This window comes from Eucalyptus grandis, chromosome 11, assembly GCF_016545825.1.
Source record: "Eucalyptus grandis isolate ANBG69807.140 chromosome 11, ASM1654582v1, whole genome shotgun sequence".
Classification (NCBI taxonomy): domain Eukaryota; kingdom Viridiplantae; phylum Streptophyta; class Magnoliopsida; order Myrtales; family Myrtaceae; genus Eucalyptus; species Eucalyptus grandis.
In genome coordinates, this window is record NC_052622.1 from 2467705 (window position 1) to 2534446 (window position 66742).

Consider the following 66742-nt stretch of genomic DNA (forward strand, 5'->3'; position numbering starts at 1 on the left):
CTCATCAATGGCCAGGAGAGATCATAGCCTCCTTACACCCTCGCTTGAGTCTAGCAACCTTCGCCATGGCCGGCGAGAGAAGAGAAAAAGGAAAAGGAAAAGGAAAAAATGAAAAATAACAAAAGGAAAAATTTCAAATAAATAAAAGATGGCAGCCCTTTGATCGGTGAGAGTAGGCCATTCTTTAAGACTGATATGGCAATTTCAAATCATTATTTGAGAAAATGATGATACTTTAGACTCTTATTTAAAATAATGTTCATTGTATACCTTTTTTTTTTGGGTTAATACCTTAAAAAAACCCAAAACTGGTACACTTGGGACAAATTTACCCTAAACTATTTTTTTGACCATGAAAAACCTAAAACCGGTACACCTGTGACAAATTTTGACTAACTATAAAAAACCCTAAACTGGTACATTATGACAAATTTACCCCAAACTAATTTATTCAACCACAAAAAACTCCAAAGCTGTTAAATTTGTGACTAATATACCCTCAGAAAAATTAGATTAATACCACAAAAAATCACAAAAAGTATAAGCATGACAAGCAGTGTAAAATCCCAAATTGATATCTTGGTCAATTGTCACGTGTTATTTAACTTTATAATTTAACAAGAAAATTTAACTAAAACTAACAGAGGGTAAATTTGTTGTCACAAGTTTAGGGTAAATTTGTCAAGGTATATTAATTTGAGGTTTTGGTGGTCAAAAAAATAGTTTTGGGTAAATTTGTCACAAATCTTACCAGTTTGGGTTTTCAAGGTATTAACCCTTTTTTTTTTTTAACAAAATAAGAGCATTTTAGGCATTTGCTTGGAATTTTCTAGACTAAAATGAATCCACAAATCAAAGACATCCTTGGTCAATCTACACAGTGAAGCCTTTCTTTACGGATTTGACTTGATGAAATTTTATGGCTTCCATTCTTCGTGTAACTTTGTAATTAATTGAGGATTGCAAGTATATTGTGTCTACACAATAAAATATTTCAAAACAAAGACCTATTTGTTCGGGCTTGTTTAGAACATCTTGTAACTATTGGGTTATCTCCTGTGATCCCAATGTAAAGCACTAAGATCATCAATAGTCAATAGCTTAAGAAATTTCCTTTCTCGTTTGGCATTGTATTATTCAGGGCGTAAAGACCCACTTAAGCAACATATGTAATGCTTGAGTATGACAAATCATTTTCCCACTTATGATTTTTCTAAAGAGACTTAAAGATTTAATCTTGAATAATAACATTAAGAATCATACACTGTTGACACCTAAATTTTTTTGCATAATTTTTACCAAAAAAAAAAAAAAAAAAAGCACACATGGCATATATTTTAAACATTTTATTTTGTTTTATTTTAGGCCGCGGTGAAGGAAGATTTTTCACATATTCCATTCAAATTTTTCACACATTAGGCAATATACACCAAGGATGTATTTTCAAGCCAAAAGGAAAATTTTGGATGGGATATTTGATACAAAAGGTAAAATTGCACAGGGTGAAATGATATATTCAATAGAATTTTACACGAGCAAAATTGGCAATGAAATATACATACATTTTTTGGTGTATAAAAAAGAGTCGCGTACGGTGGGGAAAAGGGGCCACACAATTGAGAATACAGGGCCACAAATCCGGAGAGAGCCCCGTTCATTCACGAAAGCGGAGAGAGGCTTGAGATTGGAGAGCTCGGCCACGGTTTGCCCCGGCCCCTGCGCCATCTCGCTCCTCGATTGGCGATGTGCCTGTGTTGCTGCCGCACGCTTGTTCCAAGGTCACTTCTTCCCACGAAGTGAACACTGCCACTCGACGCTCCTTGTGCCCATCAGTTTCCAGTCCTCAACGAGCTCCACGACATCAACAACGCGACGAGCAGGACGTTCCTCTTGGAGTCCCCCTCGGCGAAGTCAATCTGATCAAGCCCTGACGACGAAGCCTGTTGTCCCTTGAGACGAAGCCCAGTCCATTGACGCCAGCAGCCTTCTTCCGAGACGCCTGTTGCTTCCTGACGACAAGGAGTTGCTGCAGTTCCTCAACGTCACCTGCCCGAAGCTGCTGTCATCCTCCTCCTATCGGTGGGCTGAGTAGTTATCCAAGGAACATCACACCAAAGAGCAAGTGAAGAAGGAAAAACTAAAAAAGTGGGGTTGTCTTCTTCCAGTGGGGGTCTTCAAGCGTGAAGTTCGGCACCTACAACTTTGACGCCCGCGGCTGCCGATCCATCGTTGACCGCCAACTGCCGCTACCCCGACTGTCGCCAAGCACCGCCTGATCGAGAGACGGCCACGATATGCACAGAAAGAGACCAAAAGTTTTTATCTTTTCCTGCAGGTTACGAGGAGAGACGTCTCCACTAGTGTAACGCATCCAGGAGGAGATACGGAAGAAAAGGAAGCATGCAATAAAAGACTCACAAAAAAAAAAGAAAGCCAAGACAGTCCCAACGCGATCCTTGCTTGTCATCCATAGGCTCGCATCCACACAAATTGCCACCTCGCTGTTCTGAAACTCATTTGCGATAGCCCATGGTCGATCTAAGTCATCGCTGAATCCGTGCTATCTATGAACGATTGCTGACCTCCATCAGATTGTGTGCTCCTTTCAACTGGTAAGTTTGAGATTGGTTTTGACCTGTTTACAGGTTGAAGATGATCTAACCATCATTGATTTACTGAGTCCAATCGGAGTAAAAAAAAATGGTGAACTTAACTTATGAGCTTGGGAAGTGTAATATCATAATTTGTTCATGTCGATAGGATTGGGATAACGAGGGTCAATTTCGAGTCAAACTGTTGGTGTTTCATCTCGGATCCAATATGAATCGTGCAAATCGGTGTTTTCGTGATTAGAGCATGTTGACTTGACTTTCTCTGCTGTTTAAGTGCATATGAGTGTTGATCAATATTACTGCGTCAGTAATTCTTGATGGTCCTTAGGGAGAGCTTTCCACCATGATAACTCTTTACCCTTCACTGTGAGCATCCCGCCGAGCATCCGTGAGACAACACCACCTCTTCATCGTGTCGAGTTTGTCCAATTTTGACAAGCAAGTGTTTGAACAAAGGTAATAATTTTATCTTAGTCAAGATTCATATATTTCATTGCCTTGCTCGAATTGTGCATTCTTGATTGAACTCTCAAATGATGTTATCATAATCTCGAATAGCCGTCTGCGTGCATATGATTAACAGTCAGATTTCACGCTCGAATACGGCTTTGATCGCACGGAAAAATCGCCAATCCGATCTCACGCTCGGGTCGATTCGCGGTTTTATTTAAAATTGACCAACCGATCTCATGCGCGAGATATGGTTCATCAATTTTAGATATCAATCTTATCTTTGCCTTTCGATCTACTGCCATGTCGCTTGAATCAATTTTGTTTTCGTAAAAAATCATAAAAAAAAAAGAATCTGAGATAGATTAGGTTTGTTTTTTTAATATTCCTCGTTTTAGGGTTATCTTGCACGTTTAGAATAGGAAATTTATTTATTTCGAGTTTCTTAAAAACAAAAAAAAAAAAAAAAACAACGCATTCATTTAGGATGTTAGGTTTTCTTTAAATCTAAATTGCATGTTTAATTATACAGCAATTTTAAATTTCAATTTTATAAATAAAAAAAAAACAAACACAAAAATCATCATGCATATGTCATGTAGAATTAGGGCATTCTTTGTACGGCATTGCATATTAGGATAAAATTGCATATTTCATTTTAAATTTAGATCATCTTTTTAGATAAATTGCATTTTAGATTTAGATAATGTCTTAGTTTAAATTAGGATTTAATATGACTTAATCCTAGTTTAAATTAGATAGAATCTTAATCTAGCTAGATCATTTTGTATTTTTTTCTTAAATTTCGAATTTCATAAAATTTGTCTTAGGATAAATTAGTTGCAATTTCTAGGATAGATTGCATTTTTAGAATAGAAAAATCATGTGCACGTCATATAGAATTAGGTCCATGAAATGCACGTCATTTTAGTGATTGTTATTAGGTTCGTTTCTAATTAAATTGCTCGTCATTAGAATTATGTCATTTTGTAATTTAGATTGCATATCTAATTGTTGCATGTTCATTAAGCAATCATTAGTTTTTTTTTTACTCATTCATATAGTTTAAGACATATTGTCATGCCATATTATTTCATATTAGATTAGAAGCATTGCATTGCATATGGATTATATTCTCGTTAAAAAGTGAAAACAAAAAAATTTGAGTGATGTCATGTTAATTAGAAATCATATCTAGGATTCTTTGATGTAAATTCTTATCTAGCATTGCGGATGCTTTGCTGCTATGACGTAAGTCTTACATTTTATTTATTTGCTTTCTTGGGTGTTAAATTGGTGGTTTCTTACCGCATGATCCCTCATGTTAGGGAAATAGATTTAAAATCAATTCAAGCTGCCTGCCAAACATTTTCAAAATAAAGAAAAGGTGCAGAAAGGCGTTAGAGAAATTTAGCATAACCAAGTCCCGAACTCATAAATCTCTGGTTCGTAGGAGTAAAGTAAATCTCCCGTTACTTTGCTTGGGTTTCTAATCGGCCCAAAAAATAGATTAGTGGCGACTCCTAACTGAATATCATTTGCATGTTAAGAACTTCAACCTAAGTCGCGGGTGGTATGGGCTTGGGAGGCTGAGGTTAAATCTAGGCTTAACAATCCATTAGCCAAACCCTAAGTGGTTCACACACGAAAATTTGGTCGCGACATACACGAAAAGAAAATTAAAGAATCCCTAAAATATGTTCTAAAATTTTTATTGATGAAAAAAACTGGCTCCAAAAAAGCTAATGGATGTGTTGTCGCCCATGCCCAATTCCCATTGGAATGGGGGAATTGGGTAGCGCATGATTGAGGCAAAAAATTGGAAAAAGTGTTAGAAAAATCCTAAAATCATTGCATTTGTGTTAATTTAGTTGAAAACTTTAACGGTGTCAAATTAATCCTAAACTTTTTCAAGTAGTGTCAATTTAGTCCTAAAACTTTTGATTTGGTGCTAATTTAGTCTTTTCAATAAATTTTAACTAGATTTTGTTGACATGGATGTCGGCCAGCATACATGACACCACTTTGACATGCAATTTTAGTACATGGACAATTTTAGTATTATTTTAATGTTTTTATTTTTATTTTTCTTCTTTTTTTCTTTTTCCCTCCCTCCTTCCTTTCTTCCTCAAGGTGATGGCTGGCTAGTCGGAGATAGTTGATCGCCAACCACGGCTGGGTGAGTTGGCCTTGCCTAGCCAGGGCAAGTTGGACCCTAGCATGGGTTGGCCTTGCCCAGGCCAAATCTGGTGAGGCTGCCCTTGCCAAGGCCACCCTCCCTAAAGCTTGGCCTCACCCAACCATCACCTGCCGACCAGCCACCATCTAGAGGAAGAAGAAAGGAAGGAGAGAAAAAATTCATAAAAAATAGTAAAATAGAAAACTAAAAATCGAAAAATTATTAAAATTTATCTATGTCAATGCTAGTAGTACCATGTAAAGTCGAACAATGTCCACATAAGCAAAATCTAGCGAAAATTTGTCGAAATGACTGAATTGGCACTAAATCAAAAAATTTAGGACTAAATTGGTAGTATATAAAAGTTTTAGACTAAATTGGCATCATTAAAGGTTTACGATTGAATTGTCATCAAGTCAAAAGATTTAGAACTAAAATGACACTATTAAAAGATTTAGAACTAAATTAATATCAATACAATAGATCTAAAACTTTTTTGACACTTTTCTCACAAAATATTAGCGAATTTGTTTTTTTTTTTTTGTAAAGGGTAATAATATATTGAGTTTTAACCACCACATATACAAGATCCGGCACCACAAAACTTGCACTCAACAAGACACAAATGTCTTCTCGAGTGAAAGGGCACCAAACACAAAACACCGCAAAGTGGTCAAAACAAGCAAGGGCCGAAACAGGAGGCCTAAGAAAACAGCCACGCAGGGCCAAGACAACAAACTAAAAAGACAGACTAACCAAAAGGCCACACAGGACCAAGAATAAACAGCCCGCAAAGATAGAGTACGGCAACCTAGGCGGTCGGCATAGGAGAGCTGAAGATAGACGGATATTAGCGAATTTGTTGGAGCAACTAAAGTATTTAAAAAAAAAGGGAGGGGGAGGGCAAGAGAGTAGAACGCAAGAGCATGGGGAAGAGTGTGGGCTACGGCAAAGATTTATGACAGGGAAAAGCTTGGGCAGTTGAGCACATTTCATGACGGGGTATTGACGAATGTAGGTTCATCAGTTTCGGTTCAATCCGATTCCCAACTTTAAAAATGGAGAGCCGGTCACTTTTATTTTCATATTTTCATCTGATTATCTAATTTTCCAAAGCATGACGAAAAAAATTCAAAGTTAGAGATAAATTCTATACTTCTATCCAAATATTTTATTGTACAATTATAAGTTTTTATTTTCTCACCAACAAAAAACTATACCCACTAATTTTATTTTCTAAAGAAATCAAAATAAAACAAAAGTATATGTAGTCGATATGGTCTAGTCCGATTCCCTTTGGAATCGGAAATCGAACCACCCAAACATCATTTTTAAGAACAGGGAACCCGGGCGACAGTCTTAGAAACGGAACCCAATCGGCCGATTCGGTTCGATCCAAGCGATTTCTGATTTAGGCAGTCCATTTTGCACATTACCACAGTGAATGCATCCTAGTTTCTGATAATGGCGTGGCAGTCATAAGATGTGGCCAAGTAAAAGATGGGCTCAAATGGGATGGTGAATGGGATGGGTTTTGAGGGGGGGGGGGGGGTGTGGTTCTTAAAAGGCATTTAGAGAGAGAAGGGAGGCAAGGAATGATAGTGAGAATGGAGGGTCGAAAGTCTCCCAAAAAATCGGAAAGTTGATATCATCTCTGTAAATGTTCCTGACATTGATGAGGCAGCGAGACATCCAAATCAGTGAATGGGCCGCGTACATTTGGAGATGAGACTTACGTTAGAGGCTTACAAAGCTAAGCTTCCTCAGAACTCAATGCACCATTGTTGCGGCTGCTATACTTAGTATATGCATTCCCGATCGCGAACGCCATATCTCTCTCTCTCTCTCTCTATAATACTTTCACGCATAACCACTTCTGGATCTTCCTCATTACCGGCCGAGCTCCGATTTCTCACCGGAATCTAACTTCAATTTTTGTACTTTTTGTTCCTAACGTATATGTCATTTTCTCTGCCTTTTTTTCCTCTTAACTTTGAAAATGGCCAATCACTTCTAAGTTCTCTTTATAGTATTCAGTCTTCAAGAAATTGCCAATTCAGCAGGCAATGCTTGCATGTACTCTCATCCAGGAAACAGATGAAAATTCTATCAAACACGAGATTGTTACGGAATGCACCTTCCTTAGTTCAAATCCTTACACCTCATGATTGCTTATTAAGTACATGGAAGGGTAGTGACTGCTCATACAACAATTAAAATGGGAAGAAATGCATAAAAAAAAAGTCCTCAATCTATTGCACATATGTCAAATCCTTTTAATTGTGACGATTTAGTTTTAAACATTTTGACAATTTGCTGATGTAGTCCATCTAGTTATTTTTTACTAGAAATTGCTGACATAGATATTGATTGTCCTACATAACACTTTTTGATCTTTTGAAGTGAATAATTTTTTAATTTTAATTTTTATTACTTTATTTTTCCCCAACTGTGAGCTAGCAATGTTGCTAGTTGACCCTCACAAACCATAGGCAAGTCTGGATGAGGAGGCATTCTTTCCTTTCTTAACAATGGGCAAACGAGGTTGCTGTCTGACCATCGCTTGCCACAGGTGAGGTTTGGGCAAGGGCCTCCATGCCCTAGGCTAGACCAAGTGTGGCTGACAACCTTACCGGCCCAAAGTTGAAAAAAATAAAAAGAAAAAAATGGAAAAAAATAATAAAAATACAAAAACGTAAAAAAAAATATTTAAAATTTGTCCGCGTCAATGTTAGTCGTGTCACATAGCACAGTTAACATCTATTATCAACGATCTTCTATCAAAATTGGTTCGGATAGATTATATAGGCAAATTGTCAAAAAACTTGAGAGTCAATAAGTATAATTGAAAGATTTAATACTGAATTGACGTAAATGGAGTAACCATAGAATAATTTTTTATACTTTTCCAGAGATGGGCCATCCAAAGAACCATTGGATTGGTATAACCGGACTGTATGTGAAGAATCAAATGGAAGGAAAAGAGACAAGGGAACGAATGGAACAGCACATTAAAGAAAACACACTTCCTTTATGCCATTCCGGCTTTTAATTGTCCCTCTAGATTTCCAAGCTCTTTTCTTTAGGAAAACAAAGTAGATTAATAAATAAATAAATAAAATGAATCGGGTCCTGGTTTCTTGTGCTGAATGTGTTTGTTTATGCTTTCTTTCTTTTTTTCTGCTGCGTGTCCCCCCTGATATACAGATTCTACGTTGATTTTCAGATAAGAAAGCGGCCAATTCCGACTCTCTTTATCACCTGTAATTGCTTCTTGTGCTGGTTTCCTTTTTCATGCCGTTATGTTAAGTGCACATCACATGCGTAGGAACATTCTGTAGAATATATTCCTCAAGCTTTGTATGGCAGATGGTGGCTTGAGACTGAGGTGAAAGGTAACTCGAGTCATGGTCTGAACAAGCCTGACTCAGCTTGAACATGATACCGATGTGCTGATTCTCGTACTATATTTCGTCGACCTAGTAAAAGGGTATGCAATCCTCCTAATACTTTCCTCTTTTGCATACACACACAAGTTCAAAATCATTTCAAGAGAATGCTTGCGAAGGTGTGCAATCCGCCAAGGTATATTAAGTGTTGGTGTTTTTTTAATAGAATGGATGTTCAAAAAGTGAAATGAAGTTGTGTTGAATGTCGTGTAGATCTCAAGCAAAAGACTTGAGACTAATTTAAAGAGAATTTTAAAAAGAGTGAGAAAAGCCATCGATATAATATAATTGACTTCAATATATATAAATTAGTTCACAGGCACCGTGCGTAACACACTGTTAAAGGCTAGTTAAATAGAATGAGAAATCAAGAAGATGGTTCTACAGTTAAAGAAGGTGATAATTTCTTTAGTCAGGACATGAGGATTGAGAACACTGAAGATGGATATTCAGAGAGATTCTTCAGTGTCTTCAGGTCCTCACCCTTTTTTTTCTGAGAGATTCCACAATTTAGTTTCTAGTCAGAATGACAATTGACTAGCAGATAGCATGCATAAACAATGCAGAAACTTAGATCTGCATCAACCCTTGTAAATATGACCAGCCGAATCTACATTTGTGTCATGAAGCTTTTGTCTACATTTGCAGTAAACCACATCATCGCAAACCAAAAATCCATATATAATGGAGAATCATGGTTTCCTTGAGAAAATTTTCTAAAACCATATCTGGATTTCAAAAGTAAGCCCTTCAATTCACAGTGCAGCTACTTGACTGTCAGAATTAGCGACTGAATAACAATACAAGAACTATACATCAGTGATGACTTTAATTTCTCTAGATAGTTCTATTCAAAATGCTAGAGGAATTTGCTCGACTAATAAAAGAGAACATTTGTTAATGTTTGATCTGTGCAGCTGAAGTTGCCAGCCTAGTCTGACATTTTTTGGCCATAAGCCTAGTCTGACTTAATAGAGGAAATAAATCCTAATGGAAACTCACCTATAAGTGCATAATTTCTTGATGCGAAATCCCATAAATTTTTCTTGGATCTTCAGTTCTGTGAAAAATTATGTAAAAATTAGATATGATCCGAGGAATCCAGTTAACTCGCCATCTTCACAAAAAGTGAGGCTATCTTGTAAAGAGAGAGATTACTCACCCTAACTCTCTATCCTTTGATCAGCTCAAGAAGCACATTGTTCAGTGGTCGTGAATTTCTCTGGCTTTATCACCCCAAACCAGCTTAGTCTGGCTCTCAGCATCATTTGTCACAAAGGAAAGTTTCTGCACTAAAATGAGCTATTTATTTGAAATTTTGGTAGAAAGCACTGGAAAGATCGAATAAGGAATTCAGACAAACCCGTCTTGCTCTTTTATCCACAGGAGTCCATGAAGGGACCAGAGATGCTGCCACTTTTCCATTCTTGAACGAACCAAATGATTGTGTGGATCTCTTCTGCCTCTTCTCTTCAGGTGTTTTTCTGACAGTGCTACCTCCTTGATACTTAAAAATTGAGAATCGATGGACTTCTTCTCTTTGTTGTATTTGATTTGGTCCGTGTATTGCCATAACAAGGAGATGCACTGGATGGAAGGGATTGCTGCCACAACTTGCTCTTTTCCCAGATTCTGTTCAGAAACTCAATTGTCCAGGGTGAACCTTTTTGCAAGTGGGGCATGTGAATGGCATTTCTAAGTGGTGTTCCATTATACCTTGCCCTGTTCTCCTGTACTGGTATACCATGTAAGTTCTCCATGGATCTCCCATCCAAAAACCCCTTAAAGAGTTTGTCCTGATTGTCGGTAGGCATTTTGTCTTTTACTAGCTCCGTAGATAAAAAGCAATCAGTTTCTTCCTGTAAGCTTTGCCTTTGATGATTCCCAGGGCTATGAATGAATGAAGTAGAATCGCTCTCAGCAACTGTTGGGAAAGTCGGATAATTGTGTCGATCGAAGGAAAATCTACTTGCATGATTGGATCCACCTCTGGCATTGTTTTCCAGATCTGGCAATGAAAATGAAAACTCCAAAGGATTAGCAATTGATGGATGGGTAAGGTTGATAGCTTCACCTTTAGTGTCCTCATGAACAATATCAGAGTTCTTGATATCCGTCCAATCGAAGGTGTCCGTTGTAGCTAGGTGTGCTCCTGTGTACCAATAAAGGAAATCATCATCAGGAGCTAGGCTTTGGTGCTCAGTCACATTAGAGGAGAAAACACATTTTTTGATCCCAGAATCAAATCGGTTGCCGACTCTAGAAGGATATGTGGTAGTTGACTCATCCATCCCTCTTTTTTGACCTAGGAAATGATCAACACATGAATTGGGCTCTCTAAACTTGTTGTGTATCTCCTGATCTTTGAGTATTGTCGAATCATATAGATTTGTAAACCCAGGAAGTTTTGAGGAGCTGCTGTTACATAGTTTTGAAGGCTGAAAATGCAGCAGGTCGTCCACAGGTACATCACCTTTGTCAGGGTGCTTCTCATACTTACATCTTTTCCCTCCAGAGTCCAGCTTACTATGGCAGTGTTTAGAGTCAGGGCCTGATGACACTGAAGAAGAGCAGTCTGTCATTATAGACCGAGAATCCTCACGTTCCCCAAATGGCATAAAGCACTAAAAAGAGAAACACTTTCTTCAGGAACTTGATATTTTTGGACCGTGGTGACTCTGCATTCATGAGATAATTCAAAAAAGTCACTGAGCATCCCTTCAGAAGACAGTATTGCGTGAGCTGATAGTGGATTGACAGAAGGAAATTTGGTCAGGAAAGATTCTGCCAGTGTCTCTGATTCAGGAAGTTTAGTATAAAGACCCTAATAATCCTAGTTTCCTTAGCAATAGATTTCAATATGATCTCATCAGTCAACTCAGGTGAAAAGGAGCAAAGGAGTTGTAAATCAATTCCCAGACTAGCTGCCGCAGCATAAATTCCATCTGAAGATTCCATTACTGAAGCAAGAAAGCCAGATTCCCCCTCAAATATCTGGTAGAAATAATCAAGCATAAGATAATGAGAAAATCATAAAATCACAGACCTGCACTAACTTCTTGTAAGGAATGACATAAGTTGCATGCTTTTGCCAACTTGGCTAAACGAACATTACAAAAGAAGAAAAGTAATAGTATGAAAAGGGAGGAGATGCAAAAACCCATTAAGAGTAACAACTTCATAACAATATGCACAGGGCACAGTATATTATAGCAAATCATCATCACACTGTGCTTGCATGCAGAAACAATTTAAGTTCACCTTCAGCATGACACAGAAAATCTCAAGTAAAAGCATGAGATGGAGCTGAAACAGCAGTTGTTACTGAAATATAAATGTAATCACTGCACATGTTTCTTCACAACTGCTAGACTTTTTCCTAAAAAAACAAAAAATGAAAATTTTTGTCTCTAGAGGAAATAATTTTCCTTTTCAACTGGTTGAGAAAGGTCTAACAACAAGGAATAATGAATGATATTTACCAGAATGCATGCCCTAAAAGCAAAGCTCAAGTTCGTAAGAATATTTGCTGCTATATTCTCAATATGACAAGCTAACACTGAAGATCCTTCACTGAAACCAGAGGCTTTTCTGCCAATGTTCTTGCGAGTATACCACACCAGGCAAACTGCAGTACTGATTATAATATCAACTGGCAGGGTTGTATCACACTCAATTACTTGAATTCCTTCTTTCTCCATAGCCAAAATCTTTTGATATGTGCTTCTTCTGGACACCAACATTACTTCACTTGAATTTTGTGTGTTCACAATAACAACCGCATCAGGAAAAGAAACAAGCCCTAGCTCAGTATGGCCCGATCCTACAACAGGTGGCTCATAAGATGGATTTCCTGTCCCAGGGCTACCAATTGAAACCTTGCAAGTAATATCACCAGGAACCTTGACCACATGGATATTGTTCATTTCACCAGGAATCTTGCCTGCAGGTACACTATTTTCTTCAGCTCTATCTTTGAAGGATTCAAGAAGAAGTCCAGGTCATGAAATGGTGACATGGATTTAAATAGTGATGAAGCCCTCTCATAATCATACTCAGAAACCAGTGTTTGACTTGCTGGCTTTTGGTATTCAGTATCAGTAGACGTCCGGGAAGCAGCCTCAGTCAGATCCTCCCTCAGCAAAGAGACCCTGTCAGAAAGCATGTCCAATGGCCCACTGCCTTCTTCAAATTTAGGCCTGCTAGGATTGTGATCAAGAAGGATGAAGTCAAGAATGACTTTCCCATAATTGGCAATGCTTAATTCGAAGTCAAAACTCCTGTTCAGCTCCCCTACCATATTGTGATAAAAGGAATTGATCGCAGAGCTGCAGTTGTCTTCCTCAATAGATGCCAATTTAAATAGATCCCATCGGATGCCAATGGAGGCTGTGGCTTCAAATCAATCAGGGCTTCTGCAACAATTGCAGACAATGTTCCTAGTACAGAGTCGGGAGAACTGGCACGGGCAGTGATTTGAACATCTCATCTACAAGAGCCAGTTCCCGACTGATTACCAATTCTCATAATTCTTGAACTTCACCTTTTCCTGCAGCATTTCATTGCAGAACTCAGGTTCATGGACTTCTTGTAAGCTGAAGACCTAACTAAATAGAGCTGTCCCAATGTTAAGTATCTGAAAGTCCTCGAAGACAATTGGGCTAATTGACAAAAAATAATCTGTGTCTGATGGTCCCTTACAATGTGAGTTGCCTCGTGGACAACGTCTGTCCAAAATGCTCACAAAATCCATTTCCAGAAAAGTGGTTCCTATTACAGAGTCAGATTCAAGGTAATCCTTAAACAGACAATGGTGTGAAGGAAATTCATAAAGGCCCTTCTCAAGCAAGTTCAAAATTTCTTTGGTGTCAAATGGAGAATCATCATTTTGACTTAGATATAATGGTTTGACTTTGTGAAGAAGCTTTACAAGCTCATATTGCACAGATGTGCTTGTCATAACTTCCAAACTAATCTCCTCCCCTTCTAAAAGAGGAAATTGGATACATGGGAAGTCCGACTGGCCCACAGCATAAGCATCATCTTCCCAAAAGACAGCCTTCGACTCTATGAGATACTGTATACTTGTGTCTCCAAATTTAGTGACCACTTCTTGAGCCTCCAAAATATAGTTCACCGAAAAGCTCAGCCTGGGTGCATCCTGTCAGTAAAAATATAGCGATAAGTATCTATCTTGAGTGAAAGCTTGTCATCAAGATCCATCTGCTAGCAAACCACCAAATGCCTTACAGTCTTGGACCAGAATCTTGTTAAATTCTGACAACCATTTGGCGAAACAATTGAAAGCAACCAGCTGTTGTGGTGTTGTGGCTGCCGATGGTTATCCTAGCAAATATCTAAATACAGACTTGGATGATAGTAGTGACTTTGCCTTCTTAAGGACAAGCAAATGCTCAATCATCAATTAAGCGATGGACTATGATCATTTGGGAGGGTCTAACATTCATAAACTGGCTCAATATTTTTCATGTAGAAAGAGAAACATGTCGCAATATGTAACCACAGGGTCACTCATCGAAGATTGATAAAAATGGATGTCCTTGATGAATTAGAGTTGCCACTTATCTCTAGTATTCTTAAATTATCTACTGGTCAAAACTAATGCTTGCTGTTTGAAGAACAAAGTTCAGCTTAAATGCAACAAGTTCCAGGGGAAAAATAAAATGGAAGGATCTTACGAACTAAGTTAAGCCTGGAATTTACCTCATTGTTTTCAATTTCAAGAACTTCAGAGAAGATGCCTACTGCTTCTTCCTCAAGCAAGTAAGAATTCTCCTGAAGATTACAATGAACAAAAATAGGACTGTGGCATCACACTTCTGGTATATTCACTGTAACTTGCTAACGATATTCAGCATACCAAGCAACTACCCAGCTCTGGTGTCTCAAGCTGGAATGCTGCCATGCCTTGTGCGCCCTTTTCATTGACAAAGTTTTCACTGCTAAACTGATGGTTGCAGTAACATAACATCAGGAAGACAAAGACAAACTTTTCTGGAGTTCTGAAAAGATAAGAGTAAAAAAAAAATTTCTCTGGCATCAGTTCATACTTTGGAAAGTTCAGCTTCCCTAGCTGCAGGCTTACTAGTTGAACAGCAGCCCAACCTTTCCTTTGCTCCGGAGCTTAGCTCTGTTTCTTTCTGCAAGTAAGCAGGAACAATCCGCTTGACAGAACTCAACCAGGCAATACCAACTGCCAATAACTCTGCTAATTCACCGGCCAAAAGTGGATATAATGAAAGATGCCAGAGCCAATAAGCTTTTCCTCCCTTATCATAATTTCCAAATTCTTTATTTTTCCAACCAAAAAGGAAAGGAACGTTGAACAAGGGAATACCAAAACCAACTGAAGTCAAACTACTATGCCTCGTGGACGATGAACTGTCTTCATATTCACACAAGTTCAGAGCTAATCCTGACGCAAAATCTAAACAGGCAACGCCTTAGAGGGCGAGGATCGCACCAAATTCAAACTGAAATCCACAGATTAAAACGAGAGCTCGATCTCCAGGCGTTTTCCCAATCAATCACACGTCAAACTCAAACTCCTAATAGATGCTCAACATTTCCAGTTTCACCCTCACGCAGCTAACCAACAGTGGCGAAGCATCACGAGTGATCACCGACTACTTTAAGCATCAAACACGGCCAAAGAGCGACATACCTCGACGCTTCCATTTACGCAACCTTCTCTGCCTCCGGCGTCATCGATGAACTGAGGAACGATGTCGGGCAGGAACCTCGAGAGGGCGGGCTCGATCTCCAGCCTGTGGAGCTCGAGGGAGACGCCGATCGCGTAGAGGGAGCCGGAGCAGAGGAGGTCCTGCTCCGAGGCGAGAGGGAGAGCCGAGGGGAGGCGAGGGACCGGGAGGTCCAGGAAGGTTAGGGTTTGGGCCGGAGACGACGACGGAGGCGGCGGCGGCGGCGGAGGAGGAGGTTCGGCGCTGAAGTAGTCGATGTTGAGGAAGCGAGTTCGCATCTTGTTTCTCAGGTTTGGGAGAGACGGAGGAGGAGAAGAGGGAGGGAGGTTTTAACGGACGGCTTGGAAGGAAGATTTTGAATTTGGCGCTTCTGAGGTGGGGGGGCTTTATATACTGGAAGGCGAGCCGCGAGTTCGCCGAGTTGCAGCCCCTGACTCAGCTGAGTGGCTCACCGGGTTACGGGGCGATTGCTTTGTACTTCTTACTTTTATATATAACGAATAATTGCATGAATAATCTCTAAACTTCAATCCAATATTCAATATGGTCTCTAACTTTTTGATTTATTCCATGTGACCATTAAATTTTAACTCAATATGTAATATAATTGCGGGACTTTTAGTTTATTCAAACCATCCTTAAATTTTTTATGTAAATATTCAATTTAGTTTATGAATTTATCATATTCATGGATTCAATACACGAAACAAGTTTAAAATGGATAAACCATAATACAAACTGAACCAAAATTTAGGAATCATTTATGTAATTTGTTTTGCGTATAATTTTCCTTTTGAGAAAAGTAATAAACATTATTTGATTATTTGAACACTATACGACTTTATAAGTCAGTTTTGAAATATTTTAAAAGGTTCCGAGCACTTCAAATCAACTAAAAGATAAACAATGCGTTTGGCAAGATTAAAAAAAATGAAAAGTTAAAAAGTACTAGTCATTTTTATCAATTTCATCACTTTGTGACTCCTACTTCTAGAAACTTTAAGTTCATCTAGAGTCTTGATATGAACATTCAAATTTGATTATGTGACCAAATTACTACTTTTTTTTTTTCTGAAAATGTTATTACCACTTCCCTTTTCTCATTTGGCATCTTGACTTTTGAGTTTCGTTTATTGAAGGGGGATTTGCTCGATTAGGCAAATCCAACATGCAAAGTCAAAAGTTTTAAGATTTGGATATACACAATAATAAATCGATGAAATTCGACAAAGATATTCGGAATTTCTCGTAAGAAAAGATGTTGAACTCAATTCAAGATCGAAAATAGTAGAAGTAAGTTATTCAATACCTTAATTTAATACATGCCTTTCATCTAAATTTCAATAAGCTGTGACATGGAATTCTTATCTTGCATGAGCATACTATTAACAAAAACAAAACAAAACAAAAGAGAGAAAGGAAAATTCTAGGGATATGCAATTGACCAATGAGGATCACTCATTTTTTTTTCTTCATTTATTCTCCACAACTTTTGCTTCTTCTTTTTTCTCCACTTGGGGCTCCTCCTTCTTTTCCTCTTTCTTGTCCTCTTTCTTCTCTTCCTTCTTCTCCTCTTTCTTCTCCTCCACCGCTGGTCCTACCGATATGATGTCCACCTTCCCCACTTTCTTCAGCTTCTTCACCACCGCCACCGTGTCCATCAGCCCTATCACCGTCAGCTTCTGATCCGTCAAATCCGCCGCTATCGAGTCCACCCCTTTCCTCGCAGCGCATAATGGAAAGCACCCGTCAGCCACATAAATTCATTAAATGACCAAGATGACAAAGTAAACCAGCCCCAGGATTTGCAGCAGCAGCAACTGATTCTCACGTAATTATAAATCCTCGCGTGAGAGAATAGCTTGAAAATGAACAGATTAAGGGTTATGAATTCCGATACCGAAAATATCAGCAGCAGCTTCGATGGCCTTCTGCTTCGTTTTGTCGTCTGCCATCGTCAACACCTTCAGTATCACCTTCTGCAGCAAAGAATTCAGAACAGGAAGGAAAAGATGGAGTTTAGAACAGTTGAATTTCGACGTTTGAAGATGCAGTCCTGTGAAGAAAACGAGATCATGCAGCTGAGGGTAAGAGAAATTTAACGTGGATGGAGAGAAATATATGAAGCTGGAATGGACCTGAGCCATGAGGATTTGAAGCTTGGAGAGAGGGAACTCCGAAGGTGGGGAGGTGAGAGGTGGAGGTGGGAAGAGATTCTATGGGGCGTATTATTATTCGAGCTTTATGTAGAGACGTGCGCAACGTCCAACTCGAGGTCGGTCGATCTTTCTGAAAAACGTTCATGTCAAGCAAGGAACATAAGGCAAAAAGTGAGCAGGTCACATCAGTCCTGTTTCCTTGGACGTGAAATTCTCAGGAAGCGCCAACACATGAAATCGAAGGACTTACTTGCAAAAACTGAATGGAGACATCATCCCAGTTCAGGCGATTTTCCAATTCAAAAGAGGTAGCAATAGCCCAAAATCCAAAATTATTGGGCAAGCATGCATTTATGTATATTGAATATTGTCTCGATATATCACTTGAGCGAGTGTGTCTAATGTTCCGCACGATTTCCTAGGAGGTGTTCCATGGTCACAACTAGTGACGTTGCTGGTATGGCCCATGGTGGGTTTTGATACGATTTCAAAAAAATCAAAATAGAAGTTCATGATTTGAGATGAGCTACCGCTTTCACTAGCTTATGTATCTTATTAGTTAAGTCGAAATATGGTAAGGATGGACAAATTAATCTTCACGGATGTATGCAAATCACCCTATCCGCCTTACGGTTCGAATCCTTCTTGTGGTCTTTGGTTGGGTTAGGGGAAAGCCATAATCGACAATCGAGATATATTGCTACTCGTGATTTTTCCTCTTCATAGATTTTCGTTCTCCTTGGTATTACAGTTTCGTATTAATCAAATGTTGCAGGCTCGAGATCGAATAAGTTGGCGTGGTTTTCTCCTTCCTCGTTTCTAAATCTAATACACCTTGCCTATGTATCCAAATCTGCAAAATTGGTGTCCATGAGTTCTTTAAGAACCGGCCACCCTGATGCTTGTTTATCGCTTTTTCTGTGGTTCGTTTGAACCAGGTCACTTGCATAAGCCATCTCACATGATTAATTATCCTCCAGAAATTTCCCATGCCCATGATTTGAACCGAGGTTTATGTCATGAACAACACCTGTCTAAAGCGGAATTCACCAGAATATAGGAGGAGGGGTCCATGTGGAAAGCTTCTTGCACCTCTTTTCTTTTCAAGTAGTTGACAGCGTCTCCATCCGAGAAGAATCCAAACCCATCTCTGTACATCAAATACTACTACTTGCAGAGAAAAGCAGAGGTTAATAAGTATCAAAGTGTTCTCGGGCTTTCTTATGCGTTCATTTTCTGGCCTCTAGGAATAAATTTTGGAGCTATCTCACCTGTATGGATCTCCCATACAAAAAATATTATGTTTCTTTTTTTCTAAAAATGATTGTTTAAAACTCTGAAAAAATAAAAGTGAATAAACAAAAAGTATTTCCATCGTATTTCCATTCCATTGAAATATTTAAATATAAATCGTTGTTGATGATAAAAATATTTTTCATTGACTAATTATTATAAGTGATCATTTATAGAATAACATTTTCTAAATTATTTAATTTCCACGAAATAAACTTAGTCATAGTGTATGTTTGATATCAACCGTGACTCCACAAGTAATCAACCATTCTGGGTTGTCCAGTTGCTTTATCAAGAGAGGTATTTCCAAGCTAAAAAAATTTTCCCAAGAAAAGAGCAATAGTTTGGTCCAGTTCAATAGTGAAAATGGATGTGCTTTGACATGTAGATTCGACGCCTAATCATCTCGCCAATATTCTCTTTGGATTGATGATTGATCACACGATCCCTTTGCTTTGATATATGATCAGTCCAGCGAGTTGAGGGTCCTAATGTCCTGATGTAAATGTTTATTACGCGCGAGAGACTCAAAATTACATTTTACAATTAAATGGCCACTTACCACTGAACACGAATACCTACATAGCCCTCTCCGGCAGTATGGAAGTCTCCGTATTTGTACTTCGGAAAGATCTCGAGCCATTTATTGAAAAATGTTTGACTGTCCACAGCAAAGATCGAAAGAAAAGGAAGTAACTTGGACTTTTGAAAAGTATAGAGCGGGAGACAGAAAAACTAAGCGAGTAAAGTACGTAGAGCAAGTCATAAGTGCCGACCGGTGCTATTACCCGCGATTGACTCGGCAACACTGAGGATAGAAAATCCAGCTCCAGCAAGGGAATCAAGGAAGAGCAAATTGGCCTCTAGGAAAAAGAAACAACAAGATGTTATTGTTCAATTAATGTCTTACATATGGACTACTTAGTGATGTCTAGAGCCGTATAGATTGGTTGGAAGGCCTAAAAGATGCATTGTCCATGAGTTTGAAAGAGGTAGACTTGTCAAATGAATGAATTGGATCAGATTTGTGCTAGACCAGATTGAAAATGGTTTGCTTAAATTGACCTAAGCCAAATTAGATCACAAGCTCCCAAACAAAGCATGTGCCTAAGAGAGGAAGATACATTGGGACTTCGTGTCCCAAGCCTATCACAACAAGGAATGGAAACCCTTCGTATATCTCAATCCAACCTGTGAACTGATCAGTAACCAGAGAGTCTAGTTTTAGTCTACTGTGAATTACTGCATGAAAGTTTTTTCTCTAACTCAATTTGAATTGCACTTACTAGATCATTATGGTTCCAAGGGTCCTATTTATCCTGTACATAAAAACTAATATTAGGTCCAACTTCCAAAAAGAAAAGACATCTTGATGATGAATCAGAATATAATAGTCATTATCTTCGATGAATGTTTATGCAGTAATCCTACTAATTCATTAAAATCATGAGTATATCTCAAATTAATCAAACATTGCAGGCTTGAGATTAAATGTGTTGGCTTGGTTTTCTTCTTTCTTGTTTCCAAATCTAATGGGTCTCTACAAGTTCTTCAAGAATCGGCAACATCGATGATTCTTTGTCGATTTTTCTGTAGTTCTTTCGAACCAGGGCATTGCCTAAGCCAGGAAACCATATGATGTATTATTCTCCAGAAATTTTTCATGCCCTTGATTTGAGCTAAGCTTTTGTATCATGAACAATACCTAGCTGGAGTGTAGTTCACTGGAATATAAAATAGGGTCGATGTGGAAAGATTCCTGCACCGCTCATGATAAAAAGAACAACCCACTTGTCCCTAGAAAAAGCGAATACCCTTCCGCACTATACAAGCACAAGGGTAAGGTAGATTTTAGGAGAGATTGAATTTCAATAAATGGAGACACTTGTAACTTCCGCACCATACAAGCACATTTAAGACGGTATAGTCCAATGTGTTAAGTCAATGTTGACAAATTAGTAATATATGGGATGAGAATCAATTGAATTTCAATAAATGGAGAACCCCACCAATCTCATATATTGTACGATATCTTAGGAGTTTCATAATCTTTTCTAGCTAAATTTACATTTCGACATACTATTTTCAATAGCACAATTAACACCTTTATACACAGAAAAATTGTCTTGTTTAAGTGGATCGGATAAAGCTTCACTAAGAGGTGATGAGTGTAGGAAGTTTTAAATGTACAATAATATACCTATACTATTATCGATAATGACTAAAATTTGTTATTTAGTTGACATTTTTCTTGATTGGTGTCATCTAATGGCTGATAATTGATGATATACGGTGGTAGAAGTGTTGGTAGGCATAGAGCCCAAGGTTATTTTATACTATTTATGAGCTTTCTTCTCACACATAATAAGTGTTCTCCATTAAGAAACTATCTAGCAGCATCGGATGACTTGACTCCCAAGTCGTACATCTCTAAAAGAATTCAGAGTCGACATCATCTCTTTAAACTTTTGTGCTCACATTCATAAATGGTCTCACAAAGTTGTATTCAATTACCATACTTTAATTGATGGCGACATGCATCTGCCCCAAAATAAATGATGAGGCAATTAGTTTCTAAAATCACACTTTGAATTTATTGGCTAGATGACAACACAAGAGGCTATGATTTTATTACATCCCATCGAGTGAAGTGTTATTTTAAATGGAGAGGTGCGAAGGATGGATGGGCATGGGGGGTGACTTTCCTTTCCAGAATATTCCATAGCAAAGTCCTAAAGAAAAGCAACCTCTCTAAATAATCTTCCGTGGTATACAAGCACAAGGGTAAGGTCGATCTTATGAGAGATTGTGACATGCAGCTTCGCACATTTAAGACAAAGTGTAGTCAAATGTTTTAAGTGAATGGTGACAAATTATCAATATATGGGATGGGAATCGATTGGATTTCAACGATGGAGTACAGTGCATGGGAGATTTCAAGTTAATAGTCAAATGTCTTACTATTAACCTGTTTTTGGTGCGTACAGCGCATGAGAGATTGTTTATTGATTAGATAAATGCGGGCGAATTTTACAGCTGATGATTTTACTAAGTGCAATGAGGTGTAATTGTTTCTGGCAAAAGCTGCAATTTGTTAATCCCATCATTTTCTGGACAATCATCCATTTGATCATTTATAGCGAGCCTATATGCCAATTTTTGGCATAAAACCTCGATTTTCGAAAAAACTAACTTTGATAAAAGATTTACATAGACATGTATCAACTATAGTATCTTAGATTAAAACTTTAAGCCTTAAAACAAAAGGAGCTTCGATGGAAGCCTCACACTCAATTCTTAAACATTCGCCATCACGATTTCGTCAACAACATAACAAAGAAATCAAAAGATCGAGTCTTGTTAGAAGCTCGCAGTGGCTGGAAGACACTGCTGGAAAATCAGAAGTGCCTCAGGTCTTAAGGACGAAGGGAGAAATGCATCCCTAAGCAATCGTTCACCGGCCGCTTCCCCACGCGTCCTCGCGATCCAAAATATTAGGGGCCCGTTGTCGTTGAGACCCATTTCAATTTGTCCAAACCAGCACCAATTATCATGGCAGATACTGCATTGACGGCGCACCTAAAACATTTTAAATCGTAAAAGAATTGATATGTGGAATCATGTGTGATATCAAAAGTTGTGAGCAAACGTAGTGATTCAGGTACTAAATACAGTGCCTATTATCTTTTTAAATCGTAGCAAAGTCTGATTTTCAAATATAATTCCAGATTTTAAACACCCATGCTGAAAGTTAACATTATAAAAAATTTGCCAACGTTTTAAAGTTACAAATGTCAATATTGAATTATGAACTATTTCTTCGATTAGATATGCCAATCACTTTTTAAGGTTATTTACCAACATGTATTGGTCGTGAGTGAGTGCACAAGCACAAGAGGGTCTTAGATCAAAGCAGGGAACACGATTAAGGTGAGAGAGGAAATGACAAAAATCAGATTAGATATTTTTCTTTCTTAAGTCTTAATATTTTTTTTTTTTTTTGGAAATTTGGGCCGAGTATGTATCTTCGGGATTCGACATTTTGTAGCCCAATAGCTAGAACTGTCCTGAACTTTTCATAAAAAGATTAGGCGGGCAAGTAAACCAACCCAAGAAACAATCCGAACCGGGGCGGATTGGGTTTTTTTCTTTTTTTTTTTTTTTTGGGGGGGGTGGGTTGGTGTTTGGGTTGGGGTCACCGTGTTGATAAACTATTAACCTCTAGTTTAGTAAGTACACTTGTACATATTTTATAATAAAAAAGATAAAAATTACTAATTTATCAAAATGTTAGTAAGTTATCAGTTAATTTCAAATTTTAGTATGGTTTAGTAAACTACTAAATATAATGAATTTGACAATATTCCAATAAATTAGTAAATAACAAACATCTTTAAAATGTTATAAGTTGGTCGTGTACATCCAATCCTCTATAGAATTTTCTAATAACCTGAAAAGTAACAATATTTTTCAAATATTACAAGTATGGTTAGTAAGCTTTCACTTTATAACGAATTTACCAATATTCGAATTCACAATGTATTCACATTGAGAAGAGTTGTTTTTCACATTTCACGAGTCCTTCATTGTGATTTGGAGTTCATGCAAATTTTTTTTCCCATGTCTCGAAATTGAGAAAGGAAACATAATCTTAGGAAAGGAATATATTGAACATCGGCGGGCCCTATGCCATTAATAATTTCGAGTCCTAATTTTGTATTGCCCTCAACATGCAATTAACAGCAAAAGCATAAAGAGGACGAAATGAAATTTGCCAACATAATTTGACATCATTGACAACCAAAACAGTTAAAGTATAATGACACGGAGTACTGCTAGATTGCTGATTAACACCAAATTACAAAATGACATGATTTGCACTTTCCAAGTTGTTCCATTGACGGCTTGCTGGAACAAGGTTGAAATAAAAAAAATAAAAAAATATCGGTTACTACGATAAGGAGAAACAGACCAACTACAAAGACAATTTTGCTTGAACAAGAAAACAAGAACTTCACTAGATCAATAAAGCATTGGACTAATTGATGTGGATAACAGGCCCATTACACTCTTCTCAATCTCCTCCTCAACTCGGCCACCTTCACTGCAACAATCACGTACACCATGTCTGCTTTACGATCCGCAAAGTTGAAGTACACCCGTCTCCAGTTCTTGTTGTACACCAAACTGCCAACAACTCCCCAAAACCCATTCGCAAACCCGAGCATTATTACTATGTAGAACATTACCTTTTCAAGCTTACCTTCTTCATTGGCAACTTCTTCCGGCACTTGAGGGGCTGCTTGAGGGCCCCTCGCTTGAGGGCATTTCTTTTGTAGAGGATCACCACAAAGTAGAGGATTGCTGGCATAAATGGAAGGATCATCAAGTGTCTGGATTTGATTTCCTTTCGGAACTGGCCCCATGAAGTTGTTGTGTGACAAGTTTAGTTTGCTCAGTGATATGAATGCAGAAAAGCTTTGTGGGATTGTTCCCGAAAGGTGATTAATTGAAAGGTCAAGTGACTCGAGCGATCTCATGTCTCCAATCATAGTCGGGATGCCTCCAGAAAGAAAGTTGCGCGATAAGTTCAAGCCTCGCAATCCGGAGAGCAAGGTAAGCTCTCTTGGAATATGCCCAACCAATTTGTTGCTCGAGAGATCTAAATTCACCATAAGCTGTAGATCAAGTGTCGTGTAGTCAAGATCCATCCCCTTCACAACTTGCTCCACATGCTCTTGAGTCCAATCTGTTGCTGTTGGAGCGATGCCCATTATAGTGTTGAACGCTGTTGGCCCAAGCATGGGAGGTGCAGCCGCATAAGTAGGAGAGAGTGAGTTGCCTTCATCTATGCTTTTGTTCAGTTTCATACCTTTCATATGGCCAAGACAATTTGGAATCGTTCCTGTCAGATCGTTGACTGCCATGTCCAATATTTGCAACGCAGAGAGTAAGCATAGTTGTGAAGGAATGCTTCCATTGAACATGTTTTCTCGCAGTCTAAGAATCTGTAGTGATGGAAAACGTGGTCCAATCCAATGTGGAACACTACCAGAGATTTTATTCTCGCCAAGATCCAAAATCTGCAAGTTCCTGCAAAAGTTTATAGTCACAGGAATTTCTCCATGAAGACTGTTGTTGTTCAAGTGTAGTGACCTAAGCGCAAATAGATTTCCCAAAGAACTTGGTATGATTCCAAACAACTTGTTGGATGACAAATCAAGGAGTGTCAGAGGTGGCTCCTTCCAACATGCAGGAACCTCGCCAACTAATTTGTTCCTTCCAAGGTGCAACACTTCTATAAATTCCATCTCGCATAAAGAGGTGGGTATTGGACCACTTAAGAGATTGTCATTCAGATTCAAGGTGCTCAACTGAGGCATTGCTAGGCCAATATCTTGCGGAATTGGTCCTGAAATTAAGTTGTGAGAGAGATCTAATAGATATAAAGGAAATTTTAACAGAGATCTATTTATTTGGTTGCAAGAGAGATCTAACGAATTTATTTGGTTGTGAGAGAGATCTAAAGATAGAAAATGAAGAAATTCCGAAGATTCATTTATTTGGTTGGGAGAGAGATCTAATGAATTTATTTGGTTGGGAGATAGATCTAATGAATTTATTTGGTTATGAGAGAGATCTAAATATATATAAAAAAATTCCAAAGATTTTTTTATTTGGATGTGAGAGAGATTTAACGAATTTATCTGGTTATGAGAGAGATCATACTCATAATCAAGCTCATGCAGATTAGAAGGAAATTTTGACAGAGATCCATTTATTTGATTGTGAGAGAGATTCAAGTCGGATAATGACATGAGACCTAGCCAATTTGGGAGAGATCCTGAAATGGAGGCATTGGACAAATTTATATCCATGAGACTAGCTTGCGTTCTTATCCATCGCGGAAATTCTGTTCCGAACTTGCAAGACACCATCCACATGTATGAGAGATTGAAAGGTGGTATCCAGTTAGAGTCCACCTTGATAGCTAAATGGTTGTTGCTGATATCTAAGTGCTGTAGCTTCGAGAGGTTGGAGAAGTGGATTTTGGAAACTGTTCCTCCCAAGGAATTTGTTGAAAGATCTAAACAGAAAAGATATTGAAGTTGTCCAAGACTTTGTGGAATAGTGCCATTTAGAAGATTGTTGTTGAGATCTAAAATTGATAAGACTTGCAATCTTCCAAATGCATCGGGAATATTCCCTGTTAATTGATTACTAGAAAGACAAAGTACTCTCAAGTATAACCAATCACCTGGTGATGGTATGGTTCCATGTAATTGATTATATGATAGGTCAAGTACCGTCAAGTTTTTCAAGTGAAACAGCCAATTTGGCAAAGCCCCCTGAAGAAAATTATTGCTTATCACCAGCCGCTTGAAGTTTTTCCCGATAAGCCCCGAAGAACTTCCCTCCACTGAAGATATTTCCTCATGAAGTTCGTTATAATTCAAATATAGTGACTCAAGGAACGGGTGTTCCCTTAAGAAGGAGAACAACCCTCCTTCAATGCTTTGCAACGAATTGTATGCAAGATTGAGATCGACAAGATTTCTCAAGTTATTGAACCACCTTGGTACTGAAGAGTTGAAATAGTTTGGTGAAAGATGAAGGTGCCGGAGAGAAGTCATGTTTTGAAATGGAATGCTTGGGATGGGGCCCCCCAACAAATTCTCTGAAAGATCAAGGTACTCAAGAGAAGTCGGAATTCTTGGGATGGCGCCCCCCAACAAATTCCCTGAAAGATCGAGGTGCTCAAGATAAGTCATATTTTGAAATGGAATGCTTGGGATGGGGCCCCCCAATAAATTCATTGAAAGATCGAGGTACTCAAGATGAAGAGCAGTAGAATTCGCCAAGCAATCAAAAGACAGGTGAGAGTTATAAAGCCCACAATCTGATAGGCTCAAATGGGATAAAGATGGGAGTGCACTGATCACCTGCATGAGGTCTCCAGATTTTTTAACATGTATTCCACTCATGTCAAGGTACTTTAATGCCTGAAGATGTGAAAGCCACTGAAAGTCATCAACAACATCCCCGTCATAAGAACCGTGGAGATTGAGGACTTCCAACTCGGTGAGATTTCCCCATTCATGAGGAACAATTGCAAAACCGAAAGAGTGTGACAAGTCAAGGTACCTCAACTGCTTCATGGAGCCGATGAATTTGGGCATGCACGCACGTTCGAAAAAAATCCCGCTCAAGTCTAGGTAGCTCAAGTATCTCAAGTTGAGCAAAGAAGGGTGTAGTTCACCAGCTGTTAAAAAAACTCGTGGGGACGAGTCATCATAGTCATCAAACGACAATTCTTCTGCTGTTGGGAATGGATTTTCGTTTACTGATGTGATTTGGAGCTTGACGACGTGTCCATTTGCTCGGTTGCACGTCACTCCGATCCATCGACAGCAATCTTCACCATTCCAAGAAGGAAGGACGTGAGATGGGTCCGAGAGACTTTGTCTGAGTTGCAGCAGAGCATTCCTTTCTTCTTCAAAGCAGATGGAGGATGAGTTTCCGTTTCTGCACAAGCATACATATGCATTGTCTAAAATTAACAGCAGACTTACTAATACGAGCACTTTTACACTATCATGTCCCGCCATGAAAGATGATGAAATTGAAAATGAAAGCTATATTGCACGCCGGATCAGCCTTCAAGTCTTTGGCTTGGGTGCATTTGTTTAAATTTTGGGAAGTTGGTTTTGAGTGGATTCTTAAGAATGGACAAAGGGCATTTATAGTGAGAAGGCAAGGAATGATAGTGAACGTAATCAATTATTGTTCTATATCATCAGTGTACCATGCACATCATGTGTACATAATTTCATTTACCATCTCTGTAAACGTAAACATCAATTTGTTGATTTTAAAATTATCCAGCAACATCCCTATGACTTGACTCCAAATCGACAATCTCCCAAAAAGTCAAATTTAAGATCATCTCATCAGACTTTTGTGCTTACAGTCGAAGATGTTCCTGAACGGCCGCATTTCATTAGCATTGATTGGACCGGTGGAGTTAAGGCTTGCATTGTAACAGGCATATGCCCCAAATAATTGATGAGGTAGTTATATATTTCAAAATCATACTTTTAATTTATTAGCTAGATGAAAACCCACCAAGTTGTAATTGTATCCCATCATCGAACAATGTAGGATAAGGTTAGAATATGTGCAAATTGGATTGGGAAGACGTCAGGCGAAACACTTAAAGATTAAGGAATAAAATATGCGGGAACCCACTATTAAATTAAAGTTAAAAGAGTGATGTGAAGATATTGAGGAACTTGGCTTTTTGGTTTTTTTTTTTTTTTTTGGGAGTTTGTGGGTGGAGGAGCTGCTGGCCGAATCTCATGTTTGTGGAATTTATGTATGGCCAAGTTTTGCAGTGCAAAACCCGCAAGCACCAAGTCAAGTCTCGAGGTCTATGTCATTATCTTATACAACGACTTGGGCTGCTGGCCCGGCTGCATGTTTGTGGAATTTATGTATGGTGAAGTTTCGCAGTGCAAGACCCGCAAGCACCAAGTCAAGTCTTGAGGTCCATGTCATTATCTTATACAATGACTTGGGTCTATATTGATTTATTTGCATTTCTTTTGCAGAAATGCAATTTCTAACAAAATTTTAATGAACTGCACGCTTCTCTCTTTGTGTAAATCGAGCAACTTACAGGATAATAGTTCATATCAATGTTTTGGAAGCTGTAGGATCATTATCTGTAAATCAACAGGAGGAAAAAGCTGACTTTCAATTTCATTCAACTGACCATATTCATATTACTGCCCTTCCACGTTGTAGAACTTCCACGAGATGTATATAGATGGAGAAATTATGGAAATGATGAAGTTCGGAAGAGGAAAAAGATAAGTGTGGTACGAATCATGAGACATTCCATTCCATTGTCTCTATATAAGATTTTGCTAACATAACAGTCTTTAAGCTACCGTAAAAATAATAACTTTTACGAGCCATAAATCATAGAAGTAGTGGACCCCATAACAATTTATAATTATTTGTTTTTTAGTTTTTTATAATCCAAAATAGACTATTATTTTCACAATAAATTAATGATTGTCACACAATTATTTCTCTTCTATATATTATTGAATGGTTGATCTTGTTGCATTCTTTCTTAGAAACTTAGACCGATGACCAGTGTACCTGTGAAGTCATAATTGAATTACGGCCAACTAGGAATTATCTATTTGCTTCTTTACCTCTATATATCCTATGCTGGCCTTCTTTCTTTCATATCTCTCACATGTGCATTCAATGGTAGTTTCGGACAAAAGTTAATAATTTAAACAGGTCGACAAAGCAAACTGCACGAATAAATGTTGATAAATTGTTGTGGGAGTTGGTAATTTTGAAGTGACCAAATGAACATTGATAGGTGACTGAAGTTACTGCAACCTAATTCCATTCCAAGAATTTAGGGAATGACCTATCGGCCTTTATAAGATAAAGGACGAAATCTCCGGCTAAATATAGTGATTTAACAAGAATATCAATTTATTAAAACCTTTCATCAAATAAATATGCTAACAAAAACAAGGCCTTGTGAATTAATCAAAATGAGTGTAATATATTTCATTTTAAAAGCTTTTTCTCAAGTAATGTAAAACAGAGTCCCATGCCACCTCTCGCTCTCTCTATGACTCGATTAAGTTTGCTTATATTCAGAACCTAAAATGCTAAAAAGTGGGGTGAGCAAATCTACGGTTCGTTTATTGATAATCACCCTTCTATATGATCAAGCAAAAAAAGAATGCAGCTTTAGAAACTAAGTGTGCATCCATATATATGAAGACAATTAAATTCATTGCATTCCCCATGTTTTAAGCATAATGCTTACATTTTAACACTCATAAGGGATGCACCCAATCATAAACCGTGCAACATAATATATACAACATATTTCATACTCATTCAATTGCCCATATCAAGAAAACTCTACCGTCATGCTTCATCAGGCTCAAAAACCATATTGGCTATGGTTATGCCTCAAAAATCAAATCTGTTGTCATTAAGCCTCAGAACAGAACCAGTCCATACATGTATGCCATATCATGTCTCAATAAGTTAGTTCACAATAAGTATCAAATTCATACCTCAATACAACATGCTGGCGTTAACAGAGTTACTACGATAGTTACTTAAAAAATGGCTTTTACACATTTTTAAGTAATATGAAGTGAATTTCGATATTCTTAGAGCACACAGAGAATTTACAAAGGGTTGTATGGGTGTGCTCAAATTTCATAACATGTCATGTGCACCAGTGATTTACGTGCCGTGTGAGTAACGGATGCGCGCACCCAACGTATCCAACAATTCCAGGGAATCTAATCATCGTTTTGGTTTTCAATTGCGATTGGACGTTTTCATGTTTCCTTCAATTGAAGGTCGTGAAATTGAAAGTCCACGAATAACTCCAACCCGAGTCTGATATTGCTAGTATGAGTACCTAGAGGGGGGTGAATAGGTGCCTAAACAATTTTTCGATATACGGAAGCGATTCTTAACATATGATAGAAAGTAAATTCTCTCTTAATTAACAAAATGAAATACGATTGAGGTAGAGAGAGTGAGGAAGAGAAAATTGAACACAGGATTTATAGTGGTTCGGCTTATTCCAAGCCTATGTCCACTCTTCCGCACTGACAGCCCACCGGCTGGATTTCACTATGATCAAAAGAGAAGTTACAGCACAGCTTTGCCTTGATTCCACAGTGTAGATGTTTTACCACACCTCCTCAAGGTCTCTCACAAATATAGACTCTCTTTTGTATACAAGTATTCGCTCAAAGGATTTATCTAAACAAATAGGAGCTTCAGACTTTGGAATTCTTCTATCGCGCACACCTCGAACAACTAAGAACGTCTTCCTTATATACTCCTTTATGCCATCATACCCGTTGGCACTTACCAAAGGAATTTCTCCAATCTACCCGTTGGACGGAATCAATTAGGAAGATTGTTCGAGCTATTAAAGGAACGTGTTGATAGCCCATCAATCTGTTCGCCCATACAATCGGGATCTCGGTTTCCATAAGTAGAACCTTCCAATAATATTTAGACAATCATCGAATCTTCAGTCATTGAATCAATCTTGATCAATCAAAGGATTCTTATACGTCTTCTCCAACCACGAGATCTTATCCAGATGATAAGGTTAAATCCTGAACAAAACATCCGCCGGATAACCTTTCTTCAACGGATTAGAGATCTGTCAATGAGGATAGACTTTGAGTCTTGAGTCGGCTGTCAGGAAGTCTTGAGACTTTAACTAACGAGTCTGGAGACCTTGATGGATCGATGGAAACGTTTTGTCAACTTCAAAACACTTTACAAAGATTTCTCCAACAATCTCCCCTTTTTGATGGTGACAAAACCTTCCTCGCAGATTTGGATAACTTTGACGCAAAACATTTCTCAAACACATATGCATATCTTATAGAGATGAATGGCTAAAAGATTAACACTAGAATCTGCAACCACAGAAAATAGGTTAGTCTAGTATATAATAAAACCATCCATAAGATATCAATACTTGTTAATAGAAGCAGTCAAATCCAAGTCTAGTTCAGTTCTCATCCAGACACAAAACAAAGTCAAAGTCTGTCAAAAACAGTTAAACAACAACAAACAGTTAAAAAATGATTGAAAGTTTTTGATCAAATCATGCATCTCTCCCCCTTTTTGTCATCATTAAAAAGGATGAGATGAAGTCTTGGGAATGCGGACAAGCTGGAAATCTTCCATAGACTGAACGATGCCTTCCAACCTTTTAAAGTCTTCCTTCACTGTACAACCTCCTCACTCTTGGCATTGGCCTGATTCGAATAGAGAGGGCTTGCATCTTATCATTCAATGAACAGGGAAGAAGCTTGACTTTCATTCTTCAAACTTTGAACTTCGCATCCCAAGGCATAAATCTGACCTTTCATCTCCAAGAGAATATCCATGATTCTGCGAAAATCTGCTCCATTATCAGTCTGAGTACTTGCTTCGGCTCGATCTGATGGAGTAAAAGCAGACAATGGTGGATCAGCATAGTCTCGCAGGTTTGGCGATGAAGCTTCATGACCTTCCTCTGGAAATTGAGATGCATAAACATCTTCCGGGTGCAACGGGCGAGCGACCGACTCCTTCACTTGCATCAGGATATGAAGACGTCACTCCTTTCTCCTGATCTCCCCCTGTTTCCATGCCTACAGGTGGAGAAGAGATTTCCTCAGGTTCTCCTTCTTCTCTTCTTTCTTCTTCAGGTCTTTCTTCCTCTGCTTCTTGCTCTGCTTCTCTTTCTTCTTCTTCCTTCTCCTCTGCTTCTTTCGTCTTTTGTTCCGATTCTTTCTGTGGAACAGGACGACCTAAATTCTTCAAAGCCATTGCAGAGATGGTGATGTCTTCGTCATCATCTTCATCCTCAACGAGGAGAGCTCTTCTTCTCTTTGATGAAGCAGCCATGGGCTCCTTCCCTTTTCTCTTAGCAGTAGAAGAGAGTTGATGAGATTTGGCAGGAGTCTTCTCCTTGAATTTCTCCAATTCCTTGCTCAGTTCCTTCAGACGCATTTTGGTCACCATTTTTAGTCCTACCACCATATGATCGCATGATCGAACACAAAAGATTTGCGGAGGCTGAATATCCAGATGTCTGAATAACTTTGTAACAAGGCTTGGGTAAGGGAGTTGACCTCTGTCCTTCATCACTGCTCTATACATGTGAAACATAACAGTATGAGGGAGAGAACTTCTTACCACAGAGGATGGCATACATCAACTTTGCCTCAGAGCTTGAAACATCAGTTTTGGAAGTTGATTTCGGCCGAAGGCAATTGATCACAATCTTGTGAAGCAAGATGTTGAATGCATTCATCCGTGAGTAGGTGATCTTCTCATCTGTTCTCCCGTCCTTCACCGGTTCAAGTGTGGCCCGAGCAATGGAAACTTTGATTGGTTGATATCCGCCTCTCTCAACTTCTAACACATCTGCCAAAGATATTCATATCCACAACATAGTCTTGTTCTTTAACACTTGAAGGAGAATCTATTCGCATCCAAAAAGCTAAGATTTGAATAGAAATATGCAGTCAATTCAGCATAAGCCTCAGTTGAGTCAGAGCAAAACTTTTCAAGTTGAAGATAATTGAACTTTTCCCTCAAGTTCACTTTCACAGCATCCAAAAAATCAAAGTCCACACTCCTAGGGTTTATTACCCCACGCTTCAGCAATTTCGAGTACGAGATCCTTTTGTTCCTTTGATTTGAACAAATCTCCCATTTTTCCTTGAATTTCAGCCGCAATACCCATTTTCGGTTGAAATAGACTGAAACAGATTGTCATCGTCATTCCCATCTACAGATTCGGTCCCAGTCACGAGGATCACTTGGGATATTCGCAAGGGTTTCCTCGGCCACCCCTTTACGAGCGATTCCCAAACTTTCCATTTTCGCGAAAGATATATTCGTTCCTATATCCTTTGTCTGGGGTCTACATCCTCGATGATTTCTTCTTGATGCTGATGAACAACGCCTTGAGGACTAGTTGGTGGAGAATGACGCTGCCGAGAATGTTGTGGGCTCGGTTCGATCCGGAGTAACTTCATCTTGAGTAAGATCGAAGTGCGTAGGCCCTCACTCATTCTCTGTGGTCCCCTGCTTGCGATTCTTGAGGACTTTCGTGAAGATGACATCTTTCTCAGTGTTTGGAAGATTCCTTGCTTGACTTTCCCAGAAAAGATGACAACTTTTTGAAGATTGAGCGAAGAAGACAAACGGGAATTGAGGATCGATGCTTTCTAGGGTTTTTGAGAGAAAAGTGAATAGAAAAGTGAAGAGAAATCGACAGTGCACAATCGGTTAAAAAGAAGAGTAAACGAACCGTCACAAAGGAAATAAAAATATGCCTTTTCAAAATAACTGTCTTTATCCGCAAAAAATAGTTATTTCAAAAATAACTTCCCTTTTGAAAATGAATCGATGCAATATTTACGTTAATTAAATATAGCAACAATTTAAACATAGCCCGATGATCGTACCTTTTCAAGATAAGATTGGAGAGAGAAAGACTTACGATCCGAAGGTCGAGCCAAGACAGCGAGATAAAGTCTTGTTAGCTCGAGTCCGACGGTCTTTAGACTTTGATATCCTCATACCTCAAAATGTTGAGTTTGGACCGTATAGACTCAAATTGATTTTTCTCCAAAGGCTTTGTGAGTATATCAGCCAGTTGATTCTTTGAGTCAACAAATTGAATTGAGACATCTCCATTTTGAACATGATCTCTAATAAAGTGATGTCGAATCTCTATATGCTTTGCTCTTGAGTGGAGAATTGGATTTTGGTGAGGTTGATAGCGCTGGTGTTGTCGCAATTAATCTCCGTGCATGAGTCTTCAATTTCAAAATCTCTTAGCTGTTGTTTTATCCATAGAATTTGTGAACAGCAGCTTCCAAGAGCTACATACTCGCTTCGTTGTTGAAAGAGACACAAGTGCTTTGTTTCCTTGAAAACCAAGACACTGTCCCCGCTTCCAAGCAAGCTGGCAAGTTCTGAAGTGCTCTTTCTATCAACTCGCAACCGGCCAGATCTGCGTCGAATATCCCGGAAGATTAAAGTCTCCTTCTTAGGATACCAAAGACCGATGGTTGATGATGAAGCAACGTATTTAATGATGCGTTTCGCAGCACCGAGATGAGATTCTCTAGGATCCGATTGAAACCTAGCACAGATGCAAACACTCAACAAAATATCAGGTCTAGAGGCGTAAGATAAAGAAGTGATCCAATAATGCTCCTGTACAGCTTTTGATCAACTTTCTTCCCTTCTTCATCTTTGTCTATCTTTAAAGAACTTGACATTGGTATGTCGACCTTTTTGCACTTTCCCAGTCCAAACCTTTTGACAAGATCATTAACATATTTTTCTTGATAAATAAAAGTTCATTCCTTCAATTGTTTTACTTGAAGACCAAGAAAGAATGTTAACTCTCCCATCATACTCATTTCAAACTCATCCTGCATAGACTTTGAAAATTTCTTGCAAAGACTTTCATTAGAGGATCCAAAAATAATATCATCCACATATATTTGAACAAGTAAGAAACTTTTGTTTTCCTTCTTGATAAATAAAGTCGTATCTACTTTACCTTTGACAAAACCATTTTGTATTAGGAACTTACTTAATCTGTCGTACCAAGCCCGAGGTGCTTGCTTTAAACCATACAAAGCCTTTTTCAGTCTGAAGACTGAGTTTGGCTTCTTTGGGTCTTCAAACCCTGGTGGTTGTTCCACATAAACTTCCTCATGGATAAATCCATTTAGGAAGGCGCTTTTGACGTCCATTTGGAATAACCTGAAATTCTTATAACAAGCAAACGCAAGTAATAGTCGAATAGCTTCTAACCTTGCCACTGGAGCGTAAGTCTCATCATAGTCTATTCCTTCTTCTTGCGTATATCCCTTGGCCACGAGTCTTGCTTTATTTCGTACGACTTTTCCTTTCTCGTTCATCTTGTTTTTGAACACCCATTTAGCTCCAATAAAGTTTTACCTTTTGGTTTGGATGTCAATTCCCGGACATCATTTATCTTTGAACTGTTTGAGCTCTTCTTGCATAGCTTCAATCCAGCTTTCATCGATAAAGCTTCTTCTATGCTCTTTGGTTCAATTTCGAAACGAGTGCCACAAAGACTAGACTCTTCTCGCCTTTTTGGATCTGGTGCGAATTCCTTCATTAATTTCGCCAATTATAAGATCTTTGGGATGACTGGACTTATGTTTCCGGTTACTTGTTGATTTGTCTGGATGATGATCTCTTTCTTTATTTGGATCTTCACTAACAACCCGATGCTGGTTTTCCAGTCCGAGATGCTTCTTGAGTTGTAGACTTTGGAGAGTCGAGGAGCGAGTTCGAGACTCTTCTTGATGTGTCTGACTTGATTCATCTTTCGTTGAGTCTTGAAATTTGACATTAATTGACTCCTCCACAGATTGACTCTTTTTGTTATAGACTCTGTAAGCTTTGCTTGATGTAGAATATCCAAGGAAGATACCTTCATCCGATCTTTCTTCAAACTTACCAACTCGATCTTTTGCATTTTTCAATATAAAACATTTACAACCAAATACATGAAAGTATGAAACAATAGGCTTCTTTTCTTTGAATAACTCATAAGGGGTTTTCGAAGAATAGATCTTAAGAAGACTCTATTGATGATATAGCATGCTGTTGAAACAGACTTCAGCCCAAAATCGAGAAGAAATTTTACTTTCAATTAAAAGAGTTCTAGCCATTTCTTGAAGAGATCTGTTCTTTCTTTCCACAACTCCATTTTGCTGAGGAGTATATGGAGAGGAAAATACATGCTTTCTGATTCATCACAGAATTTTGTAAAATCTTGATTTTCAAATTCACCTCCATGATCTCTGTTCTTATACTAGAGATAACACATCCTTTTTCATTTTGAACCTTTTAGCAAATTTTTCAAAATACGAAAAGGTTTCGGACTTACTTGCAAGGAAATATACCCAAGTAAACGGGAGTAATCATCAACAATTACTAGGCAATACTTCTTACCCCCAATACTTTGAGTTCTGGTTGGTCCGAAGAGATCCATATGCAGCAACCGTAGTACATGATTAGTAGAGACATAATTAATTGGCTTAAAAGAATTTCTTACCTGCTTTCCCAGAATACATGGAGTGCATGAATCGTCTTTTGGTATGGCAACTGGGTAGTCCTCGAACAAGCTGTTTTGAAGAGATTTTGGCTAATTGCTTCATGTTGACATGACCAAGCTTTTTGTGCCATAAGCTTGCTTCGTCTTGAATTGAGATAAGGCATTGCGATTCATTTGGTTTCACATCCAGAAGATAGATATTTCCATGTCTTCGACCCATGAAAGATCGAGTAGAGTCTTTCGATTCCGAACATGTTCCTTCTTGAAAGAAGATCTTGAAACCAAAAGTATCACACAATTGACTAATGCGAGAAGATTGTAATTGAGTCCTTCCACTAAGGAAACATTACTTATTGTGAGAGTTCCAATTTTCACGGTTCCAAATCCCACAATACTTCCTTTGCTGTTTCCTCCAAATGAAACTTTTCCACCATTTACTTGAGCAAGCTTTATAAAGCAATTTGAGTCTCTGTCATGTGTCTTGAGCATCCGCTGTCAAGATACCACTTTACTGTTTCTTGACGGAGACTGCATTTAAAATAAAGTCTCAAGCTTTCTTTGGTACCCAAATTTTCTTGGGTCCTTTGGTGTTAGTAAGATAAAAAAAGTATTAGCCCATACTTTCTTAACAGGTTTCCATACCATAGGACACTCTTTTTCAAAGTGATCCGGTTGTTGCACTTAGAACATCTGAGAGCATTTCTACCTTCAGGTTTTACAAAAACTTTCTTGAAGTGATTTTTGTAAACCTCACTCGAGAGTCTTTTCTTAATTCTTTCTTTTACTTTAGGAAAATCAATCAAGGGAATTGTTTCTTCTGTCATACCTAGACCAGACTTATTGAAGTAAGGTCTTTGTCTTTGAAAAGAATTTTCTCAAGTTTTTCAGACCCTATAGAAAATTTCTTTGTTATATTTGATAAGTCTGTTTTTAAAAAAGCATTTTCTTTTAAAAGATTATCTTCATTTTCTTTAAGATTGAAAACAGACAAGTCTAGACTTTTAACTCTTTCGCTAAAACATTTTCCTTTTGTTTTAGAGCTGAGTTTTCTTTTTTTCAGTTCGGAAATTCTTTTGAGAGAAGTCTTAAGACTAAAGCATAGTTCATCAATATATTTAGAAACTTTAACAGGAATTTTAAAATCACTTGCCTCAAATTCACTGGGTTCGAGTCCGATCCCGAGTCCGATCCAGTCCGAGTCCGATTGTGCCATCGACATAGATTGGCATATTCATTATCACTTTCTTCACACTCGTATCACTCCGGTTTCGGCTTTGAGAGCTTTTCGAAATTTTTCAGCTTTTCCTCTCTTCTTCTTCGAAGAGGACAGGTTGGGTACGATGTGTCCCTTTTTCTTGCATTCAAAGCAGACTACATCTTTATTTGGTTCCTCATCATCAACAGACTTGATGTCCGCTGTCTTTGAAAGCTTTGTTTCTTTGAGTTGAACCTTCTTCCTTTTCTATTTAGTTTTCTGAATCTTCTTATCATGAGAGCAAGCTCCTCATCGTCCATATCATCTTCAGAATCTGTATCATCATAATCATCATTTGATTTTAATGCAATGGATTTCTTACCTTTTGGATCTTCATCTTCATTGATCCTTTCCACTTCATAGGACTGAAGAGTTCCAATCAGCTCGTCGTGAGATAGTGGCATGATTCTCTGCGTCTCTCTTATCGAAGTCTTTATGTGATTCCAATCCCTGGAGAGTCCACGCAGTAGCTTGTTTACCTTCATGGGATCAGAAGTTGGTTGACCTTGATTTTCAAGACCATTCACAATATCTGTAAAACGACTAAACATGTCAGATATTGATTCTCCCGGTTTCATTATGAAGGCTTCGTATTGACCGAGAAGAATGTTGATTCTTGTTTCCTTCACTCGTCTGTTCCTTCATAGGTGATATGCAATCTGTCCCAAACTTCTTTTGCTGTACCACAAGAAGATATTCTATTATATTCAGTTGGTGATAAAGCACAATATAAGGAGTAAATTGCTTTTGCATCGAGTGTCCGTCTCTTGATTATTTCTTCCCGAGACATTCCGCTGGTTTCTTGATTTCTTTTCCTTTTTCAGAGACGATGCGGTGGTAGGAGTAATTCCTTTTTCTACAACGTCCCATTCCAGAGGATCCTTTGATCGTAGGAAAGCTTTCATCTTATTCTTCCGGATGTTGTAATCCTTTCCATCAAAGTAGGGTGGTGCGGTATTGCTTTGCCCTTCCATCAGCCCCGGTGCTAGCATACTAGCCATGGATCTTTAACTCGAAGTTAAACACTTCAAACAAGGTGAGTACACGAGCTCGATACCAATTGATATTGCTAGTATGAGTACCTAGAGGGGGTGAATAGGTGCCTAAACAATTTATCGATATACGGAAGCGATTCTTAACATATGATAGAAAGTAAATTCTCTCTTAATTAACAAAATGAAATACGATTGAGGTAGAGAGAGTGAGGAAGAGAAAATTGAACACAGGATTTATAGTGGTTCGGCTTATTCCAAGCCTACGTCCACTCTTCCGCACCGACAGCCCCCACCGGCTGGATTTCACTATGATCAAAAGAGAAGTTACAGCACAGCTTTGCCTTGATTCCACAAAGTGTAGATGTTTTACCACACCTCCTCAAGGTCTCTCACAAATATAGACTCTCTTTTGTATACAAGTATTCGCTCAAAGGATTTATCTAAACAAATAGGAGCTTAGACTTTGGAATTCTTCTATCGCGCACACCTCGAACAACTAAGAACGTCTTCCTTATATACTCCTTTATGCCATCATACCCGTTGGCACTTACCAAAGGAATTCCTCCAATCTACCCGTTGGACGGAATCGATTAGGAAGATTGTTCGAGCTATTAAAGGAACGTGTTGATAGCCCATCAATCCTGTTCACCCATACAATCAGGATCTCGGTTTCCATAAGTAGAACCTTCCAATAATATTTAGACAATCATCGAATCTTCAGTCATTGAATCAATCTTGATCAATCAAAGGATTCTTATACGTCTTCTCCAACCACGAGATCTTCTCCAGATGATAAGGTTAAATCTGAACAAAACATCCAGCCTCGGATAACCTTTCTTCAACGGATTAGAGACTGTCAATGAGGATAGACTTTGAGTCTTGAGTCGGCTGTCCGGAAGTCTTCGACTTTAACTAACGAGTCTGCGAGACCTTCAGACTGGACTGATGGAAACGTTTTGTCAACTTCAAAACACTTTACGAAGATTTCTCCAACAGAGTCAACCTTTATCACTTTTCCATGAATCTCTAACTTCATCCTTAAGCTAGTCCAGTATTAGTTTTCTTTTTTTCGTTTTTCTATTTTTGTGAAGCAGCAGTCCCGATAGAGTAGCTATGTCTCACTTCCATAGGTTAGAGTTGAAACAGAGAGGAGAGGGGTTCGCCTTTGCCATCTCTATAAGCCGATAAAATCTTCCCTCGGTCATTTCAATGTGGAAATCCCGCAAGCACCACGTCTTTGAGGTCCATATCCTCATTCTTCCAGATTCTTTTTGTCCAGATTTTTATGCGTCCATATTTATCTAGTTTGCATTCATTTATTTTATAATGAGCAAATATCGTGTATCTTTTATAATGCCATATTGTTCTACAAATGTTTCCGTTGAGCATATAATGTCCCAAAACTACATCCATCAAAATTGGCAAAATGGATTTAATTGATGCGAATGCAAAGTGTTTATGATTCAATTGACCAAATTAAAATGTTTATGCATGATTTGAGGAAAAGTACCAAAAAAATCTTAAACCTATTGCATTTGTACCATTTAGTTCTAAAAATTTTAATTAAACAAATTTAGTTCTAAACCTTTTGAAATTAGTCCTAATTCAATCCATCCAGCTAATTTATGCTGCAAATTGCTGACGTGGATGCAAACCGTCATATGTGACATGGCCGATGCTCACATTGATTTTTTAAAAAAGATTTTAAATACTTTTTTGAAATTTTTTATTATTTTTAATTAATCTTTTATTTTTTTTTTTAAATCTATTTTCCTTCTTTTACTTCTTTTCTCTTTTTCTTTCTTTTTTTTTTTCTTTCTTTTCAATTTTTTATTATTATTACACTTCACCTATGGTGAACCGGTAGATGTCGTCAATAGCCGAGGGTGAGGGTTGGGATGCCTTGCCCAACCCTCATTTGTCGGCTCTCGCCAAATCCAGCAAGCAAGTTTATCTTAGCTTAGCCTCTTAGCTTAGGTCTTCACTCTAGTGCGTCTTTCCCCAAATTTTAGCAACCACGGCTCTTGGGAGGGTTTTTTGGGGGGGTTGAAGGGGGTTTGCATTGTAGGATTAAACGTTTGAGATACAGAAGGAGATGTATAGGGGTCAATAGTACGGTTGAATTTAGTTCTCTCATCTCCCTGCAATGCAAACTCTCCTATCCTTTCTCGCCGGTTTGGCAAGGGGCGGTCTTGCCACCATCGCCAGGTGCCTTACCGGCCTTTGGCAAGGGCTAGGCAAGGATCCCCTCACTAGACTTGCCTTGGTGGAGGGTAATAAGGAAAAAAAAAAAAAAAAGAGGGGAAAAACAAAGGAAGAAGAAGAAAATAAGCAAAACAGAAGAAAAAGAAAATAAGAATTAATAAAAAATTTCAAAAGTATTTAAAAATTAAAAAGTGCCCACATAAGTGTTAATCATGTCATGTAGGACGATTGGCGATTATGTAAGCAATTTTCGACCTAAATTGGTCGGATGGATTAAATTTGTACCAATACGAAAAAGTTTAGGACTAAATTGGTCTAATTAAAAGGTTTATGACTAAATTAGTACCAATATAATAGGTTTATGACTTTTTTGGTACTTTTCCCACCTAAATTGGCACCAACACAATAGATACAATTTCAGACAGGAATTGGGGCTCGATAACACCATATACTCCATCACAACTGACTTATTTCCATTTGCAACAATCTTCACCTTTCCAAGAAGAAAGTAAGCGAGATGAGCCTTAGAGCCTTTATTTAAGCTACAGCGAAGTAAGTAAGCGAGATGAGTTTGAGAGGCTTTATTTAATGTATAGCGGAGCCTCTCTTTCTTGCTCTATGCAAACGGATGTTGAATTTTTGCAAAAGCATACACACAAATTATCTAAAATAAGCAATAGGATTACTAGTCAAGCACTTTGGAATAGTATCTCCCCATGAGGAACAAAGGAGAGAATAGGTATAAGCTTTAGAGAGTCGGGTTCTCTTAGGAAACCCATATCACTTAAAGAGAAGGGCAGCGAAGATTTACTTATGCGTATGCATGTTTACCATATCAAAGGATGTATATTCAACACCTAAGGTCCACATGTCATAATCATAATCATAAAGAAAAGGCACGTCCACTCTTGCAATTGGAGTGGGTAAAATGATGACCGGACCACATCTAAAAGAGAAAACGAATCATCTACAAAGAGGGCTAGTCAACTCACCAGTGAGGAGGTCGAGGAAAAATTCTCCAGATTTTGCAGTGTTTGACACGGACCATGTCAAGTCTTTTGGGTCTAGGTAACAATCATACAGGGATTTTTTCGCCAAAAATGTGTCTAGAAATATACCATCTATTTCACGTTACAATCTTAACTAAGTTACCAATTTTTAAATAACAAGCTTAATTATATTGTTAAAGTCACTAGAAATGATAAAACTAAAGTTAATTGGTAAGTCAATGGAAGAAAAATTGGTAAAATCACTACAATTTTGGGACGCACTCTAAAAGTCCTATACTCTCATAAAATAGAGATCCAAGTGGGAGCTTACAACTATTAGACCTTTTTAGATCCTTGTTCATTTAAAAGTTTAAAACATAGAGTAACAGCCGACTAAGTATTATCAATTGCTTCTTTTAGATTTATACAAAAAAAACAAGACTCTTTCGTCTACAGTTTATCACTGGTAAACTCAACAGTAATTCCTTATTGACATTTAGGTTGCGCATGGAAACATTTATATTATGGGGAACTATTTCTTTTCAGAAATAGTTATTTTTATTTATTTCTACTTTGGCAACAATTTCTTAGTAAAATAAGGTATGTGGTAACTATACAAAATTTATATTCTTGGAATAGAAAAAAAAATAGAAATGTGTTTGGTAAAAATTTATAATTTTTTGTATTTATTTGTTTTTTCTTCTTGCTCACAGACGGCGACCGCCGCCCGACCGCCGATTGCCGACGTAGGATTGCCGACCACCGTCGGCTGGTGGGTTGTGGGCGGTGGTCCTGTGGTGGCCGTTGGCGATCCTACGGCAGCAAGCGGCGGTCGAGCAACGGTGGGGGGCGGGTGAAGGGGGTTTGCATTGTAGGATTAAACATTCGAGATACGGAAGGAGATGTATAGGGGTCAATAGTACGGTCAAATTTAGTTCTCTCATCTCCACGCAATGGGAACTCTCCTATCCTTTCTTGCTGGTTTGGCAAAGGGCGATCTTGCCACCATCGCCAGGCGCCTTGTCGGCCTTTGGCAAGGGTTAGGCAAGGATCCCCTCACTAGACTTGCCTTGGTGGAGGGTAATAAGGAAAAAAAGAAAAAAAAAGAGGGGGAAAAAACGAAGAAGAAGAAAATAAGCAAAAGAGAAGAAAAAAGAAAATAAGAATTAATAAAAAATTTCAAAAAGTATTTAAAAATTAAAAAAGTGCCCACATAAATGTCAATCATGTCATGTAGGACGATTGGCGATTATGTAAGCAATTTTCGACCTAAATTGGCCGAATGGATTAAATTTGTATCAAAACGAAAAAGTTTAGGACTAAATTTATCTAATTGAAAGGTTTATGACTAAATTAGTACCAATGTAATAGGTTTATGACTTTTTTGGTACTTTTCCCGCCTAAATTGGCACCAACGCAATAGATACAATTTGGGATAAGAATTGGAGCTCGATAACATGACCATACACTCCATCACAATTGACTTCTTTCCATTTGCAACAATCTTCACCTTTCCAAGCAGAAAGTAAGCGAGATGAGCCTGAGAGCCTTTATTTAAGCTATAATGAAGTAAGCAAGCGAGATGACTTTGAGAGGCTTTATTTAATGTATAGCGGAGCCTCTCTTTCTTGCTCTATGCAAACGGATGTTGAATTTTTGCAAAAGCATACACACAAATTATCTAAAATAAGCAATTGGATTACTAGTCAAGCACTTTGGAATAGTATCTCCCCATGAGGAACAAAGGAGAGAATAGGTATAAGATTTTGAGAGTTGGGTTCTCTTAGGAAACCCAGATCACTTAAAGAGAAGGGCAGCGAAGAATTACTTATGCGTATGCATGTTTACCATATCAAAGGATGTATATTGAACACCTGAGGTGCACATGTCATAATCATAATCATGAAGAAAAGGCACGTCCACTCTTGCAATTGGAGTGGGTAAAATGATGACCGGACCACATCTAAAAGAGAAAACGAATCATCTACAAATAGGGCTAGTCAACTCACCATTGACGAGGTCGAGGAAAAATTCTCCAAATTTTGCAGTGCTTGACACGGACTGTGTCAAGTCTTTTGGGTCTAGGTAACAATCATACAGGGATTTTTTCGCCAAAATGTGTCTAGAAATATACCATCTATTTCACGTTACAATCTTAACTAAGTTACCAATTTTTAAATAACAAGCTTAATTATATTGTTAAAGTCACTAGAAATGATAAAACTAAAGTTAATTGGTAAGTCAGTGGAAGAAAAATTGGTAAAATCACTACAATTTTGGGACGCACTCTAAAAGTCCTATACTCTCATAAAATAGAGATCCAAGTGGGAACTTACAATCATTAGACCTTTTTAGATGTATATTCAACACCTGAGGTCCACATGTCATAATCATAATCTTGAAGAAAAGACACGTCCACTCTTGCAATTGGAGTTGGTAAAATGATGCCCGGACCACATCTAAAGAGAAAACGAATTATCTACAAATAGGGCTAGTCAACTCACTATTGACGAGGTCGAGGAAAAATTCTCCAAATTTTGCAGTGCTTGACACGGACTGTGTCAAGTCTTTTGGGTCTAGGTAACGATCATACAGGGATTTTTTCGCCAAAATGTGTCTAGAAATATACCATCTATTTCACGTTACAATCTTAACTAAGTTACCAATTTTTAAATAACAAGCTTAATTATATTGTTAAAGTCACTAGAAATGATAAAACTAAAGTTAATTGGTAAGTCAGTGGAAGAAAAATTGGTAAAATCACTACAATATTGGGATGCACTCTAAAAGTCCTATACTCTCATAAAATAGAGATCCAAGTGGGAACTTACAATCATTAGACCTTTTTAGATGTATATTCAACACCTGAGGTCCACATGTCATAATCATAATCATGAAGAAAAGGCACGTCCACTCTTGCAATTGAAGTGGGTAAAATGGTGACCGGACCACATCTAAAAGAGAAAACGAATCATCTACAAATAGGGCTAGTCAACTCACCATTGAGGAGGTCGAGGAAAAATTCTCCAGATTTTGCAGTGTTTGACACGGACGATGGCAAGTCTTTTGGGTCTAGGTAACAATCATACAAGGATTTTTTCGCCAAAATGTTTCTAGAAATATACCATCTATTTCACGTTACAATCTTAACTAAGTTACCAATTTTTAAATAACAAGCTTAATTATATTGTTAAAGTCACTAGAAATGATAAAACTAAAGTTAATTGGTAAGTCAGTGGAAGAAAAATTGGTAAAATCACTACAATTTTGGGACGCACTCTAAAAGTCCTATACTCTCATAAAATGGAGATCCAAGTGGGAGCTTACAACTATTAGACCTTTTTAGATGTATATTGAACAACTGAGGTCCACATGTCATAATCATAATCATGAAGAAAAGACACGTCCACTCTTGATATTGGAGTGGGTAAAATGATGACCGGACCACATCTAAAAGAGAAAACGAATCATCTACAAAAAGGGCTAGTCAACTCACCATTGAGGAGGTCGAGGAAAAATTCTCCAGATTTTACAGTGTTTGACACGGACCATGTCAAGTCTTTTGGGTCTAGGTAACAATCATATAAGGATTTTTTCACCAAAATGTGTCTAGAAATATACCATCTATTTCACGTTACAATCTTAACTAAGTTACCACTTTTGAAATAACAAGCTTAATTATATTGTTAAAGTCACTAGAAATGATAAAACTAAAGTTAATTGGTAAGTCAGTAAAAGAAAATTGGTAAAATCACTACAATTTTGGGACGCACTCTAGAAGTCCTATACTCTCATAAAATAGAGATCCAAGTGGGAGCTTACAACTATTAGACCTTCTTAGATCCTTGTTCATTTAAAAGTTTAAAACATAGAGTAACAGCCGACTAAGTATTATCAATTGCTTCTTTTAGCTTTATACATAAAAAACGAGACTCTTTCTTCTACAGTCTATTACTGGTAAACTCAACGGTAATTCCTTATTGACATTTAGGTTGCGCATGGCAACATTTCTATTATGGGGAACTATTTCTTTTCAGAAATACTTATTTTTATTTATTTCTACTTTGGCAACAATTTCTTAGTAAAATAAGGCATGTGGTAACTATACAAAATTTCTATTCTTGGAATAGAAAAAGAATAGAAATTTGTTTAGTAAAAATTTATAAATTTTTCTATTTATTTGTTTTTTTTTTCTTGCTCACGGACCGGCGACTGTTGCCCGACCGTCGATTGCCGCCGCAGGATCGCCGACCGTTGCCGGTCGGGGGCTGGGGGCGGCGGTCTGCGGTGGCCATCGGCGATCTGCGGCGGCAAACGGCGGTCAAGCGACGGTGGAGGGGGTGAAGGGGGTTTGATTTGTAGGATTAAATGTTCGAGATATAGAAGGAGATGTACAGGGGTCAATAGTACGGTCAAATTTAGTTCTCTCATCTCCACGCAATGGGAACTCTCTTATCCTTTCTCGCTGGTTTGGCAAGGGGCGATTTTGCCACTATCGCCAGGCGCGTTGCCAGCCTTTGGCAAGGGCTAGGCAAGGATCCCCTCACTAGGCTTGCCTTGGTGGAGGCTAATAAGGAAAAAAGAAAAAAAAAAAAAAGAGGGGGAAAAAAGAAGAAGAAGAAAATAAGCAAAAGAGAAGAAAACAGAAAATAAGAATTTGTAAAAGTTAATTCAAAAAGTGTTTAAAAATTAAGAAAAGTGCACACATAAGTGTCGATCATGTCATGTAAGACGATTGGCGATTATGTAAGCAATTTTCGATGTAATTGGCCGGATGGATTAAATTTGTACCAATACGAAAAAGTTTAGGACCAAATTGGTCTAATTGAAAGGTTTATGACTAAATTAGTACCAATGTAATAGGTTTATGACTTTTTTGGTACTTTTCCTGCCTAAATTGGCACCAACGCAATAGATACAATTTGGGATAAGAATTGGAGCTCGATAACATGACCATACACTCCATCACAACTGACTTCTTTCCATTTGCAACAATCTTCACCTTTTCAAGAAGAAAGTAAGCGAGGTGAGCTTGAGAGCCTTTATTTAAGCTACAACGAAGTAAGTAAGCGAGATGAGTTTGAGAGGCTTTATTTAATGTATAGCGGAGCCTCTCTTTTTTGCTCTATGCAAATGGATGTTGAATTTTTGCAAAAGCATACACACAAATTATCTAAACTAAGCAATAGGATTACTAGTCAAGCACTTTGGAATAGTATCTCCCCATGAGGAACAAAGGAGAGGATAGGCATAAGCTTTTGAGAGTCGGGTTCTCTTAGGAAACCTAGATCACTTAAAGAGAAGGGCAGTGGAGATTTACTTATGCATATGCATGTTTACCATATCAAAGGATGTATATTCAACACGTGAGGTCCACATGTCATAATTATAATCATGAAGAAAATGCTTGTCCACTCTTGCAATTGGTGTAGGTAAAATGATGACCGGACCACATCTAAAAGAGAAAATGGATCATCTACAAATAGGGCTAGTCAACTCACCATTGAGGAGGTCGAGGAAAAATTCTCCAGATTTTGCAGTGTTTGACACGGACCATGTCAAGTCTTTTGGGTCTAGGTAACAATCATATAAGGATTTTTTCGCCAAAATGTGTCTAGAAATATACCATCTATTTCACGTTACAATCTTAACTAAGTTACCACTTTTGAAATAACAAGCTTAATTTTATTGTTAAAGTCACTAGAAATGATAAAACTAAAGTTAATTGGTAAGTCAGTGGAAGAAAAATTGGTAAAATCACCACAATTTTGGGACGCACTCTAAAAGTCTTATACTCTCATAAAATAGAGATCCAAGTGGGAGCTTACAACTATTAGACCTTTTTAGATCCTTGTTCATTTAAAAGTTTAAAACATAGAGTAACAGCCAACTAAGTATTATCAATTGCTTCTTTTAGCTTTATACATAAAAAAAAAAACGAGACTCTTTCTTCTATAGTTTATCACCGGTAAACTCAACAAGTAATTCCTTACTGACATTTAGGTTGCGCATGGTAACATTTCTATTCATGGGAACTATTTCTTTTTAGAAATAGTTTTTTCTAATTCTACTCCAGGAACAGTTTCTTAGTAAAATAAGGTGTTTGGTAACTATACAAAATTTCTATTCTTGGAATAGAAAAATAATAGAAATGCATTGTGTACAAATTTATAATTTTTTGTATTTATTTATTTTTTCTTCTTGCTCACGGACTGGCAACCGTTACCCGATCGTCGCTTGCCGTCGTAGGATTGCCGACCGCCGCCTCAAGATTGCCGCCCACAACCCGCCGCCGCTGCGCCGACTACCATCGGCCGGTGGGCTGTGGGCAGCGGTCCTGCAGTGACGTTCGATGATCCTATGGCGATAGTTGGTGATCCTGCGGCGGCAAGCGGCGGTCGGGCAACGATGGGGTGGATGAAGGGGGTTGCATTGTAGGCTTAAATGTTCAAGATACAGAGGGAGATGAACATGGGTCAATAGTACGATGAAATTTTGTTCTCTCATCTCCAGGCAATGCGAATTCTCCTATCCTTTCTCGCCGGTTTGGCAAGGGGCAGTCTTGCCACCATCCCTAGGCGCCTTGCCGGCCTTTGGCAAGGGCTAGGCAAGGATCCCCTCACTAGCCTTGCCTTGGTGGAGGGTAATGGGGAAAAAAAAAAAAAAGAGGGAAAAAACAAGGAAGCAGAAGAAAAGAAGCAAAAGAGAAGAAAAAAGAAAATAAGAATTACCAAAAAAATTCAAAAAGTATTTAAAAATTAAGAAAGTGCCAACATAAGTGTCGATCATGTCATGTAGGACGATTGGCAATTATGTAAGCAATTTTTGACCTAAATGAGCCGGATGGATTAAATTTGTACTAATACGAAAAAGTTTAGGACTAAATTGGTCTAATTGAAATATTTAAGACTAAATTAGTACAAATGCAATAGGTTTATGACTTTTTTGGTACTTTTCCTGCCTAAATTGGCACCAACGCAATAAATACAATTTGGGATAAGAATTGGAGCTCGATAACATGACCATACACTCCATCACAACTGACTTCTTTCCATTTGCAACAATCTTCATCTTTCCAAGAAGAAAGTAAGCGAGATGAGCCTGAGAGCCTTTATTTAAGCTACAGCGAAGTAAGTAAGCGAGATGAGTTTGAGAGGCTTTATTCAATGTATAGCGGAGCCTCTCTTTCTTGCTCCATGCAAATGGATGTTGAATTTTTGCAAAAGCATACGCACAAATTATCTAAAATAAGCAATAGGATTACTAGTCAAGCACTTTGGAATAGTATTTCCCCAAGTGGAACAAAGGAGAGAATAGGTATAAGCTTTTGAGAGTCGGGTTCTCTTAGGAAACCCAGATCACTTAAAGAGAAGGGCAGCGGAGATTTACTTATGCATATGCATGTTTACCATATCAAAGGATGTGTATTCAACACGTGAGGTCCACATGTCATAATCATAATCATGAAGAAAAGACACATCCACTCTTGCAATTGGAGTGGGTAAAACGATGAACGGACCACATCTAAAAGAGAAAATGAATCATCTACAAATAGGGCTAGTCAACTCACCATTGGGGAGGTCGAGGAAAAATTCTCCAGATTTTGCAGTGTTTGACACGGACCATGTCAAGTCTTTTGGGTCTAGGTAACAATCATACAGGGATTTTTTTGCCAAAATGTGTCTAGAAATATACTATCTATTTCATGTTACAATCTTATTTAAGTTACCAATTTTTAAATAACAAGCTTAATTATATTGTTTTTTTTTTTGGTAATTAGCTTAATTATATTGTTAAAGTCACTAGAAATGATAAAAGTAAAGTTAATTGGTAAGTCAGTGGAAGAAAAATTGGTAAAATCACCACAATTTTGGGACGCACTCTAAAAGTCCTATACTCTCATAAAATAGATATCCAAGTGGGAGCTTACAACTATTAGACCTTTTTAGATACTTGTTCATTTAAAAGTTTAAAACATAGAGTAAAAACCAACTAAGTATTATCAATTGCTTCTTTTAGCATTATTCATATAAAAACAAGGCTCTTTCTTCTACGGTCTATCACCGGTAAACTCAACAGTAATTCCTTATTGACATTTAGGTTGCGCTTGGCAACATTTCTATTCCGGGGAACTATTTCTTTTTAGAAATAGTTTTTTTTTCTATTTCTACTCCGTGAACAATTTCTTAGTAAAATAAGGTGTTCGGTAACTATACAAACCTTCTATTCTTGGAATAGAAAAATAAAAGAAATGTGTTTGGTAAAAATTTATAATTTTTCGTATTTATTTGTTTTTTTTATTTTTTCTCACGGATCGATGACCGTTGCCCGACTGCCGCTTGCCGTCGCAAGATCGCCAACCACCGCCGCGGGACCGTCGCCCCAGAACCCACGGCTATAGCGTTGACCGTCGCTGGTCGGTGGGCTGTGAGCGGCGGTCCTACGGCGACGGTCGGCGATCCCTGCGGCGTCAAGCGTTGGTCGGACGACGGTGGGGGTGAAGGGGTTTGCATTGTAGGTTTAAATGTTCAAGATACATAAGGAGATGTACATGGGTCAATACTACGGCAAAATTTAGTTCTCTCATCTCCACGCAATGCGAATTCTCCTATCCTTTCTCGCCGATTTGGCAAGGGGCGGTCTTGCCACCATCGCTAGGCGCCTTGCCAGCCTTTGGCAACGGCTAGGCAAGGATCCCCCATTAGCCTTGCCTTGGTGGAGGCTAATGAGAAAAAAAAAAAAAAAAAAGGGGAAAAAAGGAAGTAGAAGAAAAGAAGTAAAATAGAAGAAAAAAGAAAATAATAATTAATAAAAAAATTCAAAAATTATTTAAAAATTAAAAAAGTGCCCACATAAGTGTCAATCATGTCATGTAGGACGATTGGCAATTATGTAAGCAATTTTCGACCTAAATTGGTCTAGTGGATTAAATTTTTATCAATACGAAAAAGTTTAGGATTAAATTGGTCTAATTGAAAGGTTTATGACTAAATTAGTACCAATGTAATAGGTTTATGACTTTTTTGGTACTTTTCTTGCCTAACTTGGCACCAATGCAATAGATACAATTTGGGATAAGAATTGGAGCTCGATAACATGACCATACACTCCATCACAACTAACTTCTTTCCATTTGCAACAATCTTCACCTTTCCAAGAAGAAAGTAAGCGAGATGAGCTTGAGACCCTTTATTTAAGCTATAGCGAAGTAAGTAAGCGAGATGAGTTTGAGAGGCTTTATTTAATGTATAGCGGAGCCTCTCTTGCTCTATGCAAATGGATGTTGAATTTTTGCAAAAGCATACACACAAATTATCTAAAATAAGCAATAGGATTACTAGTCAAGCACTTTGGAATAGTATCTCCCCATGAGGAACAAAGGAGAGAATAGGTATAAGCTTTTGAGAGTCGGGTTCTCTTAGGAAACCCAGATCACTTAAAGAGAAGGGCAGCGAAGATTTACTTATGCATATATATGTTTACCATATCAAAGGATGTATATTCAACACGTGAGGTCCACATGTCGTAATCATAATCATGAAGAAAAGACACGTCCACTCTTGCAATTGGAGTGGGTAAAACAATGATTGGACCACATCTAAAAGAGAAAACGAATCATCTACAAATAGGGTTAGTAAACTCACCATTGAGGAGGTCGATGATAAATTCTCCAGATTTTGCAGTGTTTTTACATGGACCATGTCAAGTCTTTTGGGTCTAGGTAACAATCATACAGGGCTTTTTTTTTGCCAAAATGTGTCTAGAAATATACCATCTATTTCACGTTACAATCTTAACTAAGTTACCAATTTTTAAATAACAAGCTTAATTATATTGTTAAAGTCACTAGAAATGATAAAACTAAATTTAATTGGTAAGTTAGTGGAAGAAAAATTGGTAAAATCACTACAATTTTGGGACGCACTCCAAAAGTCCTATACTCTCATAAAATGGAGATCCAAGTGGGAGCTTACAACTATTAGACCTTTTTAGATCCTTGTTCATTTAAAAGTTTAAAACATAGAGTAACAACCAACTAAGTATTATCAATTTCTTCTTTTAGCTTTATACATAATAAAACGAGACTCTTTCTTCTACAGTCTATCACTGGTAAACTCAACAGTAATTTCTTACTGACATTTAGGTTGCACATGGTGACATTCCGGGGAACTATTTCTTTTCAGAAATAGGTCTTTTCTATTTCTACTCTGGGAACAATTTCTTAGTAAAATAAGGTGTTTGGTAACTACGTAAAATTTCTATTCTTGGAATAGAAAAATAATAGAAATGCGTTTGGTAAAAATTTATAATTTTCGTATTTATTTATGTTTTATTTTGCTCACGGACCGGCGATTGTTGCTTGATAGTCGCTTGCCGTCGCAGGATCGTTGACCGCCGCCGCAGGACCGCTGCCCACAGTCCACCAGTCACCGCGTCGATCGCTGCCGGCCGGTGGGCTGTGGGCGGCGGTCTGCGGCGGCGACGGTCGACAATCTGCGGCGGCATGCGGCGGTCGAACAACGGTGGGGGGTGAAGGGGGTTTGCATTGTAGAATTAAACGTTCAAGATACAGAAGGAGATGTACATGGGTCAATAGGACGGTCAAATTTAGTTCTCTCATCTCCACGCAATGCGAATTCTCCTATCCTTTCTTGCCGGTTTGGCATGGGGTAGTCTTGCGACCATCACTAGGCGCCTTGCTGGCCTTTGGCAAGGGCTAGGCAAGGATCCCTTCACTAGCCTTGCCTTGGTGGAGGGTAATGAGGAAAAAAGAAAAAAAGAGGAAAAAAAAAAGGAAGCAGAAGAAAAGAAGCAAAAGAGAAGAAAAAAGAAAATAAGAATTAATAAAAAAAAATTCAAAAAGTATTTAAAAATTAAAAAAGTGCCTACGTAAGTGTCGATGATGTCATGTAAGACGATTGGCGATTATGTAAGCAATTTTCGACCTAAATTGGCCGGCTGGATGGATTAAATTTGTATCAATATGAAAAAGTTTAGGATTAAATTGGTCTAATTGAAAGGTTTATGACTAAATTAGTACAAATGTAATAGGTTTATGACTTTTTTGGTACTTTTCCAGCCTAAATTAGCACCAATGCAATAGATATAATTTGGGATAAGAATTGGAGCTCAATAACATGACCATACACTCCATCACAACTGACTTCTTTCCATTTGCAACAATCTTCACCTTTCCAAGAAGAAAGTAAGCGAGATGAGCCTGAGAGCCTTTATTTAAGCTACAGCGAAGTAAGTAAGCGAGATGAGTTTGAGAGGCTTTATTTAATGTATAGCGGAGCCTCTCTTTTTCACTCTATGCAAATGGATGTTGAACTTTTGCAAAAGCATACACACAAATTATCTAAAATAAGCAATAGGATTACTAGTCAAGCACTTTGGAATAGTATCTCCTCATGAGGAACAAAGGAGAGGATAGGCATAAGCTTTTGAGAGTCGGGTTCACTTAGGAAACCTAGATCACTTAAAGAAAAGGGCAGTGAAGATTTACTTATGCATATGCATGTTTACCATATCAAAGGATGTATATTCAACACGTGAGGTCCACATGTCGTAATCATAATCATGAAGAAAAGACACGTCCACTCTTGCAATTGGAGTGGGTAAAACGATGACTGGACCACATCTAAAAGAGAAAACGAATCATCTACAAATAGGGCTAGTCAACTCACCATTGAGGATGTCAAGGAAAAATTCTCCAGATTTTGCAGTGTTTGACACGGACCATGTCAAGTCTTTTAGTTCGAGGTAACAATCATACAGGGATTTTTTTGCCAAAATGTGTCTAGAAATATACTATCTACTTCATGTTACAATCTTATCTAAGTTACCGGTTTTTAAATAACAAGCTTAATTATATTGTTAAAGTCACCAGAAATTATAAAATTAAAGTTAATTGGTAAGTCAGTGGAAGAAAAATTGGGAAAATCACTACAATTTTGGGACGCACTCTAAAAGTCCTATACTCTCATAAAATAGAGATCCAAGTGGGAGCTTACAATTATTAGACCTTTGTAGATCCTTGTTCATTTAAAAGTTTAAATATTAGTGTAAGAGCCAACTACATATTATCAATTGCTTCTTTTAGCTTTATACATAAAAAACGAGACTCTTTCTTCTACAATCTATCACCGGTAAACTCAACAGTAATTCCTTATTGACATTTAGGTTGTGCATGTCAACATTTCTATTCCTGTGAACTATTTCTTTTCAAAAATAGTTCTTTTCTATATCTATTCTGGGAACAATTTTTTAGTAAAATAAGGTGTTTCATAACTATACAAAATTTCTATGTTTGGAATGTAAAAAGAAAGGAAATGCGTTTGGTAAAAATTTATAATTTGTTGTATTTATTTGTTTTTTTAATTTATTTTGCTCACGGACCGGTGACCGCCACCCGACCGCCGCTTGCCGCCGCAAGATCGCCGACCGCCGCCATAGGATCGCCGCCCACAACCCACCGGCCGCCGCTAGCCGGTGGGCTGTGGGTGGCGGTCCCAGCGGCGGTCGGCGATCTTGCGGTGGCAAGCGGCGTCGGGCGGCGATCACCAGCGGTTGGCGGCGGCGGCGGTCGGCCGGTCGTTGAGGCAATGGCGGTCGCTAGTGGTCAGCGGTCGATGGCGGCGGTAGGCTGCCGAGTGTCGAGTAGTGGCAATGACGACGACGATATATGGTGGTTGTTGGCTGATGGTTCGGGGTGACGACAACGGTAGTCACCAGCGGCGGAGTTCGGCTGCCGGTAGTGGCCGCAACAAGAAAGAAGAACAAAAGAAAAATGGAAAAGAAAATAAGAACTTATTTCTAAAATTTGTTCCCGGGAACAAGAATCTACTTTTCTTTTGTTTCTTGTTTCTATTCCAAATCTATTCCTAGCCACTTTTCTATTCCGGGAATAGAAAAACAAGTTGGTGTTACCAAACAGATTTCTGTTCTTTTTTTGTTCTGGGGAACAAAAGAACAGAAATCGAGAGAAACGAAAACGTTACCATGCGGGCCCTTAGTAACTTTAATAGGTTGGCAGACTATGCAATAAAAGTTACAAATTGTTACAAAAGTCAATAATACTAAGGCTACCAAGTAAGCATTTGTAGGTGATTTGAGTTGTCACAACCCAAATTCATAGTCGGAATCGAGGGAATATTTCATAATCAAAGAAAACCTTTACCAAATCAAAGAAAAAAAACCTTCAGCCAGCGTCAAACCTTTCATAGAACAAATATAACAACAAAGTCCAAAGCATTATGAATCAATCAAAATGAGAGTTTGATATTTCATTTTAATAGCTTTTACTCAAGTACTCCAGGTTTCTCTCCATGTGACTCGATAAGTTCCCTTATTCTTTGAACTTAAAATGGTAATAAAAGAGGGGTGAACAAAACCATGGTACAGTAATTGGCAATCAGCACTTTTTTGGATCAAGCAAAATACAATGCAGTTTTAGAAACTGAGAGTGCATCCATGTGTATCAAGACAATCGCATTCATTGCATTTCCCGTGTATCAAGGTAATGCATATATTCCAACAAGTCATAAGGGATGCATCATTAATATAGTATGGCCAGCATATGTCAAATTGATTCGATTGCTCATGTCAGGAAAATTCTACAGTCACGCTTCGCCACACATGGGCTATGTTTAAGCCATTGATATCACGTTGGTCGTGGAAGCCGCAAAACCACTTTGTCCACATGTATTTCATATCATGTCATAATGTGTAAGTTGATAAGGAGCATCAAATCACACCACAATCTGGCATCAAAAGAAATAATAGGATTGTTACTTGAAGATGGCCAAAGTTATTGCATGCAAAACCCTGCAACTAGGTTTTTACACCTTGTTTTCTTGGCAAATATGCTATGCAAAGTGAGTTTTGGCATTCTTAGAGTACACAAACAGAATTTACAAAAGTGTGTATGGGTGTGCTCCTATCTTATATAATATCTTGTGCGCCTGTGATTTATGCGCCTTGTGAGAAACGGACGCATGCATCTAACATATCTAAATAGTGTGTAGGAATTTAATAATCACTTTGTTTTCAATTGCAATTGAAAGTTTATGTATTTCTTTCAATTAAATTTGGTGAAATTGAAAGTCCACGAGTAACTCCAACTCGAGTGAACGTTTTCTACTTTTCGATCAATCTCTTTCTTCATCCTTGGAGATTATTTTATTTTCCCTTTGGTGAGCAGCGGTCCTAGCAGGGTAGTCATGCCTCACCTTCATAGCTAGTCGAACTTGAAACAGGGGTCTTCGCCTTTGCCCAATGCTATAAACCGATGACATCAACTTCCCTTGGTCCCATCACTGTGGAAAACCCGCAAGACCCGCAAGCACCAAGTCTACGTCTTGTGATCTTTGTCCTCATCCTACCTTAGTCCCTTTTTCTAAGTCTTGTGGTCTCTGTCTTCATCCGACCTGGTCCCTTTTTCGTCTCCCATGCCAAACTCATCGCTCATGTCCTCATTTTTTAAGACTAACAAAATTATGAGTCCTCAACTTTCATTCACACTTGAAATAGAACAAAATCCCAATTGTCCAGAAAATATCCAAAGTTTCAGGCCAAACAACACCAAAGCAAGAAACCATATATATTAATAGGATGTGTGCCTAGTTCTGCCAGTGGCCAGGCCCAACGACGGGGCAGAGAAAGAAGGAAAGGATTGGCTATTCCACATAGGATGTTCGGCACTAACTAGATCACCACATTAATAGTTTCCGATCAAAATTGGTTAAAATGATTAAATTAGCAAATCATCAAGCTATTTAGGACTAAATTAGTAAATTATCAAAATGTTTAAGACTAAATTTGCACAAAGTTAGGTTTAGGATTTAATTAACAAGTTGTCAAAATATTTAGAACTAAATTGGCACAATTGAAATGTTTACGATTAAATTGGCTGTCATACAATACATTTAAGAATTTTTGGACAATTTTTGCTATGTTGGAGTGGTTTGGATGGAGAAGAACACCATAATAAACCAACAATTTTGGTATGGGTTACTGTTGTCATTAGCGTTTATTTTATACTTGAATAAGGAGAAGATGATGATTTGATTCATTGAGACCTTTTGCATCTAGCTGAGAGTTAGTCATCCCTAGCACCAGCTTATGTTCTTGTCATTGTGCAGTTTTTTGGTGGCTGAGACTCAAACTCGAAAGAAAACTAAAACAGAAAATCTCAAATAAAGGCTCGAAGTGCTCTTATTTTTTTAAATAAAGATTCAAAGTGGAAATTATTTCAAATAAGAACCTAAAATGATCATATAATCTCAAATAAGGACTTTTGACTGGCTAGTGACTATTCCGACCATTGGAGAAAGGATATCTTAGTCGAAAAAATTCGAAATATTTTTTTTCCCTCTTCCCTCCCCCGGTCATCACTGTGCCTCATAAATGGCCGGCAGAGGTCACCAACCTCCTTATGCCCTTGTCTAAGTCTAGCAACCATTGCCATGGCCGATGGAGGGAAGAGGGAAAAGAAAAAAAAAAAGAAAAAGAAAAAAAAAAATAGAAAAAGGAAAAAAATTCAAAAATAAAAAATAAAAGATGAAAATGCCCTCGATCGGCGAGATTAGACCATTCTTTAAGACTGATATGGCCATACAATGGCACTTCAGGTCCTTATTTGAAACAATTTCCATTTTAGACTTTTTTTTAAAAAGAAAATGAGAGCATTTTAGGTCTTTGCTTGGAATTTTTTCAGACTAAAATGAATCCACAAATTAAAGACATCCCTCGTTGATCTACTCAGTTAAGCCTTTCTTTATGGAGTTGACTTGATGAAAATTTTATGGCTTCCATTCTTCGTGTAACTTCGGTAATTAATTGAAGATTGCAAGTATATTGTATCTACACAATAAACATATTTCTGAAACAAAGACCTACTTGTTCGGGCTTGTTTAGAACATCTTGTAAGTATTGGGTTATCTTCTATGATCCCAATGTAAAGCACTAAGATGATCAATAGTCAGTAGTTTATGAAGTTTCCATCTCATTTGGCATTGCATTATTCATGGGCGTAAAGACCCACTTACGCAACATATGTAATGTTTGAGCATGACAAATCATTTTCCAACTTATAATTTTTCTAAAGAGACTTAAAGATTTAATCCTGAATAATAACATTAAGAATCGTACATGAAAAGAAAATAAAAGAATCCTGTAAAATATGTTCTAAAATTTTTATTGATGAAAGAACAGCTCCAAAAAACCTAATGGATGTGCTGTCGCTCATGCCCAATTCCCATCGGAATGGCAGGGCAAGATTGAGGCAAAATATCGGAAAAAGTGTCAAAAAATTCCTAAATCTATTGTATTTGTGCTAGTTTAGTTCCAAAACTTTTAAGGGTGCCAATTTAAGTCCTAAACATTTTCAAGTAATATCAATTTAGCCCTAAACCTTTGACTTGGTGCTAATTCAGTCTTTCCAAGAAATTTTAGCCAGATTTTGCTGACATGGATGCCAACCGGCGTACCTAACATCCCTAGCGTTAGCATGGACAACTTTTAACAATATTTTAATAATTTTTTGATTTTTTGATTTTTTTGGTTCTCTCTCCTTCCTTTCTTCCTCAAGGTGATGGCCAGCTTATAGGAGATAGTCGGTCGATGACCACAGGCTGGGCAAGCTGGCCTCAATCGGCTAGGTAAGGCCAGGCCCTAGCATGGATTGGCCTTGCCCAGGCCAAATCTGGCGAGGCTGACCCTCGCCAAGGCCACCCTCCCTAGGCCTTGGCCTCACCCGGCCATTGCCTACCAGCCCGGCACCGTCTAAAGGAAGAAGAAAGGAAGGAGAGAAAAAAAAATCATTAAAAAAATCATTAAAATATTATTAAAATTTATCCACATTAATGCCGACAGTGCCGCATAAGTTGGCTGAAATCCACATCAGCAAATTCTAGCCAAAATTAGCGGAATGATTGAACTGGCATTAAGTCAAAAATAATAAAATAATAAAATTATTAAAATCTATTACACCTTGCCTATATATCCAAATCTGCAAAATTGGTGTCCATGAGTTCTTCAAGAACCGGCGACTTGATGATTGTTTATCCCTTTTTCTGTAGTTCGTTTGAACCACGTCACTTGCATAAGCCATCTCACATGATTTATTGTTCTCCAGGAATTTTCCATGCCCTTGATTTGAGCCAGGTTTTTATGTCATGAGCAATACCTGTCTAGAGCGTAATTCACCAGAATATAGGAGGAGGGGTCAATGTGGAAAGCTTCCTGCACCTCTTTCCTTTTCAAGTAGTTGATAGCGTCTCCATCCGAGAAGAATCCAAACCCATCTCTGTACATCAAATACTACTACTTGCAGAGAAAAGCAGAGGTTAATAAGTATCAAAGTGTTCTCGGGCTTTCTTATCCGTTCATTTTTCGAGCTTTCTTATCCGTTCATTTTCCGGCCTCTAGGAATAAATATTGGAGCTATCTCACCAGTATTGGTCTCCCATATGGTCTCATTTATACATTGAAGTTATGGACATCTCCAACTTCATTGCTATATGCTTCTTCCCAGGCTTTATTGCGCCGTCAGAATGACAATCCACGGTGCAAAAGTTCCTCAAGTTTTTGTACATAGAATTCGTTTGTTTCGCGAAAAAATGAATGATTTGAAAAATATATATATATATATATTTTAAAATGATCGTTTAAAAACATTTTTTTTTTTAAATGTTATGTTTGTGCCTACGTTAAAAATGCATCTTTTCAAAGCTGTGAAGAACAAGGCTATTTCATTCGGCCTTGTTACGGATATGCCAAGGAACCGAAGGATGTAGCGAAGCTAGGGACTGGATCCCTCTATCTTTTCTTCCGAGGTGTCAGATCTTTTGTTGTGATGTTGCTTGAGGGTTGCCACTGTTTTGGTTCCCCTCTTTTTCCTTTCTTTTTACGCTCGACACCCTTCCACTCTTCTTGACAGCTCTATCATGATGAGTGTAAGTTTTGTTGGTGCCGAGGACACTTTTTGTAAAGTTCCGTTTGGTTGAAAGTTTATACTAATCTTACCTTATCAAAAAAAAAAAAAAAGTATTTTGATCATCCATTGAAATATTTAAATATAAATCATTGTCGATAATAAAAATATTTTTCATTGACTAATTATTATAAGCAATCATTTGTAGAATAACATTTTCTAAATTATTTATTTTCCATAAAATAAACTTTGTTGTAGTGTATGTTTGATATCAGCTGTGATTCCACAAGTAATCAACCATTTTGGGTTGTCCAGTTGCTTTATCAAGAGAGGTATTTCCAAGCTAAAAGAATTTCCTCATGAAAAGAGCAATAGTTTGGCCAGTTCAATAGTGAAAATGGATGTGCTTTGACATGTAGATTCAACGCTAAGCATCTCCCCAATATTCTATTTGGATTGATGATTGATCACACGATCCCTGTCATGGCCCGGTGCTTGGGCACACACCCATCCCTCACTTGGTCAATTAAATAGCGACGTCCCAGGACGCATTGCCGACTCATTCATTTTAATATACGCAAGCAGAAGCAGATATAAATCCCCAGACAATAAATCAATAGGATAGGAAAGTAGGATTCTAAATTTCAAAGGGATAAGTGTACCAGAAGTCCTAAAACTTGTCACAAAAATGCATTTGAGTCCTAAAACTTACAAAAGTGCAAATAAGTCCTAAAACTTGTCAAAATGTTTCATTTGAGTCCTAAAATCGACGCCGTTAGCCTTTTCCGTTAAAAATGCTGACGTGGCATTTAAAATTAATTTTTATTTCCCACGTGGCTTTTTTTAATGATTTTTTTAATGATTTTTTAAAAATAGATTTAAAAACTAAAAAATTAGATTTATTGATTTTATCTTATTTTCAACAAAAAAAAAAAAAAAGAAAATTTATTAAAAAAGAAAACAGTTTAAAAAGAAAAAAGAAAAAATGGCAGCATCGCCGGAGGGGCCGACGATGGTCGCCAGCCCCGGGTGCGGGTGGCCGGCTCTCGCCCGGCCCGGGTGAGGGCGGCGACCCTCGCCAAGCTCAGTGAGGATGCCCAGATCTGGGCATGTCGGCCCTCGCGGGAGCTGGTGGCCGTTGCCCGGCTTGGGCGAGGCATCATTGGCCCTCGCGGGGGCTGGTGACCGTCGCCCGGCCCGGGCGACGCCTTGTCGGCCCTTGCTCGAGGCCAGCGGCGGTCGCCCGACACAGGCGAGGCGTCGCCGGCCCTCGTGGGGCCGGCGACGGGCACCTCGCCCGAGCTTGGCAAGGGTCGCCGGCCCTCGCCCGGGACCAACGAGGCCTCGCCCGGGCGGGCGAGAGCCGGTCACCGCACACGGGGCCGGCGACGCTGCCATTTTTTTCTTTTTTTGGACTGTTTTCTTTTTTTAAATAAATTTTCTTTTTTCTTTTTTATTGAAAATAAGATAAAATCAATAAATCTAATTTTTAGTTTTTAAATCTATTTTTTAAAAAAATCATTAAAAAATCATTAAAAAGCCACGTGGGAAATATAAATTAATTTTAAATGCCACGTCAGCATTTTTAACGGAAAAGGCTAACGGCGTCGATTTTAGGACTCAAATGAAACATTTTGACAAGTTTTAGGACTTATTTGCACTTTTTGCAAGTTTTAGGACTCAAATGCATTTTCGTGACAGTTTTAAGACTTCTCGGTGCACTTAACCCAAATTTCAACTTTGAAAATTACACTTATATACATTGCAAATCAAAGTGCAAATATATACAAGTCAAATTGTTCAGGTTTTAAACCACAAGTTCCTAAAACAAAGTCTGCAAAAAGGAATCGACTTCATCAAAAGAGGATTGTCCTATGACTAACTAGTCAAACAGGATCGTCGATTCTTCAGGTTTCACCTTCTACACTTCGGGCCTTTGGTCCTTCACCCATGCCATCTAAGGACATGAAATGGTTATACAATAACCAATGAGACAACATCTCAGCAAGTTCTACCCAACTAAAACCTGATTAGTAAACCAATACGCCCTAAGGGCTGCCTACGCACAACACGGGTCAGAGGATTTACCTTGGCCTCAGTCCCTACCTGCACGTTAGTTCAATCAATGAATATTCACAACCACGTCAACCAATAAAGTGTGATCGAACTATTGATCAATCGACCAAGTCAATTACATGTCATCACGACTATCTCTTGGTCAGCCCATTTCATACTATTTATGAGTCTAATCAAAATCCAAGACTACTCACCCTAGGTGATAATAACTAGTATACTATTCATTCTCTAAGATGACATACAATTCATCGAGTTAACATAGTATATTATTCTTTCTCTAGATGACATATAGAGCCATCGAGCCATTATGTTATACCATCATTTCTCAAGATGACATATTGAGTCACCGAGCCGGTATATCATACCGTCCTATCTCAAAATAACATATAGAGTCATCGAGCTGGTATACACACAATTCATCATACCGTTCCTTCTCAAGATGACACATAGAGTCACTGAGCCGGTAAATCATACCGTCTTATCTCAAGATGACATATGGAGTCATCGAGCCGGTATAGATGCCATGTTCCAATCATATAATCAATTTATTAATTTTATCATTTTCGATAAAATAGCCGTATGTGTGTACATGGTCGACCCTAGCCAAAATACAATGTATTCACTTTTGAACTTCTCACTATTTTCAGCAGTCCCAAAATAGATTTTTGGCGCCATAAACCGATGCCCAGTAATTTCCTAATTAATTATCAAATTTAATTAATTTATAAAATCACAATTAAATCAATTCAGCATAAATTAACACCCAAATAAATAAACAAATTGCACCACCATAATCATCATAAAATTTCGGTCATCGGCTATCTCAGTCTAATTTTCAGGAAATAAATAATTAATTAAACAATTACGAAAAATATTAAATAAATGCAATAAATTCAATTTAGGCCCGTAATGCCTAATTGGGAGCCAAAACGGACCCGGAAAATTTTCGAGGTTTGTTCAATAAATAATAACATGAGTCTACTTGATTATATCCCTAACCATTTGCCTAACTTGCATTAATAAGTCACTAATCTAATTGCTCTAATCTATCCACATAATCACACTTAATTAAATCTAAATAACCCATAAGCATAATTAACTGACTAATAGAGGATTAGTGAGCTAAACTCACTTGTTTAACACGCGGATCAAACCAAACCGACAAAAATGTCGCGGGGTCGCTTTTCTCCAAAGCAGGCCTAGGTTTCGAGGCCTAGAAACACCTCACAACGGGCCTAGGAGCTGGCTGGAAACCCATAAAATTTCTATTATGTTCTTGCTGAAACAGAAGGGAAACAAGCTTGGTTAACACGAGAATTGATCGGGAAAGGGTGAAAAGGCCAAACCAGGCTTTGGTGGGGATTTATTGGCGGAGGAATGGCAAAGCATAGCTTTGGTTGAGCTCGGCCAAGGGCTAGGATGCACGGCGGGGAGGCTGGGATGACGGTGAGGGGCGGCAAGGCACGACAGCACGCGGGGCAGCTCGCGCGGGTGGTGGCACGTGGACACGGCGATGACGTGCGGCGGCGATGGCGTGGACGGCTTTAACGGCTTGCTGGCTGATCTCTGCTGGTTGGGGTGCGAAAATGGAGACGATGGAGAGACAAGGTGATATGGCTAGTATAAGTACCTAGAGGGGGGGTGAATAGGTATATCGATTAATTTCTAATGATAATCGCACAATACTAGACAGTTGATAGAAATGAGACAATTTTTCCTCGTCAATAAACAAACAACGATCAAAGTAAGACGAGAGTAGGGAAGAGAAAATTGAACACGAGGTTTATAGTGGTTCGGCTTATTTCAAGCCTACGTCCACTCTTTTGCACTGACAGCCCACTGGCTGGATTCCACTATGAACAAAGAGATATTACAGTACTGTTCTTCCTTGATTTCTTGGTGTAGAAGATCTACCACACTCTCTCAAGGTATCACTAAGTATAGACTCTCTTTGTGTGTACAGTTTCGCTCAATATGAATTGACTAGTAATCAAGGAGCTTCAGACTCTGGAATTTCTCTATCGAGCACTTACTAGAATAACTGGAACGTCTTCTTTTTATACTCCTTTATGCCATCATACCCGTTGGCACTTACCAAAGGAATTCTTCCAATCTTCCCGTTGGATAGAATCAATTAAGAAGATCATTCGAGCTATTTAAAGGAACATGTCGATAGCCCATCAATCATGTTCGCCCATACAATCAGGATCTTGGTTTCCAAGAATAGAACCTTCCAAGAATATTTCGTCAATCATCGGATCTTCAAACGATCTTGATTTCGAATAATTAATCTGTTGTATCAAATCCAGCCAAGAGATCTTCTCCGTCGATAAGACCAAATCCTTAACCAAACACTTTAGCTCTGGATCGCCTTCGTCACTGGATTAGAAACTGTCAATGAGAATAGTCTTGAGTCTTGAGTCTTGTGTTTGAGTCGGTGATCTGAAAGTCTTCGGACTCTAAGTACAAGGGTCGCACAGCTTCCGAGACAAGATCGATAGAAACGTTTTGTCGCCTTCAAAACATTCTAGAGAGATTTCTCCAACAATCTCCCCCTTTTGATGGTGACAAAACTTTCCTGTAGATTTGAACAACTTTGACTGCAAAAACATTACTCAAGCAGTATGGATATCTCATAAAGATTAATAACTCAACTAGACTCTGCATCCACAGAAAATAGGTTAGTCTTTCATGAGTAAAGCCATACAATAACACTTGATATAAATAATGCAACAGTCAATTTCAAATCCACACACTCAAGTCAGTCAAATTCACCAAGTCCACCACACCCAAGTCATACTCAAAAATAAATATCCAAACAAACTGAAATTAAAAACAGATTTAAAATCAAAGTTCGTTCGGTTCAAAGTGGCAATCTCCCCCTTTTTGTCATCATTAAAAAGGTGAGAAAGAGTCAAGTCTGCTTGGGAACGCGCACAATATGGAAATCTCCCATCGACTGTACGATGCCTTCCAGCCTCTTCAAGTCTTCCCGTAGACGTGCCACCTCTACTCCTTTGGCATTTGCTTGAATTTGATGAGCGAGGTCTTGCATTTGATCCGACAGGGTAACAGAAGACGCTTGTCCAGAATTCTTCAGGACTTGAAGTTCACATTCCAAAGCATATATTTGACCTGCATTGCCGAAAAAGATCAAGGATCCGACGAAAATCTGCGGTATTGTCCGTCAAGGTGCTAGCATTTGCTCTATCGATGGAGTAAAGGCGGACGATGGAACTTCGGTGTAATCGCGCAAATTTGGCATTGAGGTGTCATGTCCTTCCTCAAGCATTTAAGAAGCCTGAATATCTTCTGGATTTGCTTGCGAGCGACTCACACCTTCACTGTGATCAGGATAAGGTGTAGTCCTTCCTTGCTCGTCATCTCCCCCTGTTTCTAAGGCATCATTTAGGGAAGAGTGATGGTCATGCTCAGTAGAATCTTGATTGCCTTTCTCTCCAGCTTCTTCTGCAGACTTTTCTTTGACTGCTTCTTCTTCTTCTTCAACTTCTTTCTCCTCTTCTTCTTTTTCTTTCTCTTCTTTCTCCTCTGCTTCTCTCTGTTCTTGTTCCTCTGCTTCTTTTCCTTTCTCCTGTCGTTCCATTGATTCGGATATAGAACGACTGAGTCTTTTCAATGCCAAGGCAGAGATAGTGAGTTCATCCTCTTCATCTTCATCCTCTAAGATTAGAGCTCTTTTCTTTTGGATGGAGCACCCATGGGCTCCTTCCCTTTCCTTTCGACGAAGAAGAGACCGGATGAGATTTAACTGGAGTTTTCACTTTGAACTTCTCCATTGCCTTATCAAGCTCTTTCGACGCATTTTGTCAGCATTTTCAAACCCACTACCATTTTGTCGCATGGTCGAACACAAAGAGTCTGTGGAGGTTCAATGTTCAAGTGTCTGAAGATCTTAGTCACAAGACCTGAGTAAGGCAACTGGCCCTTGTCCTTCACCATTGCTCTGTACATGTGGAAGAGAATGGTGTGAGGAAGAGAGAACTTCTTCCCGAATTGATCGCGTACATCAATTTCGCTTCAGAATTAGACACGTCTCTGTCTTGGATGTTGATTTTGGCCGAGACAGTTGATCACGATTTTGTGCGGTAAGATGTTGATGGCATGCATTCTTGTGTAGGTAACTCTTCCTTACGTACTCTGTCTTTGACAAGTTCCAAGTGTGGTACGAGCGATTGAAACCTTGATCGGTTGATATCGTCCTCTTTCAACTCCAATTATGTCGCCAACATATCCACATCTACCTCATAGTCTTGGTCTCGACCTTTGAAGGATATTCTATTCGCATCTAAAAAGCTGAGATTCGAATAGAAATATGCTGTCAATTGTGCATAGCCGTCGTGGTGTCGAGCAAAATTGCTCTAGTTGAAGCAGATTGAACTTCTCCTTCAAGTTCACATTGATGGCATCCAGAAAATGAAAATCAACACTCCTGGGGTTTATTACCCCCCTTTTCAACAATTTAAAGAACAGATCCTCCTGTTCCTTTGATTTGAACAACTCCGTTCTTTTTCCCTTCACTTTCGCAGCAACACCCATCCCGGGTTGGAATTCTCTCGAACAGTTTATCATCGTCATTCCCGTCGGTCGGATTAAATCCCCTACACGAGGGTCACTTGGAATGTTCGCAAGTGCTTCCTCAGCCTTTCCTTTGGAAGCAATTCCCAAATCCTCCATCCGTCGCAAAAAGATATACTCATTTTTATACCC

General features: G+C 38.3%; 2 protein-coding genes and 1 pseudogene across 2 annotated transcripts; all 3 read right to left on the reverse strand.

Annotated features, from left to right (window-relative positions):
* Positions 1 to 9687: 9687 nt before the first annotated feature.
* Positions 9688 to 15690, reverse strand: LOC104426972 (annotated as a pseudogene).
* A 1002-nt stretch (positions 15691 to 16692) lies between these two features.
* On the reverse strand, positions 16693 to 17692 carry LOC104424417 (heavy metal-associated isoprenylated plant protein 39-like). Its single transcript, XM_039305756.1, has 3 exons — positions 17551 to 17692; positions 17313 to 17391; positions 16693 to 17129 (listed from the first exon to the last, which is right to left on the reverse strand). Exons 1-3 carry the CDS (start codon positions 17557 to 17559, stop codon positions 16885 to 16887), a joined length of 333 nt encoding a protein of 110 aa, XP_039161690.1. The 5' UTR covers positions 17560 to 17692; the 3' UTR covers positions 16693 to 16884.
* A 6235-nt stretch (positions 17693 to 23927) lies between these two features.
* LOC120289563 (receptor-like protein EIX1) lies at positions 23928 to 27023 on the reverse strand. Its single transcript, XM_039304648.1, has 2 exons — positions 26123 to 27023; positions 23928 to 25276 (listed from the first exon to the last, which is right to left on the reverse strand). Exons 1-2 carry the CDS (start codon positions 27021 to 27023, stop codon positions 23928 to 23930), a joined length of 2250 nt encoding a protein of 749 aa, XP_039160582.1.
* Positions 27024 to 66742: the final 39719 nt, after the last annotated feature.

Excerpts from the sequence above, each read along its gene's own strand:
- LOC104424417 (XM_039305756.1), bottom strand. Across the intron at positions 17,130-17,312 it reads AGCTGCTGCTGATATTTTCG|GGGTGGACTCGATAGCGGCG; the intron begins GTATCGGAATTC and ends CTGCGAGGAAAG.
- LOC120289563 (XM_039304648.1), bottom strand. The coding sequence starts at position 27,023 with ATGAAGCAGTTGAGGTACCTTGACTTGTCACACTCTTTCGGTTTTGCA. Across the intron at positions 25,277-26,122 it reads TGGAACCATACCATCACCAG|GACCAATTCCGCAAGATATT; the intron begins GTGATTGGTTAT and ends ACTTAATTTCAG.